The sequence below is a fragment of the Toxorhynchites rutilus genome, chromosome 1 (genome assembly GCF_029784135.1).
Source record: "Toxorhynchites rutilus septentrionalis strain SRP chromosome 1, ASM2978413v1, whole genome shotgun sequence".
In the NCBI taxonomy this organism is placed as follows: Eukaryota; Metazoa; Arthropoda; class Insecta; order Diptera; family Culicidae; genus Toxorhynchites; species Toxorhynchites rutilus.
Genome location: NC_073744.1, coordinates 168,931,175 through 169,003,263, shown reverse-complemented (window position 1 = coordinate 169,003,263; position 72,089 = coordinate 168,931,175). Strand labels below are relative to the sequence as shown.

Below are 72,089 nucleotides of genomic sequence, written 5' to 3'. Positions count from 1 at the left end.
GTGAACTGCGAAAGATTACGCATAGAGCGGAAGCTTAGCATGGATGTTAACCATTCTGCGTGGAGCAGCAAATGCCCTGTCTACATAAGACAACTGGAAAGGCGCAACGAAAAGGCGCAATTTCTCGACATAGCAATCACATATGCACCGTGATATTGTGTACCTGAACATAGCCGGATTGCGATGCCATTTTGACGAGTTTAAACTGATGATCGAACAAATTGAACCGAAAATTGTTATTCTGACGGAAACGCATCTGACACAAGATCGCGACTTTGACGAATTTGAGATTCCGAAATACAAGTTCTCAGCTTGTTTATCAAGATCAGCTCACACCGGAGGTGTCGTGATCTACATGGATGAGCGACTGAACTACAAAACGATTTCGAACACCCCAGCTGGTGATAACTGGTTCCTAGCAGTTGAAGTGATAGGCTCGTGTTTAGCTGGAATCTACGGAGGTGTATATCACTCACCCAGTAGCAGTCACACAGGTTTTATCGAATGTTTCGAAAAATGGCTTGAAGATGTGCTTACCGAAGAAAAAAGAAATGTCATTGTTGGCGATTTCAACATTAGATGGAACGAATCAGGATATGCTCGTGAGCTAAAAAACGTAGTGGAGGCACTGGGGATGAATCAACTTGTCTCTGAAACAACACGTGTTGCGCAAATTAGTAGCACCATCATCGATCTTGTTTTCTCCAACGTGGAGGGATGTGAAGCTACAATCGTAGAAGAAATGAAAATTTCTGATCATGAAACCATCTGCATTCAGGTTGGTAATACGACGAGAATAAATCTACCTGAACGAAAGACACAGATCGTATCCTGGAAGCGTTATTCCGAGAGAACGTCTGAAAGCGGGGTGAAAGCGGGGTGAAAGCCGAAAGGGATAGAGCCTACCGGACGTGGAAACGGACCCGCAGCCTATGTAATTTGATACAGTATAGATTACTGCGCAACGTCTATGTACGGGAGCTTCGAGCTTCCAAAAACAAAGCAGTACAGCGTGAAATTGAACGATGCAATGGAGATTCGAAAAAACTATGGAAATGTCTGAAATCACTTATTAAACCTGGAGGAAAGGCAACAATGGAAATTATTTTCGATGTAAAGCGTTCTGGAGCTGAAACAGCTGGATTGCTGAATACTTTTTCGTGAAAAGCGTTGAAGAAATCCGTAACATGGTTCCATCGCCATCAACGACAATACAAGAAAATGAAGAGGCACAAAGTTGCTTTGATAAGTTCCAACCGATCAGTATGTGGAAGCTTAAACAAACGGTTATAAATCTTAAGGATTGTAGTTGATTGATTGACTCATTCAATGTAATTTCGAACCAACTAATTCTAATTGTAAACGGCTCTCTTCAGCATGGCATGTTCCCAGAAGCATGGTAGACCGATACACATTTTACCACTTTACGAAAAGGTTTTAGAGACGATTGTGAAGGAACAGTTGATGGCATATGTGGAACGTACCGGAATCCTGTTGGAAGAGCAATCCGGTTTTAGGAAACATCACTCTTGTGAATCAGCCTTGAACTTATTACTCTTAAAGTGTAAGCAGTACATAGAGCAAGGAAAAATAATTCTTGCTGTTTTTGTAGATCTTAAACGAGCCTTCGAAACAATTGATCGGGAGAAGCTGAAAAGAGTGCTGAGGCGCATCGGTATCCGTGGGACCGTGCTGGATTGGTTTCACAGCTATCTAGAAAATCGTGTACAAGTGACAAAGTACAACGGTTGCATATCACCAACAGCAGAAGTAAACTTAGGTGTTCCACATGGTAGTGTGCTTGGACCATTGTTGTTTATATTGTATATAAACGATGTGAAATTGATCCTGCAAGAAACTGAAATCAATCTCTTTGCCGACGATACAGTACTGTTTGTCGTTGCAGACAGTTTCGACGAGTGCTTCAATAAAATGAATCATGAGCTGAACATGTTTTCGGAGTGGTTAAAATCGAGGAGGCTTAAGCTGAACGTTACCAAGACAACATTCATGGTTGTTACTACACGGTTGAGTACTAATATAAAGGGTGTGTCACATCAAATTGCATCACGGAAAAAACGCTGTAGAAATTTAATTTTTAGGAATTATATCTTCAGCCTTCGCTTATAACCAGATAAGAGTGTATAGATCACGTGGGCCATGCTTCACTGTCAATTTTTCGTAAATTTGGAAAAATGTCGTCGAACGAAAAAGAGCGTCGTGAATTAATCCTGTGCACTCATTTCGAGAATCCGGAGTTGTCACATCGGGACATCGGTAAGATGCTGGGAATCGTCCAATCCACGGTCAGCAGAGTACTAAAATGATACTTCGAGAACCTAACCATCGACCGGAAGGTGAAGAACGGCAAAAATGGATGCTCCGTCAGTGAAAAAGATCACAAGCGCGTAGTTAAGCAGTTTAGACGTGATCCGAGAAGCTCGGTCCGGGATGTCGCCAATAAGCTGAATTTGTCAAGTTCATTCGTCCAGCGGACCTAGCAGCGGGAGGGCCTGCGTACATACAAGGTTCAGAAGGCTCCTAACCGCGACGAAAGGCAAAACATGGTGGGGAAGACGCGAGCCCGGAAGCTGTACACCGAAATGCTGACGAAGCCGCATTGCCTGGTAATGGACGACGAAACCTACGTAAAAGCGGACTTTCGTCAGCTGCCGGGCCTGTTGTTCTTCTCCGCAGAGGACAAATTCAGCGTTCCGGAGGAGATTCGCAAGCAGAAACTATCCAAGTTTGCCAAAAAGTACATGGTGTGGCAAGCGATCTGCTCTTGCGGAAAGCGGAGCGCCCCCTTCGTGATGACCGGCACGGTAAACGGGCAGGTTTACCTTAAGGAGTGCCTACAGAAGCGCTTACTACCACTATTGAAGCAGCACGAGGGCCCGACCATCTTCTGGCCGGATCTCGCTTCGTGCCACTATTCAAAGGACGTGTTGGAGTGGTACGAAGCCAACGGGGTCACCTTCGTGCCAAAGGAAATGAACCCGCCCAACGCGCTGGAGCTTCGCCCAATAGAGAAATATTGGGCGATTTTGAAGCAGGCCCTCCGGAAGAACCCAAAAGTTGTCAAATCGGAGGCGGACTTCAAGAGAAAATGGATTTCTATTCAAAAAAACAACTACAGCCTGACGTTGTACAGAACCTTATGGACGGGGTAAAGAGGAAGGTGCGAGCATACGGGCTTGGGCTCGAAGCATGAATAAAAAGAAAATGCCAAAAGTTGTTTAATAGTTTTTATTTTACTGTCTAAAATTTTCAAAAGGATCGGTCTACTGGGCGAATTTCTGCAGCGTTTTTTCCGTGATGCAATTTGATGTGACACACCCTTTAGATAGAACAATTCAAATTGACGGTGAGGAAATTCAGAGAGTAGAGTCAATGAAGTATCTCGGAGTTATGTTGGACGGAAAATTGAATTTTAACGAGCACATTAACTATACAATACGTAAGGCCGCCCAAAAGTTTGGTGTACTGTGCAGAGCCAATCGTTTCCTGACAACAGATGCGAAAATTATGGTCTACAAATCAATAATCGCTCCTCACTTTGATCACTGTGCTTCCATTCTGTTCCTCGCGACGAAACAACAAAGGAGAAGGATGCAGATCCTTCAGAATAAGGTGATGCGTTTAATTTTATGTTGTGATCGGCTGACACCAAGGATAAGAATGTTAAACTGTCTGCAATGGATGTCTATTCGACAACGAATCGAGTTTAACGCATTAGTTTTTGTATACCGTGTGACGATAGGAATGGCTCCACAATACTTGAGAAGCATGGTAGTGTATGGAAGAGATGTACATCGTTACGAAACAAGACAAGCAGGAGATCTTAGATTGCAGAATTTTAAAAAGACGTGTACACAAAATTCCCTATTTTACAAGGGTTACCATTTATTTAACCAGCTTCCAGAAGCCGCAAAACGGGCGAATAATTTGAGAGACAAAGATGGAACACACGAAAGTGAAGCAAGATAAAAAAGAATCTCTCAGAATTGAAAAAAAATATATCGAAAGATATCTGCTCGTAAACCTTCCACACTTCAAAAGATGTGTATGGGTATAAGGTGGGCCATCTAAGTAGAAGAAAAAAAATTTACAAAATACAGGAGACTAAAATCGGACCATCCCTTCTTCGGGTTTTCCGCTTACCAACAGATTTTGTCTTATATTTTTATTCATATAGATACATATACCATATGAAAATGCGTTATTTCGCCTTAAAATCCATTTCCACTTACGAACAAAGATCAATTTCGATAGCGCAAATATCGAATGGAGTAACAACACTTATTGTGATGTAATTTTCGAACTTGTGTGAATTAAATTTTCCGAATTTTCCGAAAATTTTCCGATTTTTCTCTCCACTACGGGAAGAGACGAATACAACAAAATACAGGAGGCTAAAATCGGACCATCCCTTCTTCGGGTTTTCCGCTTACCAACAGATTTTGCCTTACATTTTTATTTATATAGATAAAACACAAAAAGTTACGAGCGTTTCACGTTTGTTTATCGAATGTCAATGCGCACCGTCATTTTCGGAACCATAAACATCAAACACGCTTCCGTTAAAATGGTTACATTCATTAATTTTATAAATCGTTATTCAATCATTCAAACACACTTTCTAATGTATCGCATTAATAATATCTAATGTATTTTTCCTTTTAACAACCATAATATTCACTAGAAATAATTTATATGGCAGAACAACGTCTGCCAGAACAGCTAGTATATGATAGAAAATTTCTTGTATTTGTGTACACCTACATTTTGCCTCCAAGATAATTCATATTTGTACCTGTGATCAATCTCACCGGGTGAGGGCATAAATAATAATTCACAAGTCGTCCATCATATTGTTCGAAACAACCCCACCACGGTTCTAACGCTGTGTTTCACTTCACGATTCACGTCTTCTCCCCCAGGAGGGTACCAATTATGGCAGCGTTTATTCTATCTTTCCCCCGAAGGATACGAGGGGAAGAGAGCGCCGAAAAAAGCGTTGATTTTCCCTTTTTTGGGTGTTCGAAACCTAGAGAATCCCTCGCGCGTGGTGAAGGTAAGCAGCAAGGTGAAAAAAAGCGTAGGCACTAATTTCACTTTACACGTGAAACTTCATCGCGTAGGAGCAACTTTTTCTTTTGGTTTCCTCGGAGTTGTGGGTGTTTTTTTTTTCTTTAATGGAGCGCCTAATTACCACGTCATAAATGGTGATTTATACAATTGGGCCACGTTGAATGTGGTTCTCATACGCCGAGGTACGAAATTAGGTATAATTTTGATTTCGTGCGAAAGATTAATCTTTTTTTTTCGCTCCCTTGAAACCCCAGATCGATAAACCAAAATTTGAAAAGGTACAATTTGGTTACCCTCTGCGGCCACGATGCTGCGGTTGCTGAGACAACAAGCCTTGACCCCTTTCGAAACTAATTTTCGGATTTAATTAATGCCGTGTTATTTGCGTTTGTGTCCGGAACTCAGCCATGCATGAGTTCACAGCGTTTCGTCCCGCAGACTGCAAACTGTGAAATAATGAATGCACTGCTGCTGCTACTCCTGTTCGGGCAGTGAAAAGCGCTGCCCATATGCTTCCGGGTGATAAGCCACAGAGCGAATGTGGAGTCCATGCATATACATGTATTTCCATATCTCGTCCGGGCCGATAGGACCGAGTGTCCGTCAGACAGCTGGAATGATCAAATCAAGTGTATGCAAATAATAACTCACTGCCAGCATGTGGCAGTGGCCCCTTTTTGTTGCTTGCAGGAATTATTAGCCGGAAAAGACCGGTTGTGTGAGCTGTGTTTGGGGAGATTACGTTTGTGAAATATAGGAAATCTGTCTGGTTGTAATTCTTCGTGCAGTTTCGTTTACTATACAAACACACACATCACCACCATCGTTTCAGTTTGCATTTTTGGAAATTAACGAATCTGAAATTGCTTTCTGCCATCGCAAGAACCGGAAATTGAATTCTGAAGAAAAAAAACTCATTTACATATTACATCATCCCTTCGTACAGAAAAAGCGATCGGAGTGCTCACTTCTTTCCTTTTTCAGAGCCCGGCAAGCGAAGGTTGAAATTGATTCGCTGCCACGGCCCCGATATTATGCATCCTGACGCGATAGACAATTGCGAAAGCTGATGAGGGGTTAAATAATGCACGATTCCTGACAACCGTCCACCCGGAAGGGGTGGCGAGGCGGGTACCAGTCACTCTAAATTACCACCATAATATGGCCCTTCTGATGCGGCGGTCAGTTCAGCATCCAGCAGAATGCTAACTTTTAACGAGTGCAAGGAAAGGTACGAATGGGATGCATTCAATCTCGATTCTCTCGTATTACCATGTTCGAATCACTGCTGCTTCGGAAAAGAAACCTTCCACCTTATCCTCTCGTGTCCTGCAGCCGTGGCCCCGAAGTATGCCAGGCGGCCAACTTTCAAAATACCCGTCGTGGTGCGCGCGATCGATGGTGGTTACGGATGGTGCGTGGGTATATGCAGGGGGGGAGAAAGTATGACATAAAAGGCAAGGGTTCCAGAATGGATCGAAATTAATTTGCATCCGCGTCATGTACGCGCGGGAAAAGCACATATATCTGCGGAGGGAAAGACGGAGTGAGGAATGATGGTTTCGAACGGTAGTAAAAGGTACTTGATTGAACGTCGTATGAGAGTTGCGGGTAGGGTTGGTCAAAAAGGTATCGACTCACTTTTGAAAGGTGGTAGAATTGAAAGAAGAAAAATGTATCTTGCATAATTTGTTCGAAATATTTCTCAGCTTGCTCCACACAGGGTAATTCAATGGATTGAGATCAGGGATGGATGGCAGTCACATATCTTCCATTTTCTTCTTGATATTCCTTCTTCGGAGAGAGGCTGGAGGTGTGGCATCTTATTGAGACATAACTTTCGGTACCGGACATACGGGATGGAGCCACGAGTCTTTTATCGGGAGCAAGCCTATGAAACGATGGGTTCGGGAACATTTGTCTGTAAACAGGATGATCTTTTTTTTCACTCCAGACAATTTAAAATATTGTGATTGACTTTATTTATTTATTTTGGCTCAACGTCTTTACATCATGGCCTGATTCACAATTTTTCTCTAATTAACTCGGTTCGTGGCCATCTCTCTCCAATTCCGCGAACACCCCGTGCTCACCATGTAATGCTCTATTTGGTCTAATCACCTTGCTCGTTATGCAACATGTCCTGCCCAGCGTATCCTTCCAGCTTTGATTACTTTCTGGATACTGGGTTCGCCGGTGAGTTGCATGAGCTCGTGATTCATCTTTCGCCTCTATACACCGTCCTTCTGTACACCACCGAAGATGGTTCTTAACACCCGCCGTTCAAAGATTCCGAGTGCTCGCAGGACCTCTTCGTGTATTGTCCACGTCTCGTGCCCGAAGAGGACAACCTTATGAGCGCTTTGTACAGGGAACATTTCGCACGACTGCTAAGTCTGTTTGAACTGAAGTGTTTGTGGAGATCATAGTAGGTACGACTCCCATTAATGATGCGTCTCCGGAACTCGCGGCTGGTATCATTGTCAGACGTTATCATTGAGCCAAGGTAGACAAATTGGTCCACTACCAGGGCTAGTTATTTTCGAAGCTAATAAATGTGATTGAATTTTATTCATACAACTCTCACTTCCACTACAGTCATTTTCGGTGGATTAATTTCAGTGTATCGGGGTGAAGTGGAGACCAAATATTCTCTACGCATACAGTAACATTGATTCTTTTGTTTCGTTCCTTTCCTCTTTCGTTCTCTTACAAGTATAAAAGCAGAAGCTTTCACTGACGATTAAAACTGCTTGAACGGGTTATATTTATTTTCATTTCGCATGTTAGAGGATGCTTGCTGCTTTCAAACGTAAGTTTTATTTTACCAAAATGGATCGTCGCGGACCGTGTTCAAAATTCTTCAATCACTTGTAAATAACATGTTTCTCTGTTATTTGGAATACATGTTTGTTACAGAAAATGTAATAAAATGAAAGACGTCACAGATCGTACTATTCCTTTCTCGAGTTTTTCACCCTCTCTAAGGGTGAAAAGAATAGTCCGATTTGAGCTGTCTTCATTTTATTATATTTCCTGTATCAAACATGTATTCCATGTTACGAAGAAGCATGTTATTTGCAAGTACGCTGGATTCTTTTTTATGCGTTTTTTTGCGTGATATTTTTTACGCTATTCGCTCAAAATTACGCGATTTTTTTAAGCGATTTGCTTGAAATTACGCGATTTTTTTACACGATTTGCTCGAAATTACGCGATTTTCGACTAGGTCTGCGCTTTCAGCGTGCCCACGCAGAATTGCGAGCGCATAAACAACGCCGGAAGCACGCGCACGCACATACCATTGGGTGCACGAACACGCACACACACGCGCAAACATGCACAAACATGTGCATAAAAACGCGAGCGCACACAAACATACAAATGGACGCACAGGTGCACACAAACGCACACACACACAAGCACATACACGCGCACAAACGTGCACACGCACAGACGCACGCACGGAAAGAATCGAGCACGCACGTGCACACACGCACACAAATACGTGCACACGTACGCACACACACCCACACATGCCCATGCACAAAAAAACGCGCACACCTGCACACAAACAAGAAAAAAACACGCGCAAACGCACGTACACACGCGCACAGAAACACGCACAAATGCGCGCAAACACGCCTACACATGCCCGCGCATAAAAAAAGCGCACACCTGCATGCAAAAAAAAAACACGCCCAAACGCACGCGCACACACGCACACAAACACCCAAAAAACGCGCGAACATACACAAACACCCACACAAATACACGTGCACGCACACAAACAAGCACAAACACAAACATCGGGCTGTCGAATACTCGGCTATCCGGACTCGAAGCTGACCGATATCCAGTATCCGACCAAACCACTATCCGTTTCATCACTAATTTCACACTGACAACTAGCGCCGGTAAATAATTACTCCTGCAGGCATACTACACAACCCTCACTGCACCGTTTTCATTAGTTTCAGTGAATAAGTTTCGAATGCAACAAGGAAACATTCCTTTCTATACAAACTGCCAGAATACATGGATGCTTCAAATTAATTTCCAAGTGACGATTTCTAACGTCGCTTTGGTTTGCAGAATGAAAGGAATCAACGTGAAATGAAAGGAATATGTACGAAAGAGACGAGATATTTTTCTTATTGTGCGTGAAAAGAGAATAGATATATTTTTAGCCTGCATGGTTCTGGTTCTGTTCTGAGAAGCGATAGACACATTATTGAGTGACGATGTGCTAATTGAAGTGAAATTGTCAGGCCCTGTCCACTACCTCGAACTCATCGCCGTCGATCATTACACTACTACCTAATCGGGTCCTGTCGTGCTCGGATTCGGAAGCCAGCATGTATTTGGTTTCAGACGCATTGATTTTCAGTCCAATTCTCTGTGCTTTGTGCTTAAGTCTGGTGTAATGTTCATCTACTGTCTCAAATGTTCTGCCGACAATGTCTATGTCATCAGTGAAGCAGATGAATTGACTGGATTTGTTGAAAAACGTACCACGCAAGTTAAACGCCGCTCGTCTCATAACACCCTCTAGCGCAGTGTTGAACAGTAGACAAGAGAGGCCATCACCTTGTCGAAGCCCCCTGCGGGACTCGAATGAATCAGATAATCCACTCGATATTCGCACACAGAACTGTATTCCACCCATCGTAGCCGTAATCAATCTTGTCAGCTTCGCAGTTTTCGGCGACATCTGCTTGGTTTTAGTCGCGTAAGATCGTACCGTCGCGGGCATCGGTACCGAATTTTGTTCACAACGAAGAGTTTTGGGCGCATCTTAACCATCACTAGGTAGTGGTCCGAATCGATGTTAGCGCCTTGATAGGTTCTGACGTCAGTTATGTCCGAGAAATGCCGACCGTATATCAGAACATGGTCCATCTGAGTTTCTGTTTGATTGGGTGCCCTACAGGTGTATTGGTGGAGAAATTTGTGTTGGAAGAAGGTACTGCGAACGGCCATATTCTTAGAGGTGGCGTAATCGACGAGTCTTAGGCCGTTTTCATTTGTTAACTGGTGTGCGCTGTACATACCAATTACAGGTTTGAACTTCTCCTCCTTACCGACCTGGGCATTGAAATCTCCAATGATGATCTTGATGTCATGTTTTGGGCAGCGTTCGTATTCGCGTTCCAGCTGCGCGTAGAATCGGGACTTGCAAGGGACTTGCAAGGTGAGGGCTGTGCACCTTGATGACGCTGATGTTGAAGAATCAGCCCTTAATCCTCAATCTGCACATTCTTAGGTTGATTGGCCACCAACCAATCACTCGCTTCTGCATATTGCCATCACGATGAAAGCTGTACCTAGCTCGTTAGTGTTGCCGCAGCTCTGGTAGATGGTATGACCATCGCGAAATGTTCGTACTGTAGATCCTCTCCAACACACTTCCTGCAGCGCTATGATGTCAAACTTGCGGTTTTTCAATAGTTTGGAAAGCACACGAGTACTTCCGATGAAATTGAGAGATCGACACTTCCAATCATTAGTTCGTTTTCGTCGCCTGGGTCTGTGTCGATTAGTCCGGTTCAAATCTTCTTGTGTATCGTTCGTTGCTTGGTGTTTTAGTGGTTTGCATGGCCTGCGACCAACCCCACTATCTCGCAGGAGGAACATCGTGATACTGCTGCTTTACATCCCGAGTACCACCAGGTCTGGGCAAAGACGCTTAAAGCGGCGTCAATTCGCTTAGAGGAGCTGTTCCCGGGTTTTTGTGGCTTTTCTTGGAGACTGGCAATGCCCAATGCTCATCCCACCACACCTTAGTCGCCCAAGTCGTTGACCTGACTGACTCTCTCCAAGAAAAAATCATCGATCGTGTAGTCGACTATAATTGGCTGTCTTTTTCGGTAGAAGCTCATAATCACACATTTAGTGATGCTGATCGTAAGTTTATTCAGCCGGCACCAACATACAAACTGGTCAAGCAAGCTCTGCAACCGATGGCGATCCTCAAGAGTTTTGATGGTTAGATATGGTTTCAAGTCGTTTGCGTAGATCGATACTCAGCCGGATGCTAGAATAAGCGATACATCGTTATAAAAGATCTCGAACAGCAGCGGTCCTAGATTGCTACCTTGTGGAACTCCAGAAGAAACAGCAAACGGAGATGAGGTGTGAGACTAAAGTTTGACATGGAGCGTTCTTCCAGAAAGATATGACCTCAACCAGTTGATGAATCCTTCAGAGGCACCAAGACGCGAAAGTTTTCTCAGTAGCATCCGGTGGTCGAAAGCGACTTTAATGTCGGTGTAGATAGCATCAACCTGAGCACGTTCCTCTAGGCGATTGACACCAAACGATGAAAACTCGAGGAGATTGGTGCTAACCAAGCGTCCTGGCATAAAACCATGTTGTACAGGTAAGATACAGCTTCGAAGCAAACAACTTTGTTTACGATCAGCTCAAATAGCTTAGATGCAGTAGATAAGCTGGTTATGCCACGATAGTTAGTCACGATACACTTGTCTCCCTTTTTGAAGACTGGAAACGTGTTGAAGGAGTGCTTCCACACGTCAGAAAAAATCTCTTGGTCCAGCGAAGCTGTGTAGATACGGGAGAGTGCTAAAGCCTAATCTGTAGCACAGCGACAAAAAACTATTGCTGGAATGCCATCTGGGCAAGGAACTGTTGAACGTTTCAACTTTTTTACACCCTCCTCAACCATTTGTGGAGTAACAGCGAATGGCCGCAAGTCTGTTAAACCCTCCGGAACGTTAGCTGCAGCCCTCTCGGCTTCAGACGGGATGGCTACATTAGCTACAATGACACCTAATTTTATGACTAAAATCGGATATAACATGTGCTCCGACTTTTTTTTTTCTAACGTAATTGATTCGTCAAAAACTTCCTTTTGATAACAGCGACAGATTTAAGATGTCGAGCTTTCTTCGAATGATCTGTAGACATCTACAAACTCTTCTGACAATCCTCCGGAACACTTCTAGGGCGATTGAAAGGTTTCTTCGCTACATTTGCGTTTGGATCTAGAAACAGTTTTTTTTTAATCTAATCAGAGGATGCGCATTAAAGCTTGAAACATTTAGAATCCGGAATCACTGTGCATTTTATAGCAGCGGTCGTAGTAGGCATATCTGAAATCTTTTGACAGCAAATTGTTTGGAAAATCTGTATTTTTCGACGGTAAAAATATCACGTTGATCCGTTTTGAATTGAAAAAGTTGTACAGGATGGAAGTCGGAAGAAGAAATTTGATTTTGGACACTAGCACAAAAAATCCGAAAATCGTGAAATCGATTAAAGTGGCTTAATCGACCGTGTATGATGTGCTGAAACGTTTCCGTGAACGTTCAACTGCATACATGAATAGATCGTGGTATAAGGTGGCCGCTGAGGTTGACCAACAGAGAGTCCAAATTTTTATAGAGTGTATCAGTACGAAAATTCATCAAAACTCTAACGGAATAAGGTTTTCAATATTTTTTTCATCTGTATTTTGATATTAAAACGTTTTTTGTACCTTTAACCAATCTCGAGATTGAACTTGTTTTGTGATTCAGGATTCTAAATGTTTTGTAGCCTGGAGATCACGTCTACTACAAACGATTCTTTACCGTCATCATGATGATCTCAACTTTTTATGTGGATACGAATCTTTTTTACGTAGGATTACGTCCAACCAGAAGATATAGGAGTTAAAATGAAAATCTAAGCACTGAACATGTAGAAAAACTAGAAGTGGGTTATATCTGTGATATAATTGCAAGGTGGACGTAGGACTACTGCTGGCTTGCCAATCATTTGTTTGAGTTTGCATCTAAATTAAAGCTCAATGAATGAATGAATATTTTGAAAGTGTGAGTAAATAAGTATACGTATGAAATTATACACATAAAATTAAATTCTTTTGAACTTGTTGGTGACCCTGAAAAGAACCGTTGGGTGTGCGTGGCTTAGTAGAAGCAACAGAGGAGGGCTGATACATGTTTCATTTTGTTCTCGTGAGAACGAGATTTTGAGTATGTGTGTGGATGTGTGTGTATGTGTGTGTGATAGAGACAGCCGTCTTCTATGCTCAGCTGTTATCCACGGAAACGGTAGCCACCCGTCTTTTTTAAACGGGTTTATTTAGCTTGCCCTGTCTGTATGTTTGTATGTTTGTAACATGTTTGTAGCTCTGTCCCACATTAATAGAAATTTTGTCCCCTTCCTGTTGACCGATTGATCTGAAATTTGGAACACACCTTTATCTCTGCAGTCACAATAAAACTGCTTATTTCATGATCCTGAAAATCCAAAATGGCGGCTGTTACAAAATAACGGATCACATATTTCATCGACACCTTATCAATATGGGTTTTTCCAAAATTCCCATCGACATGGGTATCTAAAGAAAGGGCTTGATTAGTACAGTACAGTTATTTATAAAAAATGCAAATCCAAAATGGCCGCCTGCATTAAGAGTTTTCAAACGCATATTACTCAAAATCGATATTGCGACATATATTGTGCTGTATACCATTAGACAGGAAATTTATCCAGCATTTTTTTTGCTTAAGACATGAACAGTGAATGTACTGAAAAAATAACAATTTGACCATTAAAATGTGTATATTATTTCGATTTTACTTGACACTCGTTTTCCCCAAAACGTAATCTTTTTGCCTACAATTAGGCGTTAGCCTTTTTCTTATCCCATTTATTTATTTAAGGCTCATTAGCATTTTAGCTGTAACAGAGCTGAATTTTAATCGTGTACATGTCACATGGTTATCATATATCTATAATTAGCACATTACACAGTTGCCATTTTTCGGCGCTAGAGTCCCTTCTATACCATCGCATATGATACATATTTACACAGTAGCCATTTAGGCGTAAGAGTTTTTCCTTCTGTTCATACATTATCCAGTTAGACCGGACAGCGGAGACAGTTGTTTGATCATTGTTGAGTTATTTATAGAACAGCAGTCCGATGTGTCTTGCAGAGCAGAGCAGTTGCATGGATGAATCGATCTTATTTCGACCGTGGATCGATCTCCATCGCTGATGATTGTTGCGTGGACGTAGTTATTCTGTAACAACACAAAGATGGTCAATGAGGGTCCTGAGTGGCGTTAGCTTGATTAGATGCGTATTATGAATTATTCTCGATTTGCATTTGTCAGTCGGCAAAATCAATGGAGGGATGATCCTTGAAGATTAAATTGAATGGTTTCATTTTATTCTCACCAAAGATTTGACGAGAAGTCTGGCCCAGAAGGTTAAACGTTGATAGAGATTTTGTTAGATTGAAGTTCAGTTTGTTAATCAATCAATTCGTGCTCAATTCACGTTTTATCGTGTAGGTCTTACTATTAACATTTGATGTAATCGTGGTCCAGGATGTCATTATGATGGATTGCATATTTTCTCAGAACCCCATTAATATGGGTATCAATAAAAAAGGGCTTGATTAGTAGATCATTGTGAATGTGTGAATGAATGTGAATGTGAATGTGAGTGCGAGTGTAAACACACATCTCCTTACATCCCATCCTTTTCCTAATGAAAATGTGTCACCCTTCTAAACTCGAGTCGACCGCGAGTAATCGGTTTCCTATTTCATTAACCATAGAATTAAGGAAACAACATGTTGATATATGCTATTTGAAATATAGTTAAGAGTTTGGCTCCATTAAACTTATGTAACTGAGCCTGTAAAAATAAACGGATTAATAAAAAAAAAGATCTTGCGACCAAGGGCTCTACGTTTTTATATTTATTATTGAAAGCTGAGGTTTTTTTTAAATAACAAATCCAAATCAAAGAGGCGTTATTTTTTGTTCTTGAGTTATGATTTTTCAAAATTAACCGATGGTTCGAAAAAGCAATTTTTATCCCTTTTATCCCACTACAATTCGTAACTTTTGAACTACTGGACCGATTCAGATGATCGACATATCAAATTAAAGCCAATGAGCTATTCTTGTTTAGAAAAATGTTACACTTGGGAAAAAAAATAGAATTCGTTTTCGTAATTATTGGTTGTAATTGTTTTTCATAGTTTACATGGTTTCGAGACCAAAGGCACCATATTTTTTATATTTTTTTCTCAAAAGCTGAGTTTGTTTTTCACATAACATATCCGAATTTCGGAGAGATGTCTTTTTTCGTGTATGAATTATGATTTCTCAAGGTAAACATGTTTTCAGTTTTCCTTCAATATTCCTATGTGATTATACTACATCTATGCAACTAGAATCCAATTTTTCACAAGTATGGTATTGGCTTCAAATTGATGTATTGATCATCTGAATCGGTCCAGTATTTCAAATGTTATGAATTTTAGAAAAAAATGCTTTTTGAAAAAAAGAGGAAAAGTGATTTTTCGTACCATCGGTTAACTTTGAAAAATCATAACTTAAGAACAAAAAATAACCCCTTCCTGAATTTCGGATATGCTATGTAAAAAAAACTCAGCTTTAGAAAAAACAAATTAAAAAATATTGCGCCCTTGGTCTCGAGATGCATATTTTGAAACTTTAGGACAATATCTAAAGCGTTACATAGGAAAAAAATCGAGAAATTGCCAAAATGACGGCCATTTTTGTTAATAATGAGTTATTTTTCATGAAAAATCGCAGTTTAGATGCTCATATAAAATCGAAAAAAAATAGATATCAAAAAACGGCTATGTAACGCTTTAGATTATTAATTTTTACATGCAGATAAACAATTTCAGCCAAATCGATTGAGTAGATCATGAGATAGCGATACCACCAGTTGCAAAAAAATCGTACAGCAATACTGTATCCCTTGAGGTGACCTCATACATTTGGCTGTAACTTTCCAACGAAATCAAATATCGAAAAATCCTTTCAGGACAACATTCCTGAGGGCATAGGCTTTCCAAGAATGCAAAAAACAAAAATTCGATTTTTTCGATTTTCCAGACCGGGGTCCCCACTTAATAAACTAGTCTTTCCGAGTGTTCGTAAATCAAATCAACTTAAGTACGTGTTCTATCACACTCACTTATGGTATGTTCTATGAGCTAGGCCAGGGGTTTTCGGATTTTTTATAGCAGAAACATTAGATGGAGCACCTGCATTTTTTAATGAATGAAACAAATTCTACTTGCATTCTACTTGCTACTGGGAACAACTCTGTTCCGGTTGCGTGTCGTAGTTACACAAAATCTGACCCGGAGAAAAAAAGATAAAGTGAATTACAGATTGTTTTTTTTTCCAAGGAGGGTTTTCAAGCAGAGCATTTGCTATAACTTCGCGGAGCACCATTTGAAACCCCCTGAGCTGGCTAATTTCGCTATGAATTAAAAACAGAAGAAAACTAGACAGGATATAAAGAACCATCAACATCCGATTTCGCCTAAACGAACCCAACAAAACCTAACCCTAACCGCTGAGTGCAATGCGTTAGCCTGTATTGCTTTACCATTTTACCACCCAAGCTGCAGAATTGTCCGAAAAATCAATAAAGTATTCGGACAATGCGCCACATTGCATGTGCTCCCTTGGCCGAGTGGTTAGCGTCATAACTAACATGCCGGGTGTTCGGGTTCGATTCCCGTTCTGGTCGGGGGAATTTTTCGTCAAAGAAATTTCCTCCGACTTGCACTGTGATCACGCGTATTCTAGAGCTTGCCACTCAGAATGCATTCAAGGCGTGTTATTTGGCATAGAAATCTCAACTAAGTACTAATAAAAATGACGCAAGTAATACTACGTTGAGACGGCGAAGTTCCTCTAGGAACGTTAGTGCCATTGAAGAAGAAGAAGAAGCCACATTGCATACGGAAAAACTCCCCTGCTCCCCTTTCATAGCAGCATAGCGCCGACGGAAGCCACGTGGTCCATCATCCAACACACGCTACTTGCTGCTGCTCGGCTGTCGTTCCTATCCATTTTACAAGCCCTTTTCCACAGTCGGTATGTACTAGGAGCTGACCAGAGTGAAAGTGCGTACAAAGCGCAAAATACACAGAACATAGATCATATAAAACAACTCACAACCCTCGGATGAATTTTTGCGATTCGATACTGACTAGAGAAAAGAGGGATGCTCGTTGACATCCTATTTCCTCCTGGTACAGTGTCGGACCAGGACCCACCCCTCCGGGCGGTTTGATTGCATATCACATTACGCGCGGCAAGTGGCCCAGCGGAATCACCCAGCTGGGATGCTGCGTTGCTGCGTGTATCTGTGCAATCACCAGGGAGGCGGGTTGGTGAAAACCGGCATTTGCATAGGGTTTCCTTCTTTCGTGATCAAACTCGTAGTTCGAAGGAGGAGGAGGCATAAGCGGAAGGCGAAAAACCTATGGTATATCCTGTTGGGTTTCGTTAACGCTCTGATTAATTCGGATGTACTAAACAAGCGCAGCGGGAGGGACGTAATTCACTTCAGCCGAAGAGGAGGGTTGCAATAAATTTTCTCAGAAACACACTAGGTGGGTAATTTTTTTGTGGCATTTCTAATGCTTTAGAAACAGCCATTTTGAAATGTGACTTTCAGCAATCATTCCATTTTGTCAAACATAGTAATTGCAGGGCTTCCCATAAACTTCAACTATTCATTGTGAACAAGCATACTCGTCCCGAACGCACACACTGACATTCCGAAAACTCCCGGCCACGGCCAGGATATTCGTGAACGGTGACAGCATCATCGCGAGCCGCGAACTCGAACGCATGTATTGATAAGTGCGTTTGTGAGAGTGAGCGAAAGCCGGAGGAGAGTGATCGAAAATGTAAAATAACAGAGTAACAAATGGAATAAAATAATTGATGGAAAGTTATTTTTAAGCTCCATCCCGAGCCCCAGCCTGGACCGATATGTATATTCCGGTGCGCGTGTTTCCATACGCGATACGCCAGGAGCTGGATGCGGTGCGGGTGGTGGTGGTGCAGAATCGATTGCACGCGCGATTCCGCGCTGCCAATAAAAATTAAACCCTGTCGATAGATTTCAGCGTTCGATCATGCTACCCTGGTGGAAATTCGATTGTAAGATGATGAGATCCTTGGCTTCAGCTTCTTAGAAGATTTCTCAAGCCCGAAGGTTTTCTGCGTGTGTATAACTGGAAGGTAATTTGTTCTTCAATGGCAACGGTGAGAGGGTGGAAACGATATATTATTCCTGCTTACGTTCCACACTAGGGTGGAAAATCTTGCTGCTGATAAGGACGATGGGTCGCATGTTTGCGTGTCTATGTGAATGAGAGAGAGCGAGATGAGACGAATTGTAGCACACTCATATCCTCGATTTTCTGAAATCCTGTTTCGATATCAAACTTCTTCACACACATTTTCGATTTCGTCACAGTGGATACGGAGCCATTTTCCGTAGGCATAGAGTACTCTGTCAGTGGTAGGTTAATTTCCACCGGAATGACAATCAGTTGTCCCTATTCTGACCCGGGGAGTGTGATACGAACACAAAGGCGCGTTCGTCCTATCCGGAAGCATGTCCTCCTGGGTCGCTTATCATTGGTATACAAAAATTCAGTTTAAAGTCTGCTCCCGTGGCGAACGGTCGAGCTGATTGCGGCACGTGTGCCTGGCGGCACCGGCTGGCTTTTGTTTTCTCGCTTCGTTACGCTTCGGAGGATGGCAGGGGTGCAGATTCTCGAAATGTCGAAAACCCGGAAATGAAGACAGCTTGAATGACGACTGTGTGTCTTTGAACGCGAGGGTACCCTTCGTGTGCCGTAATTGGTGATATAGTGGAAGAGAGTGGTGCCAACATTGTTGTTATTATCCTTCCAGATGGAACAAAATAGATTTTTTTTACCTTGGCTCAAAAACGTGAGGACTATCGGCAGACAAACAATAATCGGAATGTCTCGACAAGGTCAATAAAGAAGCTGTGAGACCATGTTGGGGAGCCCCCTGCGATATGAGCAGGAATCCATTCCTTGGTAATTTGGTCGAAATTGAATAGTGGCACCTCACTAATTATTGTCAGGAAAAGCAATCAACCTCATGCTACTTCATAAAAGGCAGCAACCGCTTCAGAAGACACTTATTTTGAAAAAATATCCTGATTTATGGTTCCAGACGTTACGGAAGTATCATCTCATCAGTCCGCAGCTGATGATAGTTTTCCAACCAAGGAACCAAACAGGAACTTTGACCTTTATTTTATCGTACAGTTCTCCGGGGCGCTCTGTGAATCGAACGAACTATAAAACTTTTTTCCAGTAGTTAAGACCGTACTCGTATCCAACAGATAAAAATAATAATCCCAAACTTCATTTTTTTTTTATTTAAATCGTTTATTTTTAGAGGCTCAGTTACATAGGTTTAAAGGAGCCGAACTCCTTACTGTATTGTTACTAGTATATATACATTTTTCCTTAATTCTAATGTTAATAATATAGGAAACCGATTACTCGCGGTCGACTCGAGTTTAGAAGGGTGACATATTTTCTTCAAAACATCATTTTAATGCGGATATTTTTTTCTCTGTGAATAAATAAACACATTTTAGCTATGTTTTTGCAAAGTTATTTTATTCAACCTCCTCTCCTAGGCTAAATGCCCGCGCCTCGGAGTTAACTCTACCCATCCAATCCTGTGCAACACTTGCACCACTTTCATCCACTCTTTCACCAAATCCTGGTCGTTTTGAAGACCTTTCTAGTTTTCCGGAGCAATCGCCAAGAATCCGCAATCATCGCTCAGGATTTTTCTATCTCTTCTTCTGTAGGAGCATTGTACCACTGCGACCATTAGTTTGGTCTATTGTAGTGCACTCCAGTTTGCTATGTATGCAGTGTCAGTTCGTACCATCACTCTGGGAATAAGTGATAGACGCACCTGGACTTTGCATATCCTCCCACGAAGGTATGAATTCCTTTATGAAGTTCCTTACCTGTTTTGGTTCAGCAGACCAAATCTCGTTAGGCATAAGAATGCCCTTTCCAAGGATTCGTAGTCTTCGCTGAATTAGTGTACTGCATTGACACAGTAAATGTTCCGAAGTCTCTTCCTCCGAGCAGGAGATTGTTTTAATAGAGTCTGTTGTAGGCTGCGGTCTCTATCAGATTAATGATCTGACAAACGGGCATGGGAGACTGCTTGATTTGGTGTTTGTTAATGAGGACATGAATGTCGATTTATTCGAGCCACCGTTGCCAATGCTCAACATCGATCCACATCATAAGACCTTCGTTTTAAAATTCGAAATCGCTAGTGTGAATGCCAGCTTGAACATCCCTGATCCCTACGATTTTGATTTTAATCAATGCGATTTTGCGTCGCTTAATTCAATGATCTTCGCTGTTCGGTGGGACGAATGTCTGAACGGGTGCACCATCGACGAGGCTGTTTCAATATTTTATCAACGAGTGTTTTCAATAGTCCGTGGTGTTGTCCCATTGAAGAAACGACGCCAATGTGGTGGGAAGAGACACCCTTGGTGGAACAACGAGTTGCAGCATCTACGAAATCGTCTTCGCAAAACTAGAAAACGTTATTTTCGGTCGAGGAGTGAACTGCGCAAAGTTGAGCTGCGTGACTTAGAGAGCGAATATAACTCTTTGCATGCGCGATGCTTTAGCAGCTACATTCATCGCACAGAAGAAAGTTTAAAACAGGATCCCAAATCATTCTGGTCATACGTGAGGAATCGAAGCCAGACAAATAGAGTTCCCCAGCATGTATTCTACAATGGAATTGCAGCCGAAACACCACTTGACTCAGCAAAACTTTCGTAGTGTGCTAAGTAATAACCGATCACCTTTGTCTGAAGCGTACCTGAACAGTTTGCCTCGATATGAATTGAACGTGGCGCCTTTCAATATTTCTGCCTGTGATGTGCTGAACAAATTGTAACAACTAGATGTTACCGAAGGTGCGGGACCAGATCGCATACCCCCGCTATTCATCAACAACTGTGCCGACTCAATTACCGTTCCCGCCACCATCCTCTTTAATCGTTCCATGGGTATTTTCCCGAGTGTATGGAAAACTGCTGCTGCCACTCCTATACACAAAGCTGGCAGTATGTATAACGTTGAAAACTACCGTGGTATCTCTATTTTAAGCTGCTTGCCTAAAGTCTTCGAAAGCCTCGTTCATGATTCGCTTTATCCGCACGTACATCGGATCATTTCCGAGCACCAGCATGGGTTCGTGAGAAAACGCTCGACCACAACAAACTTAATGGTTTATATCTCTTCTTTGGTCGCCGCCCTGGAGAAGCGGCAGCAAATTGGCGCCATTCACATAGACTTCACCAATTTGATACAGTGCCTCTTGGTTGACGCCGCTTGGTTGACTCGCTGGATTTTTGACGTAGAACTACGTCTTTCATTAAGGGTGTCGAATCAGAAAACAGGTCACGTTTTTATGAAATAAAGTTAACGTTAATAACTATTTTTGCCGCGAACGGATTTCGGCGATTTACATACTAAACGAATCGGAAATTCCGTAAGATTTGTTTAATATGCCATACAATAGAATCCCCTGGTTAGTAAATGGTTAAAATTCATGAAAACTTTAAGTGTTTCTATTTTCCCATACATTTGTTCTGTCCATTTGAGTGCTTTCCCGAACAGAGATATCAATAACGAGCAACTTTTCGACGACCATCGGAGGGGAAATCGTAGGATTTAAAGTCTCCGTGAACAAAGGAAAAGAAGAAGAATAAAGGGGAATACTTGCCTAGAGTATAAACAGTGGATCTCGCTGAGGCAAACTTTCATTCGGCATCGGACTGTTGAGCAATCCAGTTCACTTTGCTTTCGCTGCGCTTCGATCTAAGATTGGACCCCACCAGTGGTAATCCAACTTGGAAATCGTCGTTTGATTTTTCTGTTCGTTTTTCGCGTTATTCGTATCGTGTGTTCTTCTTTCCGCGTCATAAATTGGACGCTTCGAGTAGTGTGCGATGAGCAAGAAGAAGAGGAAGACAGGCTCGAGCCCTGCAAAAAACGAACGCATTGCCAGGGGCACTAAAATTTCAAGGTAAGCGTCATCTAATGATGCACGCGGTGTTAATGCAGTTAAAAGCGCTCGCACTGAACCGAGCCTTCGCAAATGTGACACCGCACCGAACAACAGCGAAGTAGGCGATTTCGGCGCGTCGGTCGAAAATGTAAACGCCCAGGCAGCAACCAAAATCAAGCTCCCCCCGCTGGTAGTGAAGGCGGTCGCTCTTGACAAACTCATCAGCGAATTCGCATCGATGGGTGTTACAGCAGAGTACAAGCTGTGTGGCATAATTCAGTCTTTTTCCAAGCAGTTAACATTGTTCATTTTCCGTCTTCATAAGTGCTTCGTTGATGCCTTTGAGAATGCATCAATGCATTAAACTGACGTTATGGCGAAGCAGACGTTAAGGTTGTGCACCAAAAAATTATTTGGGAATACCAAGCATCTTGAATGTCTTACTGGAATGTTATAAGTTATTTGGGTTCGCGTGCCAGTCGCAAAACTGCCTTCAACTAGGATTGCATTTGCGCTAATATTGATCATAATGAAGCATTGCTACTGTTTTCGAGGTTGTTATTAACAAAAAGAGTTTATTTCTCTTGTTTAGTCATCAAGAAAGTAAATGTTCTGGAATTTTGTATGTGATAAGGTTTCGCTTACCAGTAGCAAAACTTCCTCCACTAAGGGTGACAGCTGCGCTTCTCTCGAGCATGAGAAAGTAATGCAACTCTTTTCGAGGCCAGTAATATTAGCAGAAGCGTTTCTTTTGAGAATAGCGCAAAATGATGAGAAATGTTTTTATTGCTAGTAGTTTCAAGCCACCAATGTATGGCTCTGTATGCATGCTATGGTGAACGCTTGTTTGGCGCTTGGTTTACGCTTAGTTTGTACGAACGATATCTAGAGGTGCGATTCCTTTGAGGCAATACTAAAAAACATGTAGCATGATATTTGATACTTGCAAGTGTTGTCATTGTTGTTGTTTACATGCGGTGCCAAAGATATATTGATGTAGTTATAAGATATGGAATAATGGTGCTGGTGCAACATGTATATAATCGACTGTAACCGAGTCTATGTCAATTTCGGAAAAGGCCACCGGAATAGCCTTCGAGGTAAATTTTCAATGCATTGACATGAAATAAATTGCGACATACGATTGTTTTGCGAGGGCAAGAATGAATCATCAATCAATTATCGTCAACTGATTCTACAATGAAAAAATCATTTCAGAGATTATTCTACTAAGCAGTTGTTTCTAAAATTTCACAGCATTATAGAATAATATCCGAAGGTATAAACAAGCGACTTATATAAAATAACAGCGTAGTTCTACGTCAACAATGCGGTCGTATCTTGGGCACAACCTCCTATAATTTTTTCTTACCTTACGGAACGTTGTGCTTACGTGCGCATTGGTGGAGCAAACTCAGCCCCGTTTGACATAACATCCGGTGTGCCCCAAGGCAGTCATCTGGGCCCGCCAATTTGGAGCAAATATAAATTTGTACTGTTCGTCAACGATCTCTGCCACACCATATGTTTTCCAAAGGTGATGTTCGCCGACGACTTGAAATTCTACAGGGTAGTCTCATCATTAGTCCATCCAGAATGACATCGAGGCATTACTAATCTGGTGTAAACTAAACGGAATGGACGTCAATATTCTAAAATGTAACGCAATTTCTTTCTGTCGGACAAGGAGCGCTTTAAACTATGACTATAAAATGTGCACAACCAGTATCGTCAGAGTCAGCACTGTTAAGGATCTCGGTGTGCTACTCGACAGTAAGTTGCTCAGCACATATCAGCAACAACAGCCAAAGCATACTCAGTGCTTGGGTTTGTGAAACGGAACACGCAGCAGTTTAGAGATATCTATTGCTTGAAGACACTTTTTTTGTGCGCTTGTACGCAGTGTACTTGAATATGGCGTGCTCGTCTGGGCGCCGTACAGACAAACCGAGTTGAGAGAGTTCAACGGATCGTTCTTCGTTATGCGCTTCGTTTGCTACCGTGGAATGATCCTGTCCGACTGCCACCGTACGAGCAACGGTGTGCCCTGATAAACCTCCCGAGCTTGACGAGTAGACGGATTCTGCTGCAGCGGCTCTTTATTTTCGACATTCTTAACGACAACGTGGACTGCTCAGTGCTATTGGGAAACATAAACTTCAACGTTCCGGCCAGAACAACGCGGCGTTCAGTTTTCATTCGTCTACCTGTGTGTCGTACTAATTTTGGACAGAACAACCCGTTTTATGTTTGTTGTCGTAGTTTTAACGAAGTGTTTGTAAATTTTGATTTTATAATATCTAAGAATGTTTTTAAAAATAGGATAAGTTAAACTGTCTGTACGACCCATTCGAAGACAAGTAATAATAATAATAATAATAAATTGCAGAAACGACAGTTATCATCTGCCAGTTTTCCGATTTTTTAAGGTGATACCTGCTTGGACAGTGTCCGGTCAATAAACCGGTTATTCAAGCTGAGTAGGTTGCGTGTTATTCTGTTACAAGGTGTAATGAATAATTTGGAATGTCTTGGTGTTGATAGAGTCCTACAGTTGGCTTCAATCATTGATATTCCCCATGTTTTGAGCTCAGATTTCATACATGATGTAGATAATCTACAAAATGGCTCAGGCCCGACGAATTTAGTTGAAGATCCTAATCTTGCTAAGAGATCGGCTCTTTCATTACCTTCTATACCGCAGTGACCAGGCACCCAGTATAGGTTAACTTCGTTGGTAGCAGCTAGTTGTTTTAAGGATACAATACATTCCCAAACAAGCTTTGACTGACATGTGTATGCTTTTACTGCATTAAGAGCTGCTTGGCTATCTGAGAAGATACAGATATTGGCATACCAGTATTCACTAGTCAAACAAATATTTGTACATGTTAGAATAGCTTGTATTTCTGCTGGAAAAACTGTGGGCCACTGTCCCATTGGAATTGACAAGTCGATTCCTAGTCCAGTAATTACCAATTTTCAAATCCATCGGTATGAAACACGAGTGATCCTGGACGAATTTTGGGACCACATTCTTCGCATTCGTTGCGATTCAATCACTTTGAAGGGAACACTGAAGTTGATCTTTGTTCCCATCCAGTCTTCATTCATGCTTACTATAGTGTTCAGTTGAAAATCTTCTAGGATTTGTAAATGCCCTGTGAGATCTCCTTCTAGAAACGTATAAAACGTTTCAGCCTAAGAGCACCTTTTTCCGATTCAAGTTGCACATATTGGTGCTTGGGTAGAAGGTATAAAAGAGCATCTAGGGCTTTTGAAGGTGCGCTGGGCATTGCTCCAGTTATTGATAAGCATGCCAGACGTTGTAATTTATCGAGCTTTTTCTGCGCTGATATTTGTGTAGTTTTAGGCCACCACACTAGCGAAGCATATGTTAGTCTGGATCTCACAATTGCCGAGTAATTCCGGTGAATCATTCTCGGTTTTAGTGCCCACTTTTTCCCGAATATACTACTACAACTCCAAAGCGCAGTCTGGGCTTTAGATATTGCATACTCCAGATGGTCGTTCCAATTTAGTTTTAGATCAAGCATGACACCTAAATATTTGGTTCGTTTTGAAAGCTCCAATTGTACACCTCCCAATCTAAGAGGTGGAATCTTATACTTTCTTTTTCTGGTAAATGGAACTATGACTGTTTTTGAAGGATTAACATTAAGTCCTTCCAAGTTACACCATTTGAGTGTGTAGTTAGGGGCTGTTTGCATTCTATTGGAAATAGTATACTCACATTTACCCCTCACTAAGATGATTATGTCATCAGCAAAACCAATGACTTCGTATCCTAAATTAGCTAGGTTATTAAGAAGAACGTCGACAACTAGGGACCACAACAGAGGAGACAGAACTAGAGGGCAACCTCTAGTTGGTTTCGTTGTTAGAGTAGATCCTCCTAATTTAGCTGTTATTAGTCGGTTGGTTAGCATGGCATGTATCCAGTTGGAGATACAGATGTCAAAACAACATTTTTTCATAGCTTTATTTATAGAGTTTTAGGATGCATTGTCAAATGCTCCCTCAATATCAAGCTGTAAGTGAGATTTCTTTAGCATCAAAAGACTTCTCTATCTTTAAAATTAACGCGTGAAGCGCTGTCTCAGTTGATTTATTTGCTTGGTAGGCAAATTGAAATTTGTTCAATGGTCTCCTGTTCAAATATGATGATTCGATATGGAGATCAGTGACCTTTTCTATCATTTTTGAGATGATAGATGTTAGACTAATTGGTCTATACGCTTTGGGAGTCCGTTAGAAGAGGGACAGTGATATCCTTGCTTTTTTGTAGCAACACCGGATAAATCCCGTCTGGTCCTGGAGATTTAAAGGGCTTCAAGGAATCCACTGCCCACTCAACCCTTGACTTCGTGAAGACCACCCTAGCCAATTCATTAGCTCTATTCTCGTCTAAGATTAGACAATACAGCTCAATATTGAAGACCTGTGTGTGTCCGGAATTCAATTGGATTGAGACTGGGAAGTGTGTTTCCATCATGATACTAAGTGTTTTCTGGGAATCTGGGTTGTATATTGACCATTTCCTTTTTTCAGACTACCAAGTCCGTTGGGGTGATCCTTAGAAAGGGTTTTATGAAGTCTTGCTACAACAGGTATACTTTCTAGCTGTTCACAGGTGAACTTCCAATCCCTTCTCTTAGATTTACGGATTTCTTCGTTATATTCTGTTAGACAGCTTTTGTGATCCGTTCAATCAGAGGTAATGTTTGCTATGTTGAAGAGTTTTCTAGACAATTTTCTAAGCCTTTCAAGTTTTTTGTTCCACCAAGATGCATCCTTACTTGAAGTTTTTTGCTTCAGTGGACAGTTTTCTTCGAAGGTGGATTTGATATTGGTTTCAAATTCTGATGAAACTATTTCAAGCTGTTCAGGGGAAGAAATACTTTCCACTGATATTAAAATTTTCTCCTGAAGTTTGGAATGATAACTATCCCAATTTGTTTTTCTCGGATCTCTGAATTGTTCGATCAAAAGATCACCAGAATTATAATTAAACATTATATGTTTATGGTCAGATAGAGATTCTTCATTTGACACATGCCTTTTTTTTATCTTATCTGATAGTTTAGAACTGCAGAGTGTTAGATCAGGAACTTCCTGTCTAACAGAGTTAACAAATGTTGGGTCGTTTCCTTGGTTACAAATGTTAATGTAATTTGACATTAAATATTCAAGCAAATATTCACCTCTGACATTGATGTCGTTGTGCACCCGTGGCCGAGTGGTTAGCGTCATAACTAACATGCCGGGTGTTCGGGTTCGATTCCCGTTCTGGTCGGGGGAATTTTTCGTCAAAGAAATTTCCTCCGACTTGCACTGTGATCACGCGTATTCTAGAGCTTGCCACTCAGAATGCATTCAAGGCGTGTTATTTGGCATAGAAATCTTAACTAAGTACTAATAAAAATGACGCAAGTAATACTACGTTGAGACGGCGAAGTTCCTCTAGGAACGTTAGTGCCATTGAAGAAGAAGAAGATTGATGTCGCTACTGCCCCAGACCGTATGGTGGGCATTGGACATTCAATGATGAATTGTTTGTTATTTAATTTACAGCGTTGTATCAGCGTAGCAACTACAAATGGAGGAACTTCAACGTTGTCTCCTGGGAAATAAGCCGAAGCGACGATGATAACGGTTTTCCCTCGGGTCGTTGGAACCTCCAATTGTATTGCCACGATGTCACGGTTGATAAATTCTGTGAGTTCGATTCTCTATTATGTGAAGTTCTTGCGATTTATTTATTTATTCATTTATTTATCTAATTATTTATTATCATTTATTATTATTATTTATTTAATTTGACACCATCCGACTATATGTCTCAATGGTATAATAGACTTAGATTGGGAAAAGTCACCTTGAGCAAACGTTGAATTTTAACTCAAAGCGGCATGAAAACCCAATATCCTTTCAGAAAATAGTATAAATTGAGCAAGTAAAAAAAATTAACAACAATGACAACAATATTCACTACGCACACAATTCACAGTTGCAGTCTAAAAAGACAATAAATTTCCATGGCGATTATATTCCAACGCCATCTGACGAATAGGTTCATGAAGTGCATAATTAGTGCGGTGCGCATCAATCCGTAACATCCATTAAATCCGTCAGGATTAAGACACCCAATAACACAAAGAATGTTGGATTTTTTGTAGTATTAAAAATCACGACTTAAGTGCGGGTTGAATTTAACTTTTGCTCTTGATGATAAAACTGTTTGGTTTTTTTTTCGAGAACTCTCAAGGATTTCTGAACATTGAAACGAACAACAAATTCTTCCATGAGTGTACGGGCCGTATCTCTGGAGATCTATTTCTTGCAATGATGTTGTTCTTCATTGATGTCTGGTAATTTTTGTAATACGTTTCTTTTGAGTTGGCTGGAAAGTTCATGCTGCTACTGCTGATTAATTATAAGAGAAGATTAATCCTCGATGCACATGAATTAGTAGATTCGCTACAGATGTCGAAAATCACCGTTCATGAGAAACAAAACATCACGAAAAACATGCATGCAACATGCAAACATGCAACAATGCATGGACTACATATTACCCCATATTACGGAACCCGATCGGATTTGACATATCGCAATCCGAACGAAATGAACTTTTGCATTCTGCATTTCAAGGTTGCAACATTTGCACAATCCGATAGGATTTGACTCGATCAGATTAAAGGCGAAAGAGACACGAATTTCGGACGTTTCTTCGAGCTCCGAAAAAGTAAAATAAAGAATATTTTAACCATCCATTGTATCACTATTTGTTCATATATCTTTCAACATTAAAACAAAAATTGAACGGAAAAAATATGTCCATAATTAGAAGCTGATCAAGTGTGGGGGTTCAAGAAAAAGTTGTGCCATGCCGTACACGATTCCAGCCCTTCTGGTTATCAGAAACAAACAAATCGAACAGATTCTGAATCAGTAAAGATGCCACTATCGCATGAACCTCGGACAAGTCAAAAACGTGTTTTTTGACAAAATGGCGGAAATTAAAAAAAAAGCTGTTTAAAACATTTTTTCTAAAGTTTTTTGATTTTTTTTAAAATAGTAAAGTTATTATGATTTTTTATAGGTTCAGGCGATAGAGAGATGCATACAGATTGTATTCATATAAACTTAGATCGGATAAGTAGAACTTGAGATATCGTGTAAGCCAGTTTGAAAAAACATGTTTCGAGAAAAACGCGTTTGAAGTTAATTGAGGAGCTTAGAATGCAAGGGGTGTAAGTGACTTGATCGATTTCTCTTCATCAACATTTTCTATAGTTAATAACTCAACTGCAAAAACGTTCCAGAACGCTTCTAGGGCACTTCTAGAACTCCACCCACCTTACACACCAGATATTGCATCTTCAGATTATTAACTGTTAACTGTTAAGATTCTTGTAAGAACTTCAACTTACTGCATAGCATAAGTTCTGAGAGGATTGAATTCTCAAGTTACATTAAGGATGCTGAAATATTCAGGAAAAAACGGTGCATCTATAATCGAAAAGATGTATGTCTACAAAAATATGCTTTTGGTTTTTCCTTAGAATCGGCACGAATTTTTCAGTACAATATTTAGCATGATTTAACAATTAAGGGCTGTAGGTCAACGGAATCATCGATCACGATGATACTGCAGATGTTTTGTCTGTATTAGGTTCATTATAGCTATCAGGCACTACCGAACCTGTAAAAGCGAAAGTCAACGATGTTTAGACGGTAAAATTCTGTTTTCAAACAAAGTGCTTGGTTTCATTGTCTGATTTTTTGAAAACAGCCAGCCGGCTTTAATAAAAATACTCAAGAATAAGCTCACAATCGATATTTTAAAATGGATATGAAGATAACGTAATCGGAAGAAAATAATGAGCTCCCGGACAATGTTGAAAAAAATCGAAGATTTCAAGACAAATCGTTACCATTGGTAAGGCTCTAATTTTTATCAATGTAAATATGGAATAGGAAATAGAAACAAACTTGAAATGAAATTTAAGCGGAAAAATAGAATTTCTTGATTTATTCCTTGGAATGTCCACGTGGATAACAGGGGGAGGGGTATAAGGAATGTCCACGCTTGTCCACGGAGGGGGAGGGTGTGGAGCTTCCGATATTCACTGCAAGGGTTCCTCAATGCCGGTAGTATAAGCCTACAGTGAAATCACCCGATACAGAGAGGAAATATTAAGTGTGGCTTACCTATTCGACCGTTGTCTGCTGAAGGAGGAAATGATGACATGTGTGCTACTACTGCTGCTATGATATAACACCAACATCACTGTTATACTGTCAGCTGCGAGGGGTAGGGCATTGTGCATTTAATCTCTCTTCTACGCACCTCACAGAGGGGGTGTCTAAAATCATGCTTTTTCTGTCCACGTCGTATGTGGACAGCCCCCTAGCTGACAAAGTTCCTCATGGCATCATAATTTCTCCAAGGCAGCTTGCGGCAAATTTTACGAATGAGGCATTTTTGTACCCTTTCGAGACGAAGTATCCAATAGTCATAATGCGAATTATGATAGAGAACAATAGAGAGTTCGTAGAATGCCAGGATCACATAATTCTCTACCAATCCAAACAATAGTTCCATAGTTCCAATATATAGATGTAGTGTTGTCTAAACGACATTGAGCTATCCAAAATAACACCGAGATCCGTGACGCAGTCACTGCGTTGGAGTAACGAGCCATTGATGCTATAATCCAAAACTATAGGCTATTTTTTTACGGGTAAAGCTGATGGCAGTGCATTTCAAAATGCTGATAGTCATGTGACTCATGCCGCACCACTCCGCGATTGAGTCAATCAGATTTAGGAGTTGCAAACAGTCTAAGGCGGTCTCAATTAATTATTCAATCAATTAAAAATTTTTTACAACGTCAGCGTCAGCGTAAGGGGTCCATACCCGAATATTTCGCGTTACTTGAGTTGTGCACGGCCCCTAAGGTTATAGTTTAAAATGTCGATCTTTAGGATGCAACCGACGCAAGTACTCACAATATCAAACCGTGGTTCCTGATTCATTGGAAGAAAATATTTTAATGTCAAATTTTATATTATCCAGACTGTTGATTTTCTCCAGAATCACAGAATCCAGAGAATCAAAATAAAAAAAGGAGATTTAACAGAATAGTTCCAGAATAACTCAAAATCCAATAACGTTTCTTACAAAAATTGAGATTTTATTGTTTTAGATAGTATCAATAATCATCAGTAAACATTAGAAATATGGTCGCAATTAATTGGACATGAGTTTGTACTCTTCATGCTACAGAAGCTAAGGTTATTTTGCTCACAATTTCAGGATTTCTTCAAATATATATTGTTATCTATATATCCATTACGGTTAGCAGTGGGAATATCTGGGGTAAATGTTATAAGAAAATATAGTATGATTAAATATGATTGATAAAATTTGTTTTTCATTTGTATTCTTGTATTGTTTTACAATGAGTCAAAAATATGTACCGATAATGATCCTTAATTGATCTTACACACTTGAAAGCTCGTTAATCTAAGCGGAAGTTTATAGATTGTTTGGAACACTTCAATAAATCGCCAATTGTCATCTAGCAAGAATGCTTTATAATTTGTTTGATTTGCTTGTTTCCCGCCACGCAAATCATGGCAACCGGTTTCGTCCATGCCCGAAGGATTCTAGCATATCAACGGCGATCAATGAATATGGCAGGCGACGAACACGCATGTCCGCCTTTTTTTCCCATCACACGGATGCTGTGGAATGCGCATACCTCCACTGCGTTCCTGTGCTCCGGTCAACGGTATGAACTTTGAACAAATTTTGCCGTCAATGTCACCTCGCTTCGGTCGGAAACTACATTTATTTTAACCAGCGCTCAGAGCGCTCACGTATAGTAATCGTAGTCTTTAATTTTAGCCTTCAAAACATTTTAGTAAGTAATGATGTCGTTTTATTTTTATGAAATGAGTACATTTTTGTTTGTGTGTTTCACCAGGTTCGAGTGCCTCTTCACTGATTTTTATAGCATATTAACATAAAACAGATGAACATCGCACTGCCATCTATGGCAATTTATAGTCAACGATAGCGCCTCCTAGGGGTAAATTTAATCAAATCAACGAACTAAAAGCTATGACATAGATTTCACACATCCTTTCTTGCAAGCAACTTGACCAAGGATTTTAACAACAGTTTTGTTTTTTGTTAAATTTGCTCACGCGGTATACATAAATATCGTTCTTAGCATCCTAACGTCTTAGCTACACAAAAGTATAGAGTGAGATTGCAAACGGGTTATTTCTGTTGCGGTTGATGGACACGTTTCTATGTTTAATTTCCTTCTTCTGTGTGCCTCTCCATATTTGGTATGTAATGTTAATTGTGCCCACATTTTGACGACGGGGTGGTGGCGTTTAATCTCTGAAGGTGAAGACGGAGTCGAAGAAGAACAGCACTCCGTTGATGATGGCTAGCGAGCCCTTGGAGATGGCCAACCGACGGCGCTCGGTTTTGAAACCGCTCTCCCAGGCCTCCAGGATGAGCACACCGGAAGCGATGAACATGGCGCAACCGAGCAGGCTGAAGAACAGATCGAGCTTCTTGTTGATGGGGTTGCTGATGAGGTAGCCTGAAAGCAAAAGCAACGGTACGCTAGAATGGATCCGGGTCCGATGCAATCATGCTCAAGGATACTCACCCGCGAAAAGACCGATCAGGATGATGGTGTAGCCTACGAAGGTGCCAGAAACGAGCATTATCGTCAGCTCGCTAGTCTCACCCAAGCTTTTGTAGTGGAGAGCCACGCAGCAGAGGGTGAGGGCCTGTTTGTTTGGGTGAGAAAACAAAATTGAGGTTTGAGTTAAATCATTAGGGGCTGCCCACATACCACGTGGACAGAAAGGTCTAGTGTTGAAATACTAAAACATACTAGCTCTATTTATTTAACTTCATGAAAATCTCATTTACGTTGTTTTGATGGTTTCCCCCCAAAATTGGAACGTTGAATTAGAAAATTCACTACGGATATCTTGAATCACCGTTTAGGTTATTAAAATGCAAATAAATATAATCATATAAGTCTTCGTTAAAAATATTTATTGCAATTGGTCGTGGATATGGATATCATCACGCTTTTAATGCGATAACTTCTGCTCCTTCGAGAACAACAGTTTATCGATGGTTTAGTGAATTTAAAGTGGACCGTAAAGCGCAGATGCACCTCGCTCTGGAAGGCCGAAAGAGGCTACGAATCCAGAAATCGCATCGACTCGTTTTGGTCGATCGTGAAGGGAAGTTACGCGAGTTAGCTGAGAGTACGGGTGGGATATATTTCGCTTGACATTTTGGATATGAAAAGGATAAAAAAAGGATAGGTGCCGCGATTGCTGACCTTCGATCAAAACCAGCGGCGTGTTGATGATTCAACAGCCGATTTGGCGCTGTTGAAGCGTAACCGAGTGAACTTCTTTCGACCTTGGTGACAATGGATGAAATAATTATCATGTTTACATTTTTTGCTGTAAAATTTTCATTAAATATAAAAAACGCTCATATGGATTATCAGAACTCACAATAATGCATCGAGTAATATAGTATACCTGGAGGTACAGAAAATATAATAAAATGATGAAATCATAAATCGGAAGATTCCTTCCGAGTTACGCAGAAATTTGTGTTTCATTTGTATGGAGGCCCTAATTGCACGCTGTTAGGTGTTAAAAAGCGAATAAATTGGAACACTAAAGTCATTAAGACAGTATTCAAGTCTAGAAATTTGAAAAAAAAAATCTTTATTCTTTCTTCATAATTTTGAAGTTAAGGCAATATACCCTAGAAAAGGACTTTTCGAAAATATCATTATTTCCTGAGTTATAGCCATTTTTAGTGATGCGGTATCTAATCTAGAACGACTATAACAACTAACTTCCTTAGAGGCGAATGAACTTCAAAGTTTAAAGCCTCTTAAAAACAAAGAAAGAAAGAACTAACTTCAAACGTGTTTTCCTCGAAACTAGTTTTTTCAAACTGGCGCACACGATAACTGAAACGTAAAATAAAACCTTCTTAACATAAATTTTTCCGTGAAACGGTCGCTATTTAAAAAAAAACATGTTTTGACTTGTCCAAGCTTCATGTGATAGCGACATCTTTACTGATTCAGAATCTGTTTGATTTTTTTTACGTAGGACTACGTCTTTGATTTTTATATAGAGGAGTCACTCTACGAAATTGAAAATGATGCATGTAACGATTTGTTAAGAGATTTCAAACGTATGTTACGCAAAATCGTTATTGCGATATCTGTTATGTTGTATAAAATTAGAAAATGAATTTATCCAGCAATTTGTGGTTGCCCAAAAAATTCACAGTGAATACAGTTTAAAAAGTTCACAGTTTGACAATTATAATGGGTGTGTTATTTCGATTTTATTAGCCACTCGATTTCTCCCATAACGCAACGACCAATCTGGTTGCCTATTTACGGACGATAGCTCACATTGTGAGTCGATGCGTATTATGAATTATCCTCCATTTGCCAATAATAGGCATTTATCAGTTGGAAGAATCAATGGAGAGACGATCTTCGAACCATCTTGAAGATGATCTTGGATGATTGTACTCTATTCCCCCCAAATATTTGACAAGAACCTGGTTTAAAAGGTTAAACGTTGATGAAAGTTACTTTAGATTAATGTTCACGTTGTTGTCCAATTAATTTGTGCTCAATTCACGTTTCTTTCATGTAGGTCTTGCTACTAACAATTTATGTAATTTTGGTCCAGGATATCATGACATCGAGCATTGTCCCAGAAACGATCACATTGTTGACGTAGAACTACGCTGTTAGTTTTTTCAAGTCGCTTGTTAATACAGGTTGGACAGTTTGAAAAAAATATATAATAGAAATTGGGTGTCAAAGAACAAATTGTAGAGTGATTTGAGAGCTTTTATTTAATTGATAGAAACAATCAAGTTTAATATGAATTTTAGGGATAAAATGAATAATTAAACATTAAAAATTACAAACTTTTCAATTTTCACTTCCAAAATGTTATTTAATTCCACAAATTTAAATGTTCCACTACTATATCCTGTACTAAATTTTCTCATCTTTCAAATGGAAGCAACAGAATTGGCTTACGCAGCGTACTTTTTAATGTAGAACCCGTTTGAGGCAACAGAGTCCGAAACAAAAAAAAAAGTTCTATAACTCAGTCGAAAAATTCGAACATACACGTAGAAGGATTTTTTTCATCAACTATGATTATCTATCAACTCCAGAGAGATTCTTGAAAAAAATATTTTTTTCATGTGAGAAAGGTGTTTTCAGTCATTAGGGGGATGAATCAAAAATTAAATTCTCTTTTTATTTTCAATAATCGAAAAAAAATGCATAAAAAACGAATAAAAAACATTAATTTTTTTGACTCGATTATATACGGTGAAAAGAAATCGGAGACTGTATATAATCGAGTCCGCGCTGTATATATTTCTATTCATTCTTCTTCGCGTACCCCTGAAGATATATACAGGGTTTTCCAACTTTAAATTCCGAAAGTAAATTGAAATAAAACACACTTACAATTCGAATTTCGATGAAACTTTTATTTCAAATTAAAGTTTGGTTTATGTCATTATGTGTGAAATACAACATCATTCAAATGTCCACCTAGGGCTTCCTCGCGCACCTTGATCCGGAACAGGTAATTTTCGATGACTTTTCGGCACATATGGTGCGGTATCTCGGTCATAACTTCACGAATGTTGTCTTTCAAATGTTCAAGAGTTTGCGGATAGTTGGCATAGACACGGTCTTTCGCATAACCCCACAAAAAAAGTCTAGTGGGTTCAAATCGCATGATCTGGACGGCCAATTGGCATCGCCAAAATGCGAAATTATGCGTCCCTCAAATTTCGTTCGCAATATGGTCATGTTCGGTCGTGTTGTGTGGCACGTGGCGCCGTCCTGCTGAAACCACGTGTCATCCGTATCCATATCTTCAATTTGTGGCAAAAAAAATCGATTAACATTCGGCCATAGCGCTCACCATTCACAGTTGCCGTCTCGCCGTCCTCATTTTCAAAGAAATACGGCCCGATGACTCCACCAGACCATAATGCGCCCCAAACAGTGACTTTTGGCGGATGCAATGGTCTCTCAACAATCACGTGTGGATTTTCTGAGCCCCATATACGGAAATTTTGGGTGTTCACATAGCCACCGAGCTCGAAATGTGCCTCATCGCCGAAGAAAATTTGATGTGAAAATTCAGCATTTTGCTGCTGTTGTTCGTTCACCCAATCGACGTATGCCCGACGCATTCCATGGTCACCACGCTCTAATTTTTGTACCAGTTGGACTTTATATGGATGTAGGTGCAAATGCAAAATTCGCCACAATGATGTGTTTGACAAGCCCAATTGCTGAGCACGCCGTGGAATCGAAACATTCGGGTCATCCTCCACACTGGCAGCAACAGCAGCAATATTTTCGGCCGAACGCACATTACGATGATGCACAGGTTTCACAATATCCGCTACGGATCCAGTTTGTTCGAATTTACGCACTACATTAGCGATTGTGTGCTCTGTAGGCCGCCCATGACGACCAAAATCCGTCCGTAATGCTCGAAAAACATTTGCCGGTTTTTCATCATTTTTATAGTATAAGTTAACAAAATGAACACGTTGTGCGATGCTAAAACGATCCATATTGTAAAATGGCAGACATTCAACTAACGATATGACGCTTTGGTTGACAGCTATGTCAACGGTTGTCAGCGCAGGGCTGTATACTTTCGGAAGCCCGAAATGGAAAACCCTGCACTAACACTATCATTCCCGATCATATTGTGATATTTCATGTCAAGTCCGGTCTTTTAGAGCTGTTTTACCGGAAGTCCTCTTCTTCTTCAATGGCACTAACGTTCCTAGAGGAATTTCGCCGTCTCAACGTAGTATTACTTGCGTCATTTTTATTTGTACTTAGTTGAGATTTCTATGCCAAATAACACACCTTGAATGCATTCTGAGTGGCAAGCTCTAGAATACGCGTGATCACAGTGCAAGTCGGAGGAAACTTCTTTGACGAAAAATTCCCCCGACCAGAACGGGAATCGAACCCGAACACCCGGCATGTTAGTTATGACGCAAACCACTCGGCCAAGGGAGCACAACGAACCGGAAGTCACTATCTTTGATATGGAGATGTCGTCGAAATACTATATTCAACTTCCGCTAGTAAGACCCTTTAACACAATACTAATATCGTTTGGGTTTTTCATATGTTTGAGTAATTTAGAACTATTATCAGCCAAACCGGAAGTCAAAACAATATTGTACTTATGTTCTGCAACCTACGTTCATATATTGTTGACAAATCATAGAATAAAGTTCATTTATATGTTTTGAAACGGAATTGAAAATACAACATTAATGTTCAATAATCGTAAACAGCGACTTTTTGCTGGTGTGTTGGTGTTGTCACCACACAAAAGTATTTGACTTACAACAAAATTATAAAATATTCTCCAACTGATGGTTCTCGTAGGAAATTTTCTCAATTTCAATATAATATCGTTTATTTGAGCGTGATTTATACATGAAAACGCAAAAAAAAGTTGGTTATAGTGGGTTAAAATGTTGTCACGTCACACCGAAATGGGACATGTACTTTTTGTGACCAGACAGCAATTCATTGAGACAGTTCATACTTCTCTAATTGTGGACCGATCTTAACCAAATTTTGGGATTGTATACATTCATTGTTTGCTAAGAGAAATCCAAGCATAACAATGTTTGAACTTAAGCTCATCTGATAAACTAAAAAATACTGTTTTTGTGACGTGACAATGCTTCAAAATACCTGTTTTTCAAATGATTGTAAAACATGATTCGTAAATTACAAAATGAAACCCACTTATTTATGCAAGTAACTATTTATGCAGAGATAAGAAAATCCATATTATAAATAATGTTTATTCAGAAAACTTCATGGATTTTCTGTTCAAACATAATCTACAATTTGGTTGTTTGGTGTATGACCTTATGGAATGGGTCATTATTATCTCAGCTAACATCTTCTCATGGGGTTTGAAAAATGTTTGTATTGGGTACTATGTGATGGCTAGCTTTTATCGCTTCAATGGAATAACAAAAACAAAAAACCTCAGACAAGTTGTGTTTCACTTGAGCCACATTTGTATACATTATACTAAATTATCTCCGCACAACAATAAACCGTCATCGCCGGAGCCGTTGCGATGATGAATGACATCATTGGTTTAAATATAAACAGCTGCGTGATGAGCGTGGCTGTTTTATACGCTTAACGAAAATAAGGCACTTCATTAGTCGCGCAAGTGATTAAAGTGACTACGGCAGTCCATAATTGTGGAATGCACTTTTCAAGTTCCTGCGTGTTGCGAATGAACAATTTGCCTCGGGGTCGAAGTGATCGCACGACATCGTTCTTGAAGATAAATCATTACATCATTCTTCACGCCCGATGCTTTCCGGAACGGGAGGGACATTCCTTTGCATCTGCCTGAGCGCGAGGGCACACGCACGCGGCTGGTGAGATCACACACAGCGAAACGCAGCGGTTTGTAGGATTAAGTTACAAAACAAATATAAATATAAGCGCACCAACGACATTCAACGACAGCGATGAATAGCGTGAGGCGAATAAAATGGGATCGGATCGGTTGTGTTGTGGTTGCCTTGACCTGTTATGGAACCACTCAAGGTTTTAGTGGTCCTTTTATCGCGCACAGATACGATACAAATCTTGGAATGATTGTATTAATCAGCGAACATTGCACAATAGAGACCCGGTTTGATGACGGTTTTTGGAAGGGAACGAATTAGCAACCGACACTGCTTTTCAGCGGTATGATCTCATCTAGAGTTGTTTAATTCAATAGGTCGAGTGTCGGTGACATCAGATGGGGCGGATTATAATCTTCGTAGAACTGCCTTTATTTGATGGTTGGTTCTTTGGTTCAATAAGCTTCAATTGGCGGAAAAATGCCAGTGTTATATTTAAGACGATAAAATTAATCAGCGAAATCCAGTCTGAGTATTGGCGGCTTGTCCGTTGAGCAATATATTTGTCGAATTTACCGAAATGTTTCGAATTGTCAATAGTACTAATTGAGAATAAATAGAAAAATTAACAGAAACAGGCCTATCGCAAAATGTTCGTTTTAAAAATAACACAAAATAATACCGTGAATGAACTTCATTGTAACATATTATTTTGTCATTGATTCTGCTGAGCAAATGATTTTGAAACGCTTTCGGAACATATGATTACATAAATCATATGTTCCGAAAGCGTTTCTAGGTGGATGTCATTATTTAATGAGACGAATTCAAAAGACTGACTCATCTAGCTCATATACTCTCTAGACCTAGTTCTTTTGAAAAGTAATCTGTTCGCTTCTTGTTTATTGTAGCTGCTTATAGATTAGTAGAACTGCTTTAGAGGAACATTGTGAGTGCCAGCGTGTTCTTGTGGTTGATTTTTCAATTTAGTCCCTTTATTCCGCCCGCGAAGGACGTGATATGGCAACAGTATTCCAGAAGGCGAATGGCATGGCTACAGCAGGGTCCAAAATTTACGAAAATGAAACATGAAAATCAACGCTACTCTCAGTTGTTTCGCTTCGAGCAAGACTACTTCCATAAACGTCCTCCTCTCTCTTGCTACTGAGTTGCAACGAAACCCATTGGCCATCAAGCATGAATCGTTCATCAGTTTCCCCATTCTCACTCTCGTCAATTCATCTTTAGTCGGAGCAAATGCTTGGCGTGGCGAACGAATACAAATCTGTCTCAACCTGACTCCACAACTACTACTCCACATGTACCTCATTGTCCGTGTACACAATCTTATTTTAACATCCATATGAAGAGAAACGAAAACTTGATTCCTTATGCAAAAAGGTAGTTACACCATTAATTTTTTATTTATGTTGACAGCAGGGTTGCCACATATACAGAATAAAGGGTGTGTCACATCAAATTGCATCACGGAAAAAACGCTGTAGAAATTTAATTTTTAGGAATTATATCTTCAGCTTTCGCTTATAATCAGATAAGAGTGTATAGATCACGTTGGCCATGCTTCACTGTCAATTTTTCGTAAATTTGGAAAAATGTCGTCGAACGAATAAGAGCGTCGTGAATTAATCCTGTGCACTCATTTCGAGAATCCGGAGTTGTCACATCGGGACATCGGTAAAATGCTGGGAATCGCCCAATCCACGGTCAGCAGAGTACTAAAACGATACTTCGAGAACTAACCATCGACCGGAAGGTGAAGAACGGCAAAAATGGATGCTCCGTCAGTGAAAAAGATCACAAGCGCGTAGTTAAGCAGTTTAGACGTGATCCGAGAAGTTCGGTCCGGGATGTCGCCAATAAGCTGAATTTGTCAAGTTCATTCGTCCAGTGGACCAAGCAGCGGGAGGGCCTGCGTACATACAAGGTTCAGAAGGCTTCTAACCGCGACGAAAGGCAACACATGGTGGGGAAGACGCGAGCCCGGAAGCTGTACACCGAAATGCTGACGAAGCCGCATTGCCTGGTAATGGACGACGAAACCTACGTCAAAGCGGACTTTCGTCAGTTGCCGGGCCTGTTGTTCTTCTCCGCAGAGGACAAATTCAGCGTTCCGGAGGAGATTCGCAAGCAGAAACTATCCAAGTTTGCCAAAAAGTACATGGTGTGGCAAGCGATCTGCTCTTGCGGAAAGCGGAGCGCCCCCTTCGTGATGACCGGCACGGTAAACGGGCAGGTTTACCTTAAGGAGTGCCTACAGAAGCGCTTACTACCACTATTGAAGCAGCACGAGGGCCCGACCATCTTCTGGCCGGATCTCGCTTCGTGCCACTATTCAAAGGACGTGTTGGAGTGGTACGAAGCCAACGGGGTCACCTTCGTGCCAAAGGAAATGAACCCGTCCAACGCGCCGGAGCTTCGCCCAATAGAGAAATATTGGGCGATTATGAAGCAGGCCCTCCGGAAGAACCCAAAAGTTGTCAAATCGGAGGCGGACTTCAAGAGAAAATGGATTTCTGTTCAAAAAAACCTACAACCTGACGTTGTACAGAACCTTATGGACGGGGTAAAGAGAAAGGTGCGAGCATACGGGCTTGGGCTCGAAGTATGAATAAAAAGAAAATGCCAAAAGTTGTTTAATAGTTTTTATTTTACTGTCTAAAATTTTCAAAAGGATCGGTCTACTGGGCGAATTTCTACAGCGTTTTTTCCGTGATGCAATTTGATGCGACACACCCTTTATTTGAGGAAAACCCGAAAGAGTACTATAAAAATGGTATCGAAAAGTTGCGAAATCGCTATAATCGCTGTATCGCTCTTGAGGGCAATTATGTTGAATAATGAAATTGAATTTTGCAACAACAAAAAAAAAGTTTTACTGTGTTACCTTAAAAACTTTCCAGCCGAACTGTTATTTATAACATTATGGTTCAGTAAATTTACATTAAAAAATGAAGTGTCCGGAATTTGAGACTGTTCAGAATTTGAGACAAAACGATACCATGGTAGGACAGGAGCAATAAACATTCACACAAAATGAATCTTAAATCGTTTCGAATATATTTCGCGAAAAATTTCGCTAAACCCAGGGTTCATCGAATATGATTTGTTGTGGGCAAATTATTCGCTAATCAACAGAATGCTCAAATATTTACACACTCTCCAAAATATTACCCCGATAAGTGCATTTTCACTTATCGAACCGAAGAGAACACGGCAATCTAATCTGTTTAGCGCAACCATCGTAAAAATCCCGATTATTTGAGAACGAATAATGTTTTTATGACGCATCACCAAACAAAACCTCAACCCCTCGCACACGCAGCTAACATTTTTGGGACATTTCAGACGCTTTCGAAGTATATCCTCCTTGCACACGTGCTTCGGCGACATCTTAGCGCCCAGACGATTCTCCCACTTTCTTCCGTTTGCGAACATCACTTTTGGAGGGATGGGTGACAATGGCCATTTCGACCACTACGGACACGATTAAACGTTCCAAACCAAACCCCTGTGACCCTGAGTGAGTTTCCCGACGCTACCATCAAAACCGGTGTGCGCTTCGATCACCGTTTATATTATTGTTAAACTAGGCGTGCTAAAGTCACCTCGACACGATTTGCTAAAAAAGCGGACTTCTCTCGTTTGTAGCATTTATTGTTTTTTTTACGCCAAACGGTGGGAGTCATTAATCTTTTACTCTTCAGCACATAAAACTAATTTACCGGTGAAATTATGAGGTGCGTCCACACCACAATAACAGTAAATATTTATACTCCCTCCCTCCTCCCGTTGTTTGACTATCGTTATTTTTTTTCACGGAAATCGAATCGCTATTTGCCCATCCTTATCACCAAATGTTCGTGTGTTATCCAAGGGTGGAGCATTTGTTCGTTCGCTCCACGTTGACACTATTGTGATACATTCGAAATGTAAGCTTCTCGAGTTTCCAACATCGAACAATGAGAACAAATCATCTCGATAATTACCAATTCCAGGAATTTCACCACTGATAGACGATTGATGGCCATTTTTGAGCTTTTGTTGGTTCCTTGCTGAGTATGTTTCACTTAACAGAGCGTTCGTAGCACGGCACCGGAAGGAGAAGCGCGGATTCAACAGATGGTCACCCGGAATGTGTGAGCGAGCGAGTTGTGGGCTTGGTAAGCTGGAAGAGGTTCGGCTGTAGCGCACTGAGTAGAGAGCAGAATCCGAGCAGCGTAATGAAAGCACAACTGAACGATTCGATGGACGACGCGAGACTGAAATCCACCAATATCAGCGCGCACAGTGTCTTCTAAATAAGACGCCACCATCGCCAAAGGCTGCAAAAAAAATGCTTTCTGGTTCGTACACATGGAACGCAACACACGTCGGGTTGTCTGCGGGGTTAGCAGGTACAGTGACTTGTCGGTATTCGGGAAGTGGCAAATTGGGAAATGAAACTTGGTTCTATGACAAAAATGTTGCTTAGATTGTTGTCATTTGACCTCTGTTGATCCTCTGCTGCCCCACAATATATTAGGCTGTCAAAAAAATTCTGCGGTATTTTTTTAAATTTTCATTTGTTCATAAAATTAGTTACAATCATCTGTTTTAATATGCGCCGTTTTGTTCGATGACTTGTTCCCAAAGAGATGCCAACTTCATAATACCCCTGTTATAGAAGCTCGCTTCCTTATTGGCAAAAAACAGGAAGTGGGTTATATCTATGGTATAACCGCAAGGGTGACGTAGGACTATCGTTGATTTAGAGATCATTTGTATGAAGTTGAATCTGAATTCATTCTGAATGAATGAATATTTGGAGAACTTCGAAAACGAGAGCGTTACGTTGGAGGCACAAGGTTTTATGCATCCAATATTGGATACGGAAATATCCTACTGATGGGGAAGAATAATCTTCAGAAGCTATCCTGTTGATTGCGATTGATTGAAAAATCACAAAACCTAATGTATTTGGTCACAGTGTTACATGGATAGAAAACATTCAAATAAACTCTTTCACATGAATGTATTTCTAAATTCCTAGAGGAACTGGCAGATTATTTTCCGGATCTTTCTCGATCCAAACGGAAAGAATTCCGTGCGTGTATGTGTGTGTGTGTAGCGGCTGCTTCGAGATCTTCCCGGGGAACCGTTTGTAGCATCACTCTCCTCCTGATGGATTCCCTTCTGGCCTAAGGTGCACAAACAGGCTCTTGGTGACACCGTTCATCCGCGCTTTCATGATAAATGGAGAGCTTCACCACAACAGCGACAACATGCTCCAATCAATTAGTTCAATTAGAACTGAGTGGATTTCCGAGCGGCGCTCGCTTATATACCGATTGGTGATTTCAATAGTCTATTTTGAAAGCAAATTTAAGACTATTGAAACAAGTTTTTGGATCAGAAAGTAACAAGTATAGAACGCGTAGACATTTTATCTTTCGAATGAAGTGTTTATCATACCATTTCGTTCAGTTGTTTAGGAGCTATTAACACTCAAAATCTCGGTCTTCGGCGTAACGCTTTCGTTTTCGAAACTTTGATTTTACACCCCGGTATAGAAATGAAAGACGTAGTCCTACGTCAAAACTCGGATAGCCAATTTTCACAGGCCTCTTTTGTGGCTAACTTCTGACTACCTAGCTCGTTCGCCATGGACCGCCATGGCGCGTCACCAAAGAAGTGTGTGGCCTGGCGTTGTCCTGATGGAAGACAATGCGGCCTCTGTTTATCAAAGATAGCCTCTTCTTCATGAGTGCTACCTTCAAGCGGTCCAGTTGTTGGCAGTACAGGTCCGAATTGAGCGTATGGTCAAAGATGTTTTTTTTGCGTCAACGTGTGTGGCACCCATACATCGAGCTTCTTTGTGAATCCAAGCTTCTTCAAATGGTTAATAACGGTTTGATGATTTATCCCCACCTCTTGGCCGATGCTACGGCTGTTACTATGCCGGTCTTTCTCGGCTAATTCAGCGATTTTGTCGCCATTTTCGACGACAGGCCTTCCGGAGCGTGGCGCATCTTCGACGACCTCTACACCAGAACGAAAACGTTGAAACCATCGTTGTGCGGTGGAAATGGAAACTGTATCGGGTCCATAAACTGCACAAATTTTATTGGCAGCTTGAGATGCATTTTTACCTTTGTCATAGTAGTACTGTAAAATATGTCGGATTTTCTCTTTATTTTGCTCCATATTTGCGACACTATAACTCACGAACGACTTAACTATATTATAGACTTAGGACTATATTATAGCGCGCAAAAATACCTTTCCAACAAGCTCGATACAATGAATACAACTAGAACTACACGCTTACAACGACACCTCGCGGAAATACCGCAGGACTTTTTTGACAGCCTAATACATACTACATGACAGAACTCGAAATCTTCGAAGTGAAAAATGAAGACCGACTCTACTCTCAGTAGCTTCGACTAGAACTGCTTCGGCAGTTGCCCACAACGCAAAGTGACTTGACTAGAAAATGAATTGACTAGCGTTGACTAGCGAGGATGACTGGTGAACTAGTCCAGTCAGTGGTTATTTTAACTGACGCGACTAATGAATACCAATCTGCCTCTTCATTCAACTGACTTCAATACACACTTCCGTTTCCCCCTGACACTAATTTTATACCCGCGTACACAATCTTATTTTACGTCCATATAAAGAGGAACGAAAACTTGATTTCTGATGCAAAATAGTAGTTACCCCATCAATGGACGGTTTATTGTCTACCCATCGTGAACTCAAACCAACGAACTTAGACATTTATCAAGTATGCTTTAAAGGTTTTACCGTTAGTATTAGTAAATAGCGAGCAAAATAGCGTACATTCACTGCACGCCTATTTTATACGTGTGAGTAATTTTCGTGTGCGATACAAAGGAATCTAGCTGACCTGTAGCGTATTTCAAACCACGTTGAACTCAAACATCGATGCATGCACACGTACATGGGAGAGAGAGAAAGAGAGAAGCGAATTCGTTTTGGGGGAAGTCACTTCAAAATGCAATGAGGACAATTTGACTGGGAAGAATGAAATGATATAGTCGAGTCGGTAGAGGGAGATAGCGACTAAACGCCCGACTGACTGTTCAGTCGTTTTGGCGGAGAAACTGCGTGAAGAAGCCAGAAGTAATTTCTACCTGAATACGGATATAGTCAGTCAGATAGTCAGCTGACTATCCTCAGTTGACTATGACTATGCAGAGCCCTGCTATATGATACCAACGCTCTTGAAAACACAGTTCAAATTGGAGGTGGGCAAAACGGTTCACTTTAATGAACCGTTCAGTGACCAACCGTCCACTCAAGTGAACTAGTTCTTTTGAGCAGTTCACTTACTCTTTTGTACAGTGAAGGGATATGTCAAAGCAAGTATAAAAAGTGTGGGATGTTATGTAGGACTGTTCATTCATAAAACGCCGTTTTAATCATTAATCGTCCGATATTTGTTAGAAATAACTTAGCACAATAGAAAATCAAACTTTGATTCTGAAATTTAGATTTAATTTAAGTCGTTATTCACTATTTTCAGCATAAACTAGTATTGTACTATTGTACTTGATGTATTGCAATTAATGCTATAGCCAAACTGTACCCAAACCGCGAACATTCATCTCAAAATTATCGAGCACAATATGATATGATATAAAACATATTTCATAATAGCGACGAGAATTTTACTGTTTAAATCTTTCCGCTTTCAACTATATTTTCTAAGTGAGGTAGATTACTGAAATTACTGAAACTTACTTACTGAAATATTTACTCTGAACTCCAAATATAAAATTAAAATTTTATTTGATAAATAATTTAACAATCCAATTTAAAACCATCGTATCCTGAAATGTTGCGTTTTTTTATGAAAGCGACAATACCGAAATTTTATTTTTGTTGTTTTATGGAGCTATCGTTTGTTTCCATTCGTTAATTTGAGAACTATTTACCTTGCAGCACCATTCATCTATCACTCGTTCGTTTTCTTTCCTCTTATGCACCGCTTACCGTACACAGTTCGTTCTGAACTGCATGCACAGTTCAGCCAGCGGTCAGTTCGTTCTGAACTGCATACGCAATTCGTTCTGAAGTGTTGCCCAGCAAAAAAGAACTGCAGTTCATTCACTCTTTTTGATGATCTAGTTCTTTTGATCAGTTCATGACCGGTTTGCCAATCTCTAGTTCAAATATGCAGTTTGAAAAAATTGCAACCTTAAGACCCAACAGTGGATTCTGAAATGTGATAAAACTCCTCTGGATTGCAGCTACTTGTTTTGCGCTTCTTTTACTAACTATAGGAAGTAGTAGGGGTAGTGGGGGTAGAGTGATCAATGGGGATAAAGTGGTCACCTTTAGTCAGTATGATCATTGACTATTGATGCCGTATCATCTTATGCTTGAAGAATTTTATGACGTTTGAGTACTCCTGTACTTCAGTAGAGATATCGCATGTCAAAATAAAAATAAAAACAGAAATCGCTCTCTCGACAACCGTTTCGCCGTAGTTCTGTGCACAACGTATCTAATCGTATTTTTTATTCAATGCGAAGCGTTCTGTATTTTTTACTACATTTTCGTATGCATGAGAAACTATATGCCAAAAATCGATAATCTGGAAGTTTTTCTGGAATACGAGGCAAAACGTATAGTATTGGTTAGTCAATGTAGGTATAGGTATAGTCAATGAAAAAATGATCTCGATTTTTCATTCGGAACTTGCTGCGAAGTGTTTTTTTTGGCACTCGGTCGTTTTTTCAGTAAAGTAAATTCTTGACAAACAATTTTTTTTGTGATAACTTTTTTTTTCTCTATTATAGTGACTTTCAACACATTTTGGTTGGTTCGTCACTTTTACTTCCATTTTTGGAAGAATGTCGGGAGTGAGAATTGAACTCGTGACCTTTAGCGTGAGAGGTTTGGATGTTATTTGTGATAACTGTAAATCTCGACATGCCATGCAGTTCCATTTTTTTTAAAAACCCCGATTTCCGGTGATTTTCGGTTTAAAAAAAACTCAAATTTTAATGTCTGCGACACTAGATCGCTTCGGAGTGTCATTCTTGCGTTGTGAGTGAAAGATCTTGCACCACAGCCACGGTTACCAACTATAATTTAAAAAAATCAAGGATGGAAATAAAAATCATGATAAATCAAGTAACTCATATTGAGTTGTCCGAAAAGTTAATGTCGGTTTTTGGGAAAACAAAAACATAATTTTTCAATCAAAGCATTATAATTTAATTTTACATCCATAGTTCTGTTTCACAATCTTTCGCTATCTTTAACACAGCTTAGAAATTCTAATCTCCCAGAACATGTTTGCTTCCTCGTCGAAAACTGCTGCGAGCCATACATGTGAGAAACAGGTTGCTTGCTCATAAGCTCACAATACAGAATCTATTCTAAATCCCATCAGAAACAGAGTATATCTTCCTTCGGGCGAAGCATGGTATAAGCCCTCGCATAAGCGGAAATGCTAGTGTTTCGCCTGACTTTTTGATCGTTTATATTTTTTCCGAAAAACCTACAGCATCACTACAGTCAATTGCAGAGAAATTAATATTAAAATTTTCATTGAATTCATCATCCATGCTTTCAATTTTTACTAAACAAATGAGGAAATCATATCAGCAGTGGAAGACTTGTTGAATTTTTCCTAATTTTTATGATATTTAATACGGTTATAGATGTATTTACCATAGTCCCTTCATTGAAGTTGATTCTACTTTGAATCAGACGAACAAATTACATAGAAAAATTTTTTATATTGACTGTGGGTGCTCCCTTGGCCGAGTGGTTGGCGTCATAACTAACATGCCGGGTGTTCGGGTTCGATTCCTGTTCTGGTCGGGGGAATTTTTCGTCAAAGAAATTTCCTCCGACTTGCACTGTGATCACGCGTATTCTAGAGCTTGCCACTCAGAATGCATTCAAGGCGTGTTATTTGGCATAGAAATCTCAACTAAGTATTAATAAAAATGACGCAAGTAATACTACGTTGAGACGGCGAAGTTTCCTCTAGGAACGTTAGTGCCATTGAAGAAGAAGAAGAAGGATTTAAAATTTTTCTCTTGAGTAATTTTACATCAATAACTCTGGGATACTTCTGCATATACATTGTCCCCAATAAAGCAATATTGTTCCTCAAACTCAATCTCGTTGTAATTTCATAAATTCGTCAGACAATTTGGTTTCATGAAATTTTCTAGTACTGTTTCGGAAAGCCACGAAACAATTGAGGGTAGAGATAAAAAAATGGATTTCTTCTTTTTTTTCTTCTTCTTCCTCTTCTTGTTTGATTATAGAGACTTTACACTTCTACAGTTCATTCGTCTTTAACACTGAAAAGAGCCCTTGTGGGAGAAAACTCTACTCCAAACTCCTTCTCCGCCTGCCTTGAAAAAGACACTTTATTGACATTCCACGCGCGTCAGCAAACCTTATCCGCTTCCTCCAACATCAAACGAAGATCTGTGCAAATAGACTTCCGAGTGGGCGTCAGATTATACATGGATTTGCCTGTTTTCAAAGCATTTTTTAAAGCTATTGAAACAAATTTTCGAGTCATTAACAGCAAGAATATACGAAGTCTGTTCAAAAAGCATCGCGACTTTCGAATTTACGCGGGTTACGTATATTTGATTCTAGATTTTTTTTGTGGCATTAAGTCGGTTCTCATGTCTCTCACTTATGCTGACAGGTACGGCTACTTTGAATGTTCAGTGAATTTTTGACAACTGCTTTTCTTAAACATGTTTTGGTTCTTCTTCGATTTTATATTGATGTTTGTAGTAGCCTTGAGGACCGAATCATTGAAATCGGATCTCTTTCTCAACTGGTTGATCAACCCCACGTGTTATATTAGAAAAATCTGCACTTATCTGTTTTTTAGGCCAAACATCTGTAATCTGTATTCGAATTTCGAAAAAATTGTACCTTTCCAGGTAAATCTGTACTTGTGGCAGCACTGCTTAAAATTTGAAGAAAATTCAAAGAAAACTGCTTTCGAATTGCATCGAATGTTCGTCAAATATTTGTTTGTTCAGAAATTTTAAAAAAAGTGATTTTGACATGAGAAACGAAGGGCGTGAGAACCCTCCGAAAAAGTTCGAAAACTTTTGAACGAAAATGACAGAAAATCCCGGAAGTGGCAAAAAGCAAATGCAACGGAATCTAAAATCTATTCCAAAGGGTTGGGTCTTTTCAAACGCAACCCCAAGTTGTCATCGAGGACGCTTGTGTAACTTCTGGCTCATGAAGCAGGAAATGTAATGTAGGGGAAAATCGGTTAAAATGAACACCCTAAGGAATATGCCCATTTACTTCGTCCACATACTGCTACAATTTCGGTTCTTCGAAGAATATTACAGCTTAACTAACTGTTGTTCAAGAGATCGAACGGTTTTTATTATGAAAAAATAAAAATAGTACATTTTTCATTGAAAGAAAATAAGATGTAAAATCGAGCATTTTTTTATCGTGCGGTTAAAATGATCACATGGTGGTGGTAAAATGAACAATTACACATATATAATGCTAAATGGGATAGATTTATGCGTTGTTCCTTATCTAAATTTGTTTAAATCATTATTGAAGTAGTAGGTACATGTATGAATCAAGCTGAGCTTATTCACCTAGAGTAGTAATTAGAATTTACTCATACGTGCAAAAAAGTAGTAAGAAACACATAACGTTTCACATATTAAGGTTTGTTTTTGGTCGAGGTGGCATATTTTTTCAGGGTCAAAGCCACACAAGGAACCCCTTGAAAAGCATTTGATGAGGTAGATCTGCTTTGGAAAACATGATATTGTTAGTCGTTATCCAGTGGTGGCTCATTTTGCCCCAAACAACAAAGTAATTTCGAATGCGAATTAATCACTGAAACCAAACAAAATATCGGTTTACCTCTCATTGAATATGTGAACAGTTGTCCAAACTGATGATTTGTCGAAGATATCAGGTCGAAGAATTTTAATTTCATGGGAGATTACTTAAATACGATGCGCACAAAATTATATCAAAATGACTACCGTGAGAGAAATTTCTGTTTTATTTATTATTTTTTACATGTGACAGTTTCATGCATAACAGGGTGTCTTAAAAAGCTTCAAATGTTCTAAGAATAGGACAATGAAGAAGTATCAATTTGTTTATAGTTAAATCATCGAAGTTTGAGCACTGGTTCATTTTACCAACCCGGTTCATTTTAACCTCATTTCCCCTAAACCTGTTACGTTGAGAAATAAAAAAAGGAAAAGAATGTAATTTGACATTACGGTTTGATAAATACGGTAAGGTATAGTACCGGTAAAGATATATTTCTTTTCCCAACAGTGTCAATAAACAACCTCCTACTGTGCCCGTACACCTAAACTAGTGAAAACCGAACTGAAACCGAAAGTGGAATGGACCTCACCGATGCGTGAAGAAGAGTATCAAGTGATGACGCAGTAAATTTGTCCCCCCGTTCCATAACATTTCGTTTGATATTCAAACATAGCCCTACGAGCCTTTTAGTTAATTCCTAAACTTTGAAATAATGAAAAATATCCAACATCTTGTCAATCGCGTGATTTCAAGTTCAAGTCGTGTCCGATGGTCGACATTGAGGAAGCTCAACCGGAAGCAATACGCCTTGCAATTTGCAACGCCATTATATGTATCACCATCTGGGGGGGCGTTCGCTCGATGTGGCATCATCCACAGGGACGGGAAGGCATCGCGAGGCATGCCGACGACGTCATTTCTGATTTTGTTTACCCCGTGAATTGCCCCCTCGCAACACACCATATTCCACCGGTTCCCAGATTTACGCTGCCGGCAAAACAGGTTTAACAAAGTGTGACAGCATCACAATCTCGGCATCAGCCGACGCTTGGCTCGATTGTTCACCGACTTGTTTCGGGGTCTGACCTCATGAGTTCTCTGACTCATCGCGTAGCTCGGAATACGCCTCTGAATAGTTATGTTTAAGTTTTTTTTTCATCACCGATCCACACTGGCAGTGCATCGGATGGCTAATGATTGTGTTTTGCGGTTAACATATCATGCTTACATTCAGTGTGAAGGTTAACCAGTTATGAACTTGCCACCCGTGAGAGCAGACTCCATCGAAAACATACATTTAGATTAGCGATCGATCGCAGTTTGTAATACATAGTGCGAACATTTCCGTTGAACATACGGTCTTGTGAAAAGCCAGGGTATAAAAGACAAATTTATTTTTTCTCTGCACCGGAAAATGAGCGCGATTGAAGGTTTACATGCCCCTTGCAGGGGCTATTCAAACTATTTAGATTATAGCTGTCGGCGGTTTCACCATGGAGTTCTAGGTCAGCCCCATGACCCTAACGAATCGTATGAATTCCAGATAACCGATGGATCGTGCATTTCCCAAAGCCGTGTTAGTGAAAAGGATAGTCTTTTAAAAACAATTCAATCCTCGTCGCAAGTGACCTCTGCCGAGTGTCTTCTTCCAATTTCAATCACTCAATGACCGCAATCCGTCGTCCAATTCTGTCACGTTCTCCGAGAGTCCATTCCGGGTGGCGATTGTTTTGCATGGAATCGCAAACAAAATTGTTGCTCACACCACTACTGTCTGCTATGACGATATTTATATGGGTCGCAATAAAATAGTGATTCATTCCCAAGTCATGCAACGCGCGCGCGATCAGTGGTCCCATCATCATGGAAATAATTATTAATGAGCAATGCACAACAGTCATCGCTAGCTGGAAATGGGTGCTCCCAACGTCCACCATCCTCTCTGTCCCAACAGGTGGCCTTTTATCTAGTAGGAAATAGAGATTAATTCTGGTGCTGATTATGGGAGGTCATTCGTCCGAGTCAAATGTGAGTGGCGACTGCTACGGATTTTTGTTTTTGTCAAATGTAATCAGGGGTTTCCTGCTGTTTAATGGGCGTTTATGCCAAAACTTATTGGATCACAACAACGGACGCGAATTATCTCAAATAACATGACGCGTGATGTATTTTTATGAGAAGGGAATGAATGTAAAATAGTCACATTGCAAAAATTGTCCGACTTCGAGAGTTTATTGCTCAGTCATCTCTTGACAATCTATTACAACGAAGGAAGATAAATATATTATGAAACTAACTATCGAACAATGTCAAAATGTCAAGCATTCGAATTGGTCGATTAGTACAATCAATCTGTACTCTACCAGTTATATACAGTGCACTCAATAAAAGAAAGTGACTGAACTGAACAATGAAATGCTTGCATTCGATGTTTGATTCTCCCCTGTTTTGCTATCTATAAGGAGCAAGTATCGATTATTTGTACCTGTTCAGCAAGTATATAAGCCGTTTTCAGCGTTTCCAGTGTTTTAGTGTTACTCTGGACAGCGAATAATTGTTAATTGTTAATTGTTATGTTAATGTTAATTTGACAACATTGCCTTCAAGTGGTAGGTTGCCATGGGAACGAATAATAGTTGCAATTATAACGAAATTATGAAATTATGCGACATTTTCAGACGCGAACAATATCGAGTCGGTTTCTTGTTCTGTTATTGTTTTCATATACAGTACCAAAAAAATCAAGCGTTCAAAAGTGGGTTTTTCAAACATATCCAAAATCAATGTGCAACAAATAGCCTACGTTAACTATGCGGTCGGTTCACGGTTCTTGTAACTTTTTTCATGTTTTCAGTAAGTTTTTCGTGTACATTTGAACAATGAAGCAATAAAACTAGAGAATGACGAGTTTCTCATGGCTTTCGATGTGTTCTAAGAGTAAAGGCTATGCTGGTTTCCAGGCCACCAACAGACAACTACTGGAGGGCGAATTCTCAAATTTGTTTTATTTTAAAATTATATCCGAAGAAATAACCAAGTGAATCGAACTCACGCTTCACTTTTCAATAGAACCTGTCTGTTTTGATCGATTTTTTTTTGGTCAGATAATTTGATAAACGAGGTTCTCTTCTAGAGTCCAGGAAAGGTTCTTCGAACAAATCAGGAAATTCTTTTATCGCTTAGTTCTTTATTTTTTGTTGACTTTATTTATTGTTGTTTTTTTATTTTTTGTTGACAATAATTAAATGAAGGGATGATATAGAAAAAAGTTGATGGGTCTGGGCCTAGGGGCACGGACGGGATATTGACATAGGACTGTGATTATGTGTAGTAATTGCATTTGAATTGAGTTTTTTCATTGTTCAAAAGCTGTAATTTACATGATGTAATGAACCCAATGGAATTCTGAAAAAACCGTTTCCTGTATGAGCTTGTATCTTTTAAACGGATTAGATGAGATTATGGGGTAGAATCTGGAACCATTCCATTAACATTGTGAGTTAATGCCCGAATTTAGGCAAAAAGATTGCTCGTTGCGTCGGGGAGTAAAGCGAGTGGTTAGTGCAATCTAAAGAAAACATACCCATTTTAATCGTCATATCGTTAACCTTTTATACTATATTCACTGTTCATGTTTTAAGCAAAAAAATTGTTGGATAAATTTTCTGTCTACTGGTATATAACACGACATATGTCGCTATAATGATTTTGAGTAATATGCGTTTTAAAACTCTTAATGAATCGTTTCATTTTTCGTAGAGTGGCCACCCTATATAGAAATAAAAGACATTAGACCTATGTCAAAAAAATGGTTGGATTATTTTTTCCTTTTATTTTCGCGTATCGTTCCGTATAATGGAAAGCTTTTTTGTGCAGGTTGCTTCAGTTTACGTGTAGATGGCGACGTGTGTCGAATGAAAAGTTCACTTTTTCGAAGCTACGTGGCAAAATTTCCGCAGCGAATCGAATGAGCGAATGTTGATTGGAATCCGCGATTACACATGTACAGTGTCGACATCTGGTGGCAACATTCGGTTTGATCCGAAGGCAGGTTTTTTTTTTCCAAAATATATATTTTTATCAAGGCTCATATGGCGTTAGCCTCACAGGACCGGGAGTCCAATACTTTGACAATATTTCTTATTATCTATGTTAGTAATATGTAACCGATTACTCGCGGTTGGCTCGAGGTTAGTATTACAAGTGTTTTCGTAATTGGGATGTTGCTGTCTCCAATGCTCTGTACGTGTGCCCGACACGGGACACTTCCTATTGGGATGCAGCTGACCATTAATCAGCAACGCCCCCTAGTCTGTACCCCATATCTAGCCTGGTGCGTCTTTCTCGACTCGAGGAATCCAGGATAGAATGGTCACTAGCCGGCGCAATCATCAGCTCGTGTAGAGTTATCATGAGCGGTACAACCTTTGGCTCTTGTTGAATGATCAGTGGACTGCACAACCTTTGGCCCGTGTATCTGTAAAGAGTTTGTGTATGTATTGCCGCGACTAAGTAAAAGTTTATCGATCGGATAGGAGGGATATAAAACGGGGACACAACGAAGGAAACATCATTAAACGTTGACATCGGCGTTTCTGAGGAACAGGTATAGATGAAGCAGCAGATCAGGATCACGGCTACCTAAGATATCCCGGACGGGGATATCCGATTGTCTGCCTTGTGCTCTCAGTGCTCTAGAGAGCTGAGAGCGAGCAGCATGGAACCGGATACACGACCAGACAACATGCTCGATGTCGTGGTAGCCATCGCCACAATCACAAAGATTGTTTGCTGCGAGCCCAATGCGATAGAGATGCGCGTTTAGGTTGTAGTGATTGGAGATAAGCCGAGATATCACGCGAATGAAATCACGACCTACATTCAATCCCTTGAACCATGTACTCGTCGAGACCTTAGGGATAATCGTATGTAACCAACGACCGAACTCATCTTCACTCCACATGCGCTGCCAACTTACGAGCGTATACTGACGAGGAATGTGGAAAAATTCATTATAAGCAATTTGCCTTTCAAAAAGTGTGCCTTCTAAAGCGCCCACCTTAGCTAGCGAGTCCGCTTTCTCATTCCCCGGAATCGAGCAATGAGAGGGAACCCATGCTAAGGTAATCTTGAATAATTTTTCGACCCAAACACTCAATAGATGTCTTATTCTTGTTAGGAAATAAGAAGAGCGTTTATCAACTTTCATTGAGCGGATTGCCTCTATTGAGCTGAGACTGTCTGAAAAAATAAAATAATGGTCGATGGGCAGTGTTTCAATGATCCCTAGAGCATAGTATATCGCACCCATTTCAGCGACATACACGGAACAAGGATCTTTGAGTTTGAAAGAGGCACTGGAATTTTCATTGAAGATGCCGAAGCCAGTGGACCCGTTTATGAATGAACCGTCAGTAAAGAACATTTTATCAGATCTAACTTTACCCCCATATTCTGCCGAAAATATCGGCGAAATAGAATCTGAGCGTAGATGATCTGGGATTCCATGGATTTTTTGTCGCATGGACAGATCAAAAATGACAGAGGAATTGCAAAAGTATAGGAAGCAAACTTGGTTGGAGATGCCTGGTGAAGGGTGCACGTCGTGGGTAAGGTACTCATGGTATAAAGACATAAAACTTGACTGAGGAGTCAGTTGGAGTAGATTTTCGAAGTTATCAATTACCAATGGATTCATGATCTTGCAACGGATGAGAAATCTGCTGGATAATTCTGTGAACCGAAGAGTAAGCGGGGGTACTCCTGCCAAAACTTCGAGACTCATCGTATGTGTCGAATGCAAACACCCCATGGCTATACGCAAGCAACGATATTGTATTCTCTCCAGCTTGAGAATATGAATCCTGGCAGCTGATCGGAAGCAAAAACTGCCATATTCCAACACTGATAATATCGTTGTTTTGTACAACTGAATGAGGTCTCCTGGATGGGCACCCCACCATGTTCCGGTTATTGTTTGGAGAAAATTGATTCTTTGCTGGCATTTCTGTTTCAAATACGCAATGTGTCTCCCCCAGGTACATTTAGAATCAAAATATACACCCAGGTATTTGAAAAACATAGAGTGCTGGATCGTTTTGCCGGATAGGTGAAGCTGGAATTGGGCGGGTTCGTGCTTCCTAGAAAAAACGACCATTTCAGTTTTCTCCGTAGAGAATTCGATACCCAGCTTGAGAGCCCACGTGAACAGGTTGTTCAGAGTATCTTGCAAGGATTTTTGCAGAACGGCGGGATTAGTACCCGTGATGGAAATAACTCCATCGTCTGCAAGTTGTCTCAACGTGCAATCTCTAGTTAGACCATCATCTGTTGTGATCGGACACAAAATAAACGACGGAAGATGAATTTAACTACTTGAAAAACGTTTATTTCATCAGGAAAATAATGATTCGCGTGCCGCTGTGTGTGGCGTTGATTAAATAATGGCAGCTTGTTTTTTCTCTCTCTCTCAAAGCCCAACACCAGGTTGACCAGTGTTGCCGGGAATACCACAGGGCCCCTCCAGTTACACCAAGAATCTGACGCGATGTCCAGATGGTGTAACTTTCGTATGATGATCATCTGGAGGATGTGTTTGTAAATCTGGGTTGCAGGTGAATGCCGCTTTAATTCGGTCAACAGAAATACGCTGCTGCTTCCCAGAAATAAGTATATCGAAGAACTTGTCATCTCGCCGAATCACTTTGTACGGGCCTTCATAGGGATGCTGCAGCGATCGTTTCACCGAGTCCACTCGAACAAATACATGCGTACATGTTTTTAAATTTGCGTTGATGAAGACTTGACGTCGTCCATGATGTTCTGCGTTTTGCGGTTTTATATTGTCGAACGTACGATGTAGCATTTTAGCGAATTCCGATCGGTCGATATCTTCAGTGGCAGACTGAAAAAATTCACCTGGGATCCGCAAAGCTTGACCATAGACCATATCCGCAACCGAACACTGCAGGTCCTCTCTGAATGCCACTCGGATTCCCAAAAGAATCATTGGCAGTTCGTTATACCAATTCTTCGAATTGACGCACATTATCGATGCTTTCAATGTTCGATGAAAACGTTCTACGATGCCGTTTGCTTGAGGGTGATAGGCCGTCGTGCGAATATGATGAACTCCAAGAATTTGATTCAGTTCACGGAAAAGATCTGATTCGAATTGTCTTCCCTGGTCGGTCGTCAGATTTTCGGGAACACCAAATCTTGATATCCATGTTGAATACAATGCTTGAGCCACTGTTGTTGCCGTCATATCGACAAGAGGAACAGCTTCAGGCCATAAAGGTAAAGCATATTCGGGTAAAGCGATCAATCATAGTCAGTAGGTATCGATGTCCTTGCGAAGGCGGCAAGGGTCCTACCAGATCAATGTGTACGTGATGGAAACGAGCGCTAGGTAACTCGAATTTTCCTAACGGGGAGACGGTATGGCGGTGCACCTTTGACCTTTGACAGTCTAAACAATGTCTGACGAACTCGTTGATGTCACGATTCATGGCAGGCCATACGAATCGTTCGGAGATCAGTTTTCTGCTGCCTCGGGCTCCTGGATGAGAAATTCCGTGTAGACATTTCATGACAACATTGCGCTGAGAGATTGGAACAAAAGGTCGAGGTTTTCCAGTAGAGACGTCACAGTAGATCTGTTGACAGCATCCGCTGAACCGCTTTGCTTCAAATTTGGGCGAAGTGGACTGGGACTGCATAAGTTCGATTTCTGCGTAGTTTATCGATGTAGGCGCTTGAACACTCTCCACACGAGACAGTGCATCGGCGACAAAGTTTTCCTTTCCACTGACATGTTGTATATCTGTAGTGAGTTGCGAAATGAAGCGGAGATAACGTTCTTCATGGGGCAGCCGCGAATTGGACTCGGTTGTCAAAGCGTACGTTAACGGACGGTGATCGGTGAAGATCGTGAAAGTACGTCCTTCGAGGAAGTGCCGAAAATATTTCACAGACATTTTCATCGCTGTCAGTTCACGTCCAAAAGTAGAGTAATTTTGCTGAGACTTACTGAACTTCTCCGAATAAAAACCGAGTGGTTCCCAAAACTGGCCATTTAGCTGTTGCAAGACGGCCCCCGCTGCAATATTTGAGGCATCGATCATTAGAGACAACGGTTTTGACGAGTCCGGATAATGAAGTAATGCTGCATCTGCTAAAGATTTCTTACACTGTTCAAAGCTAGATAACGCTGCATCAGTCCACTGTAATTTGCGTCCGTCGTTTTTTCTATTTCCAGGAATAATCTTCTGCAACTCAGCTTGAATTTCGGAAGCGTGATGAACAAAGCGTTTGTATCCGTTGGCGAGTGCTAGAAAACGACGGAGTTCCTTCACTGTAGTCGGCTTCTCGAAGTCTACAACAGCCTGGACGCGTGCTGGAAGAGGGCGAACTCCATCGCTGTTCACCATATATCCCAAAAATTCTACTTCGTTTTTCGCAAAGACGCATTTTTCCAAATTCAGGACAAGCCCATGCTGACGTAGACGATCGAACACGATGCGTAAATGCTCCTGATGTTCGGCGAGTGATGAGGAAGCGATACATATGTCATCTATAAAGACGACAACAAAATCAACGTCACCAAAAATTCGATTCATGTAACGTTGAAACGTCTGGCTTGCGTTACATAGCCCAAATTGCATACGGGTGAACTCAAACAAACCAAACGGAGTGATGACCGCCGTTTTGGGTATGTCTGCTTCCTCCACCGCAACCTGATGATACGCCCGCTCTAAATCTAGAGTTGTAAAAACGGACTTACCCTGAAGCGAATGTAGTAGGTCGTGGATATGAGGCACTGGGTAGCGATCAGGTGCAGTGACATGATTTAGGCGACGATAGTCACCAACGAAGCGCCATTGTCCGTTTTTTTTAAGTACACAGTGCAAAGGACTTGCCCAACTGCTGCTAGATGGTCTGCAGATTCCAAGGTCACACATAAGACGAAACTCTTCCTTAGCTGCTTTAAGCTTGTCCGGATGCATCCGCCGAACTTTAGATGCCACTGGTGGTCCACGAGTAACTATGTGGTGCGTTACGTCACACTGTGTGGCCGATTTAAGTGTCGACGGAGATGTTATTTCTCGGTACTCGATGAGCAAATCGTGGAACGGATGATCAGCACCGATAAGTGTTACAGTATGCAGAGCAGCGTTCATCATTCCGCCAGAAGTCTTCAAACCTGTTTGCCCATCTATCAGCTTACGATTTTTCAAGTCGACAAGTATTCCGAAGTGTGCCAAAAAATCTGCGCCGATTATTGGCATCGTTACGTCAGCAATAAGGAAATTCCACGTGAATCTGCGTCTCAATCCCAAATCAACAGGTACGAATCTCGTTCCAAATGTCCGAATTTGACTTCCGTTGGCTGCGTGAAGGTGCTGCCCTACAGCATCGTCCAAACGATCTCTCCTCGAAGCAGGCAATATTGTGACGTCTGACCCAGTATCTACGAGAAATCGGCTATTATTCGTTCTGTCCAAAAAAACCAGTCGGTGACTTTCAGACTCCCCGGCTACCACCGCCGATAATGGTGGGGAGGATCCTAGTTTTTTGAACTCCATGAGCATGGTTTTCGGCATCGCTGCGCATTAGTTCCATATGTCCGATGATACCAGCACATACCGGATCGTGAAGACGAATGAGAACCACTTCGATTTCGCGAAAGCGAACGACCGCGGTCCGACTTGGGAACTTTCAGACGCCGAATGTCCGCTGTCAGCATTTCGATCTGCTCCACTAGCTTCCGTTCACCGTTAGGGTTGGATGTTGATTCGTTGTTGACAGCGGCAACTGCAGAGGCATGATTGTTTGTAGCGTCGGTTATCTTGTCTGCCATTTCAGCCAGTTTTTCGATGGAACCGTCGTGACACGTGAGGATTTGGCGAATATTTGCCGGAAGACGTTGAATGAAAATCATTCTGAGCAGATTGTTGTACATGCCCAAACCGGTCGACAGCTCTCCCATCTTTGCCAAAAGATGCGTTGGGCGCATATCGCCGAGATCGTGTGCTCCCAGCAGCTGCTCAAAACGATTCTCGGCAGACAGGGCGAAGCGGGCAATCAGACGATCCTTTAAGGCCTTGTATTTGTTGTCTGCAGGAGGAACAGCTACCAAATCAGCAATGTGGCAAATGACTGATTGGTCCACTTTGGCCACGATGTGGTAAAACTTGGTTTCGTCGTTTACGATTTTCGCGAGGTGAAACTGCGCTTCCGCCTGCGAAAACCACATAACCGGATCGGTTTTCCAAAAATCCGGCAATTTCACCGCAATAGATGCTGCCACGTTTCCGGTTCCAGGTTCCGTCATTTTTTAGGTTAGGTTTCAGTTTCGTTATTGAGCTGGAAGAACGATTATTTGCACGTAACCGAACCGAAACTTATCGAATCGCGACGTCGGGGTCACCAATGTTGTGATCGGACACAAAATAAACGACGGAAGATGAATTTAACTACTTGAAAAACGTTTATTTCATCAGGAAAATAATGATTCGCGTGCCGCTGTGTGTGGCGTTGATTAAACAATGGCAGCTTGTTTTTTCTCTCTCTCTCAAAGCCCAACACCAGGTTGACCAGTGTTGCCGGGAATACCACACATCTATATCATTGACGTAAAAACTGTACAAGAGGGGGCTCAGGCAGGAGCCTTGCGGTAGGCCCATAAAACTGTATCGAGAAGATTTCAAGCTGCCATGATTGAAAAACATGTGCTTTTCTGACAGTAAATTGTACAGGAAATTATTCAGAATTGGTGAAAGTCCACGATTATGAAGTTTCTCTGAGAGAATTTCCATGGAAACTGAATCAAAAGGCAGGTTGAAATTGTTAAAATTTGTATGAAAATTTGAATCTAGAGTCAGTTGATTAGGGGAAGACGGGGGAAGAAGGCCACCCTCTAAATCACTGAAATAATCAACAATTAGACAATTATAATAAATTATTTCAGTGTATTGTATTATTCTCATTTTTGTGTACTCATTTTGGCGTGTGTATGGTAAACAACAAAAATAAACATTTCAGATGGCAAAGAGCACTGATTTATTATCTCGCATGCTAGAAATTCACTATTTTGGGGATGGATATATACATTTCTCGTTATAAATACATTTCATTAAACCAATATTTTAATAGTACACACACGGATCTGTTAAGGGGGTACTACACTATGGAAACTTGAAAAAATAAAAAAAATAATTTCTGGTCTAAAATGTTCTCTTGGTTTTTTAATTTACGGTAGTTTTTGTCCCAGGTTTGCCCGTTCCTCCTTTTCGAATTAGTCAATTAGTGGACCGAAGTGCAACAATTTCTGCGGAAAATCGGATAAGGAACGAATCGAATGAGCAGAGATGCGGATTTCAGAAGCAGCTAATGAAGCTAGCAAGTCCAATTTGGCCACAAAATAGTGACAGGAATATCACCTTTTAAGCGTTGAAGGACAGTTTTATGGGTCAGGGATTGCAGACCGAAGATACGATGTAAAATAAACGAAATAAATGTATCCAAAATTTGAAACGCGTTTTCTCAAAACCATGTTTTGCCAACTGGTGGGAGTTCTATTTCCAGAATGGTCCGTCCGATTTTTATGAAATAATTTTTTCCATATTCTCAACGAAAATTCTTGTGATCGTACGTAGGATTTTTTGAAAAATAAAATTTTGGTGAATATTTTTGTCTCGATTTTTGATGCAAAAACGCATGTTTTTCAGAAAGAATGTTGGGGTGGGTGTTTGAATGCCCATACAAATGAAACATACATATCTGCATAATTCAAGAACTAATCAAGCAAACTGAACCAAATTTGGCATGTGGAGGTTTTAGGGAACAAGAAACATTTCTAAAGGGGTTCAACACTCCTCCCACCTTTCTGAGAGGGGGGGGGATGTTTTTATGACGGTACGACACCCCTCTCTCCACTGGAATTGTGAGGGGGTCCCATAAAAATATTACACATATTTCAACTAAAAAAATTCCAACCAAACATGACAATTGAAAAATATCGGAAAACTCTGAAGGAAAAAGGGAAAATTCGGAAAATTAAATTCCCATATGTTCTACAATTACATAGTGAAAAGTGCTGTTAGTCCATTTGATGTTTGCGCTAGCGAAATTGATCTTTGTTCGAAACTGGAAATGGATTTTAATGTGATGAAACGCACTCCTATATCTTCTTCTATCTATACCAATAAAAAAGTATCGTCAAATATGTTGATAAGAGCAGAACTCGAGGAAGGAATTGTCCGATTCAGGGCTGTCTTTATTCTATCATATTTTCTGTATAAAACATTTATTCCATGTAACGGAGAAACATGTTATTTGCAAGTGGTTGAAAAATTTTGAACGAGAATTCTGTTTGAAAATAATCTGATATTATAATGATGAGTTTTGTTAGACATACTAGGAATTTTATAGTAAAAGGTAAATTCAACGGGGGTCGATTAGAAGATCAATCAATGAACAGTTCTGCGATTGGACCCATGAGCTTGCTCATAGTAAGAAAACGTGAATGGTTGAAGGTATTTATAACGAAAAACAAATGTTGGGCGGGACGAAGTTTGCCGGGTCAGCTAGTAAACTAATAAAACTGTGAAATCAGGTTAATCATAGTAATTTATTTTCTCGTTGAAAAAATGGGTGGGTTATATCTATGATATAACCAAAAGGTTGACGTGGACTACCTTAGCTTATCAATCATTTATTTGTATTGATTGAATTTTTGATGGAATGAAACAATTCCCGAATTCAATTGAATTCAATATATTTGCTTTGTGAGTAAAAAGATTGTATAATGTCATGTAAGGTCAATTCATACATTGTGATAGATAATGCTCTTCATTACAAGTAAATTTAATGACAGTCCTTTTACGTTTAGTATGATGCCTAGAACAAAATATGTGAACGGGAGAATTATCAAACGTTTATTTTATTTTACATTTCCTTCTGAAGTTTGCATCTCTCAAGTGTACGTACTTCTCGAACCGCGAATTTGCTTGATTTTATGAACTTCAGGCACTCAGTTCCGATTTTGACATATATGTCGAACGCATATTGTTTAATCAATAGGCGTTATCGCAGTAAATGGTTAACAACATTTTGCCTAATCATCAAATAGTATGCGTAGAAATTCAGTGAGCGGAAGATATGGAGGTATATCCTTCAATACAATAATGAATAACCGAGCCAAACCGTTGTGTTCGTACCCGCTTTTGTAATCCGTGCTAGGAAAACACTTTGCGGAGTGCAAAACAAAAATGCGGGTGCAGAGATACCCCCGACTTGCATGAATCAAAAACTTCAACTTCTGCTTTTTATACTATAAAGGATTTAAACTTGAAAGTTCATTCGTCTCTAGTTTCTGCACGATTTTCCCAGGTTCCTAAGTTTAGGAGACCGTGTTAAGGAAACATATTCTAGTTTGTACAAAGACAAGCGAGTACAAAAGTACTCGAAGCTTGCGTTTATTTGCAGAGCCGATTTTCCCAGACATTTTGGTTTAGAAGTCTGTGTTAAGCAAACACATTTCAGTCGGAACAAAAATTCCACTGACTTGCATGAATTTACAATGCCAATTTCCTCAGACACCTTGGTTCTGAAGTCTGTGTTGGGGAAACACATTTCAGTCGGACCAAAAATGCCCCCGACTTACACGTATTTGGAATGCCAATTTCCCCACGCTCCTTGGATTTAAAGTCTGTGTTAGGGAAACACATTTCAGTCGGAACAAAAATACCCCCGACTTTCATGTATTTGCAATGCTGATTTACCCAAGGCTGCTTGGGTTTGATGGCTGTGTTAGGGAAATCATAGATCGGGCCAATCAAAATGAGGCAGTTATGCCGTTTAGATAACGCTTAACATTTTACAGTTATTCAATTGTTTATCTAATGAAAAATAACATTTTATTAATTGCGATAGAAGCGTAGAAATATTTCCTATCAATTGATGCAAACATCTTTCCGATCCAGTAAGAAATGTTCGAGTTATAAGCATTCGGAATCTTTCATTTTTTCCTGCATGTTCTGTGTTTAGGTTTTCATTTTATCCCCCATATACTCCGGTTAGACGTAGTCCCACGTCAAAAATCGCGAAATTCACATAGCTTTTATGATGTTAATAGTGTAAAGGGTGTTTCACATCAAATTGCATCACGGAAAAAACGCTGTAGAAATTCGCCCAGTAGACCGATCCTTTTGAAAATTTTAGACAGTAAAATAAAAACTATTAAACAACTTTTGGCATTTTCTTTTTATTCATGCTTCGAGCCCAAGCCCGTATGCTCGCACTTTCCTCTTTACCCCGTCCATAAGGTTCTGTACAACGTCAGGTTGTAGTTTTTTTTGAACAGAAATCCATTTTCTCTTGAAGTCCGCCTCCGATTTGACAACTTTTGGGTTCTTCCGGAGGGCCTGCTTCATAATCGCCCAATATTTCTCTATTGGGCGAAGCTCCGGCGCGTTGGGCGGGTTCATTTCCTTTGGCACGAAGGTGACCCCGTTAGCTTTGTACCACTCCAACACGTCCTTTGAATAGTGGCACAAAGCGAGATCCGGCCAGAAGATGGTCGGGCCCTCGTGCTGCTTCAATAGTGGTAGTAAGCGCTTCTGTAGGTACTCCTTAAGGTAAACCTGCCCGTTTACCGTGCCGGTCATCACGAAGGGGGCGCTCCGCTTTCCGCAAGAGCAGATCGCTTGCCACACCATGTACTTTTTGGCAAACTTGGATAGTTTCTGCTTGCGAATCTCCTCCGGAACGCTGAATTTGTCCTCTGCGGAGAAGAACAACAGGCCCGGCAGCTGACGAAAGTCCGCTTTGATGTAGGTTTCGTCGTCCATTACCAGGCAATGCGGCTTCGTCAGCATTTCGGTGTACAGCTTCCGGGATCGCGTCTTCCCCACCATGTTTTGCCTTTCGTCGCGGTTAGGAGCCTTCTGAACCTTGTATGTACGCAGGCCCTTCCGCTGCTTGGTCCGCTGGACGAATGAACTTGACAAATTCAGCTTATTTGCGACATCCCGGACCGAACTTCTCGGATCACGTCTCAACTGCTTAACTACGCGCTTGTGATCTTTTTCACTGACGGAGCATCCATTCTTGCCGTTCTTCACCTTCCGGTTGATGGTTAGGTTCTCGAAGTATCGTTTTAGTATTCTGCTAACCGTGGATTGGACGATTCCCAGCATCTTACCGATGTCCCGATGTGACAACTCCGGATTCTCGAAATGAGTGCGCAGGATTAATTCTCGACGCTCTTTTTCGTTCGACGACATTTTTCCAAATTTACGAAAAATTGACAGTGAAGCATGGCCAACGTGATCTATACACTCTTATCTGATTATAAGCGAAAGGTGAAGATATAATTCTTAAAAATTAAATTTCTACAGCGTGATTTCCGTGATGCAATTTGATGTGACACACCCTTTACTACCCCTTAATGTCAGTTGATTGAGGGAAGGTGGAAGAAGACGGCCACCCTCTAAATCATTGAAACAATCGACAATCAGACAACTATAATAAATTATGTCAGTGTATTGCATTATTCTCAAATTTGTATACCCTTTTTGGCGTTTGTCTGATAAACAACAAAAATTAACTTCAGACTTTTGCTTGAAAGTAGTGAAAAAATATCATACAAAAATTGTGTCTAAAGATAATTTTATATTATAATGGTAAATTCTGGTGAGAGTATCTGAAAATTCAGTTTAAATAAGGGTCAGAACAACGTACTTCTAGTAGGTAAATAACGCCAAGAAAAAAAATAATACAAATTTTAGCAATTTAAAACTGCCTTAAGGACGACTAATCTGATAGAGAATAGTTGGCCTCATACAAACTAATGTCGTATCCAGATGTCGACACCATTCCGCCGTCAACGCGAATTGCCTTATGGCACCAATAAAATGGTTAATGCCCGCTTTTCTCACCACTATCTTCAGATAGAGTAACATTCATCGGATAGTTTTCTACCAAGGATTTCTTTTTGGTGTAGAAGGGTGTAGTAGAGGTGTGCAAATCAGCTCATCATGATGAACAGCTCTGATCATATCAGCTCATCTAAATGAGCTGTTCTTTATGAACAGCTCTTCAGCTCAGTTGTCAGTGCCGACTTTCAATTTGGGTCCCAAACTCGATAGCCACGAAGCCAGTTTGAAAATGTTAAAATTCAAATGAAATTTTTCACACCATATTATTAATTACTTGAAACACGTATTCCAGACTATTATTTACAACAGACTCGGCGAGTACAACATTTCCGACATTTTTACTGAGGCTTTACATTACAATAGAAAGTTTTCTTCAAAAAAAAAAATCTTATGAGATTTTTGCACCGCCTGCAAACAAAGTGTTTTTCATTGAAATAGAATACTCATTTGATACACAGAAGTTAATTTTCATTAATAATTTGAATTTTAAGAACGTGTTCATTCTGCCTGAGAGCCAATTATTATTTTTGGCGCCCCCTAAACTGGTAAACAAAGCTCAATGCCGTCAACGCGAATATAACAGTTGAAAAGACGAGGGACAAATGAAACTAAACTGATGTCTTAACACGAAGAGCGAGAGACGGTCAGTTCATTTGAATCTTACAGCTCACACACTCTCTTCAATTCTACAGCTCTTTTCTCTCCTTCATCATCATCAAAGTGAGCTGAAGAGCTGTTTGATTTTTTTTTTTGCGAGCTGTTCCGCGTCAACTCACTTCAAAGAGTCGATTCTTCGGAACAGCTCATGAGCGGATGGCACATCTCTAGGGTGTAGGATTATTTTTTTTGCTTCCGCGTATCCCTCGGTTTATCGTGTAGCTTTTTCGTGCAGGTTTTCTTAGTGTGCGTAGAGATGGCGGTATGTGACGAATGAAAAGCTTACGCCTTGAAGCTACGGGACAAAACATTTTGCAGCGAATTGAATGAGCGATCAAAGCAAATAGAATAACAGGTATGTTACATCGTCGGTTTGAACATACGCTGTCAGAGTTAATTTTGAAAAATTTTTGGTTTGTTAGGCGTTGTGATGTTTTTTATATGTTTCGATATTGGGGTAAATGATATTTGTTTGTCCAGTCGAAAACATGATCTTGGTTTGTCCATTTTTTAATGTTCTAGCTCAGCGCACTTGTGTCAAATCAGGTACAGGTCGGACTCGATTATATATAATCGCAATTTCACTTTCAACGTTAATTTTCGAATCCAATACATAATCGAATCACAAAAAAGATATTTTTCTATTAATGTTTGACATTCATACAATAATGAAAAAAACGTTTTCTTGAGATTCGATTATGTATAGGATTTGAAAATAATTGTTACAAAAAAAAAATGGTCGATTATATATTTTATAATCGAGTCCGACCTGTATTCAAATATCTCCAAATATTTGAACAAAATTGTCTTTTTCATTTGGTTTCATAGGATATTTTTACGAGTTCACATGTTTTGAAGGTTTATAAAGTTCACCTTCTATTGGTGTCAATGCGCCCCTCATTTGAGCTAACTTTTAATCAATCACCAGATGATTATTTGGTACGAATTCAGACCTTTTCTGGTTTATAACACTTAAAAGTATTGTGAACATTTGTATAAGATTTATATACAGCCATTCCATGCCAAACCGATAGACTGGTTCTCAGATTTTCGTGAAAAGTGGTAATTTTGTTCTTTACCGCATAACATTAAACCAGTATTTTTTTTAGGGTAGTCCGTAAAATAAGCTTTTTACCAAATTTTTCCAAAAATGATTTTTTTCAAAAATCCATAACTTTTGAAGTACTGAACCGATTCCGATGATCAACATATCAAATTAAAGCAATAAATTAGACTTTTTTGAAAGAATATTACGCTTGCCAAAAAATCGGAATTTCTTCTCATAATAATTGATTGTATTTATTTTTTGTAGTTCACATGGTCTCGGGACCAAGGATGCTATATTTTTTTATATTTTTTCTTGAAAGCTGAGATTTTTTTTACATGACATATTCAAGAATCAGAGAGGCGTTATTTTTTTATCTTAAGCTATGATTTTTTCAAAATTAACCGATTGTCCGAAAAATCTATTTTTACCCCTTTTTCCACCACAAAAATTCATAAATTCTAAACTACTGGACCGATTCAGATGATTGACATATCTAATTAAAGCCAATGAGCTTTTATTGTTTAGAAAAATATTATACTTAGGAAGAAAATAGAATTTAGATTTTGTTATTATTGGTTGACATTGTTTTTTACACATGGTCTCGAGTCCAAGAACACCATATTTTTTAATATTTTTTCTTAAAAGCTGAGGTTTTTTCACATAACATATCTGAATATCAGAGAGGTGTCTATTTTCGTTTATTAGTTATGATTTTTCGAAGTTAACATGTTCTCAGTTTTCGTTCAATATTTCTATGCGACTTTACTACATCTATGCATCCTGAATCCAATTTTTACGCAAGCGTGTTATTTTTTTCAAAAAAAAAAAAAAAAAATCAGGGAAAATAATAACATAATTACTTCTAAGGAAGACATATATGGGTAACATAATATTAGGATCGCGCCTATTTAAGCTATCATGGTCTGACATGTGGGAGTATATCTTTTCAAACATCTAAATCAGCAGCCAGTCAAATTCTTTAATAACATTTTTATACATTACCGAACAACATGCTCGATATTAGAGATGAAACGGATATCCGGTAAATATCCGGTAAATATCCGGTATCCGGCCTATCCGGCCAATATTTTTCATCCGGCCGGATACCGGATAGTGACCAGCTGTCCGGCCGGATACCGGATATTAGGAAAAATCAATATTTTTTCATTGACATGATATAAATCATAACAAAACAGCTCATTAATATCATTCATATATAATTATAAATAAGTTTTGATTACTAAAATGCTCATTAATGTTCTAAGAATCCCAGAAGGCTCATCGCTAGAGATTTCATATACTCTAAAAAGATTTTTTACCGGGCTGTTACCGTTTCAAGAACTCCTATATAGTCTGACTTGAACCTCGGCCCCAAAAAGGTTGCAATTAGATAATTTAGGTCTTCTCCTAACTAGTTGAAGTGACTTCTCAATTCAGCGTCAGTTAGAGAGCATCTTTACTCTCATGCGAGGTAACTTCGGTGTTCTATGTGAAGTCTCGTTCTTGTTCAAATATTTTTTTATGCAGCAACATGCGAAATTACTTACACAGGAGAGGCCAGAACTTGTATTTTTTGTTATTTCTTCAAATTCCTGAAGAAGCCTAATGCACTGCTCCATAAAGCACCACTGTTGTGTCGTTTAGTTAGTGAATGTGTGTGCCCTTATTATCCCCGAAAACAGTTCTAGATTTTTAAATCTTGAATGAAAATAGTAGAATGATGTTCTTTGCTTATTTAAACTCGTAGTATTTACTCTTACTCGACCGATGTTAAAATTAAGAACTTCATCATTGTAATAGAAAATCTTTTTCACAAAAAAAGACGGATGGGTAATGTCGGGGACATAACCGGAATAACGTAGGACTATACAAAGGGGACAGCTTTTGTTAAATATATATTTTAAATATATTGTTTTATTTTCTTCTCCTACGTGAATACCTACCTATCTACCTTGAAAATGGATTAGTTTACTGTTTACTCTTCATGAATATGTTGATGGTTCTGAATAGAACCTTTGGTGTTGTGTTTTTGTTATCACTCGATATTCCCATCTTGTTCGGTCAAACCTTCCTGTTTAGCTATTGCGTTTGCCACTCGCCACAGCTTTCACTGTTTAGCTATTGCGTTTGCCACTCGCCACAGCTTTCACAGTTGGAAAATTTCTTCCCATCCAGCTTGTGACATGTTGTTCAGTAAATTACATTTAATACGACGTGCCGGAGAAACACTTTGCCACTCACTGAAACTAATTGTTGTCTTGATGAGCGCCGAACCAAAGCTGCTCTGTTCTTGATGCGGGTTTTCTGATTGTCGTGAGCAGCTTTGCAAGCCAACTCGAGCACTCCGACGGCCGAAACTCTATAATCGCTGTTAGGTATACTGGTGCTCCGGCACCAATCCGTTCGGCCTAGTTACCCTTGCCGAGCAATCAGTGAATGCGACCAACAGGGAACTGGAGACTTGCACGGTTCGAGTGAGACTTTGCCTTTCCCTTAACTTGTCCTCATTTGTTACGTCCACGATGCCGATGCCGTACAACCACACGGGATTACGGTTTGAAAGAAAATAAGATATTTTTTTGGGGTCCGCGTGTTTTATACTCTAGCGGTTCACACTCACAGGATAGAGACAAATCGTCAGACTCAGCCAGAGGGGCGAGTCCAGCGAGACGAACGAATGAGCGTTAAAAGGGAGCGATGGCAAAAAAATACATTCATTACGATTTGTTCGCTCGTTGGATTCACATGCAGGCTAAAAAGGGTCCTTTTCAGGATCACAAAATTATCTTGAATCTAAAGAGTTTATTGTTTTGTTATCATTCGATATCCCCATCTTGTTCGGCTAAACCTTTCTGTTTAGCGATTGCGTTTGCCACTCGCCACAGCTTTCACAGTTGGAAAATTTCTTCCTATCCAGCTTGTGACATATTTTACAGTAAATTACATTAAATGGCACGTCACATTACCACCACTCAGTATCGGATTGGAGGTAATTTTAACCTGTAATTGAACATTTGCGATGACAGTGGTACAGTGTCGACCTTCAATGTGGGGTCATAATTTCGACCCCGAACTCTATGTTTACAAAAATGTCCAACTAAATATGTCGCATTACTGGTCCGACCAATTAGCTAAATGTCGAGATAAGTGTAAATTACTGTACTTTCAATCTAGAAGCAATTTAAGAATTGGTGAAAATCAATAAGCTCAGAACAACTGCCAAATTCACATACTCATCATATTCTGGCAAACAAATTATGAAAAAATCAATTTGTGTTTTATTATTATTTTGGATATTGTTTTAGAAAGCATTGAACTGTATTTCCTAAACTCTTTTTTGGAAGATTTAATGGCCCTGGAAAGCGCCTTGTTTTATGGAATGGTTCCAATTTAGAAAACTTAGTACTCGTGGTTTTGAAAAAAACCATTTCGAACGCCCTCGATGCCGCCTTGTTTTGGATTTGCCACCAAAGCAGTTTGTATAAAGAACAAACTTTTTTCTTCTGCTACCTGATGCCGTTTTGCGATTGCGTATGCCACTCGCCACTCGCTGCAACTGTCTGTTGTCTTGATGTCCTCCGAACCGAATGTGTTCTGTTCCGAATGCGGGTTTTCTTATCGTCGCGAGCAGCTTTGCCAGCTAACTCGATCACTGGTACTAACGCGCTCGGCCTAGCTACCCTTGCGGGGAACTCCATATCAACACGGTTCGAGCGGGATTTTGCCTTTCCCTTCACTTTTCCTCCTTTACCATGTCCAGACATGGCTGCTTGGGTTGGTTTGTTGATGTGTTGTAATGCGAACTGATGTGGTGTACGGTTTGAATGAGAATGATCGTTACGGCAGCGGAGCGGGGATTTTTAAGCTGACTGGCTGGCTCGAGAATTACGCATGTGTGAGACTGCGACCAATGTTTCGTTCATATTTTTCTTTTTCCTTTCCAATCGTGGTTCATTCTATTTCGCTGCTGCTCTGGTTGCCCGTTTTGGTCG

General features: G+C 40.2%; 2 protein-coding genes across 2 annotated transcripts; both read right to left on the bottom strand.

Annotated features, from left to right (window-relative positions):
• Positions 1–31,234: 31,234 nt before the first annotated feature.
• LOC129762206 (uncharacterized) lies at positions 31,235–42,900 on the bottom strand. The gene is made up of 3 exons (XM_055760254.1): positions 42,612–42,900; positions 32,753–32,876; positions 31,235–32,683 (listed from the first exon to the last, which is right to left on the bottom strand). Exons 1-3 carry the CDS (start codon positions 42,651–42,653, stop codon positions 32,469–32,471), a joined length of 381 nt encoding a protein of 126 aa, XP_055616229.1. The 5' UTR covers positions 42,654–42,900; the 3' UTR covers positions 31,235–32,468.
• Positions 42,901–56,974: 14,074 nt separating this feature from the next.
• LOC129761586 (uncharacterized) lies at positions 56,975–57,715 on the bottom strand. The gene has a single exon (XM_055759323.1). It carries the CDS (start codon positions 57,713–57,715, stop codon positions 56,975–56,977), a length of 741 nt encoding a protein of 246 aa, XP_055615298.1.
• Between the last annotated feature and the right edge of the window lie 14,374 nt (positions 57,716–72,089).

Coding starts and splice junctions, on each gene's coding strand:
- LOC129761586 (XM_055759323.1), bottom strand. CDS start 57,715: ATGACGGCAACAACAGTGGCTCAAGCATTGTATTCAACATGGATATCA.
- LOC129762206 (XM_055760254.1), bottom strand. CDS start 42,653: ATGGCCATCAATCGTCTATCAGTGGTGAAATTCCTGGAATTG. Junction 32,877..42,611: donor TGGTGAAATTCCTGGAATTG/GTAATTATCGAG, acceptor CCAAACAAACAG/GCCCTCACCCTCTGCTGCGT. Junction 32,684..32,752: donor CCTGATCGGTCTTTTCGCGG/GTGAGTATCCTT, acceptor TTTTGCTTTCAG/GCTACCTCATCAGCAACCCC.